This window comes from Myodes glareolus, chromosome X (genome assembly GCF_982192425.1).
Source record: "Myodes glareolus chromosome X, mMyoGla1.1, whole genome shotgun sequence".
In the NCBI taxonomy this organism is placed as follows: Eukaryota; Metazoa; Chordata; class Mammalia; order Rodentia; family Cricetidae; genus Myodes; species Myodes glareolus.
In genome coordinates, this window is record NC_142053.1 from 52,398,960 (window position 1) to 52,471,048 (window position 72,089).

At 40.9% G+C, this 72,089-nt stretch overlaps 2 protein-coding genes across 4 annotated transcripts; both read left to right on the plus strand.

The window, feature by feature from the left end:
- The first annotated feature begins 39,211 nt into the window (after positions 1 to 39,211).
- Nxf3 (nuclear RNA export factor 3) lies at positions 39,212 to 51,066 on the plus strand. Of its 3 annotated transcripts, none has more exons than XM_048428187.3 (21): positions 39,212 to 39,534; positions 42,027 to 42,168; positions 42,415 to 42,589; positions 42,777 to 42,915; positions 44,488 to 44,571; positions 44,655 to 44,759; positions 44,873 to 44,950; positions 45,068 to 45,152; positions 45,310 to 45,398; positions 45,519 to 45,626; positions 45,794 to 45,903; positions 47,382 to 47,418; positions 47,733 to 47,926; positions 48,071 to 48,178; positions 48,306 to 48,364; positions 48,602 to 48,720; positions 48,821 to 48,863; positions 49,460 to 49,532; positions 50,020 to 50,211; positions 50,583 to 50,643; positions 50,752 to 51,066. In XM_048428187.3, exons 3-21 carry the CDS (start codon positions 42,450 to 42,452, stop codon positions 50,803 to 50,805), a joined length of 1,878 nt encoding a protein of 625 aa, XP_048284144.1. In that variant the 5' UTR covers positions 39,212 to 39,534; positions 42,027 to 42,168; positions 42,415 to 42,449; the 3' UTR covers positions 50,806 to 51,066. The 3 variants fall into 3 exon arrangements, with proteins under 3 accessions (XP_048284144.1, XP_085540685.1, XP_085540684.1); XM_085684559.2 differs by lacking the exon at positions 42,027 to 42,168 and having other exon boundaries at positions 47,733 to 47,801; positions 47,871 to 47,926; XM_085684558.2 differs by lacking the exon at positions 42,027 to 42,168.
- Positions 51,067 to 57,158: 6,092 nt separating this feature from the next.
- Positions 57,159 to 58,759, plus strand: LOC148117315 (protein BEX2-like). The gene is made up of 3 exons (XM_087902828.1): positions 57,159 to 57,307; positions 57,626 to 57,709; positions 58,125 to 58,759. The coding sequence occupies exon 3, from the start codon at positions 58,130 to 58,132 to the stop codon at positions 58,514 to 58,516; it is 387 nt and encodes a 128-aa protein (XP_087758954.1). The 5' UTR covers positions 57,159 to 57,307; positions 57,626 to 57,709; positions 58,125 to 58,129; the 3' UTR covers positions 58,517 to 58,759.
- The last annotated feature ends 13,330 nt before the right edge of the window (positions 58,760 to 72,089 follow it).

The window sequence follows — 72,089 nt, forward strand, 5'->3', positions numbered from 1 at the left end:
CTTTTTCCTTTTAAGGTGAGAATTACATATGGCTGTGTACATATGGAATGTGAACTCGTCTTAAATTTCTTAGGAGATTTTCCATATATAAGTCAAATACACATTACAGATAATATGTGTTATTCCTGATGAGGCTTAGATGAAGGTTCGTTGAGGTCACTCTGACTTGCACCATGGTTAAGGAGCAGGACAGAGGGCCATAGTCATAATCCTCCAGGAAGGAAAGAAGGCAGACCCCTTTTGGGGCATATTGGTTAAGAGGATCCCAGCTCCAGGTTCTTCAGCGTCTGCATTTGATCATTTTTTTTCTTTTTCTTTTTTAAATGTTTTTTCGAGACAGGGTTTCTCTGTAGCTTTGGAGCCTATCCTGGCACTAGCTCTTGTAGACCAGGCTGGCCTTGAACTCACAGAGATCCGCCTGCCTCTGCTTCCCGAGTGCTGGGATTAAAGGTGTGCGCCACCACCGCCTGGCCGTCTGCATTTGATCTTATCACAACCCAAAAAATGAGGTACTGATTATTGTTCTTTAAAAAGATAATAGTTTGGGATGCCCCGAGCGGCCTGTGAGGCAGGCAGAGGCTGCCGCCAGAGCAGTGCAGGTTCCCCGGACAAGTGGCAGAGTCAGGTGGCTGGATGTGGTGGACGGCAAAATAAATGAACATAAGGCTATACATAAAGCTAAACATTTATTACTTAGAGAAGAGGAAAACAGAGAGACATGGAGAAAAACATAGAGAGAGACAAAGACACGTGTGCACACACCAAGAGACGGGGATAGAAGAGAGGGAGTTAAGATGGCAACCAGAAGGTCAGAAGTGACTGGAAGTGGGCGTGGTTAGTCCTTAAAGGGACTGCAAAGGAATAACATTCCCGGATTCTTTTTATAATAAAAAGTAGAAGGTTAGACATTACAGTTTAAAGGAATTGGGGTGGCGAATTCTCAAGACTGCTTCCAGCTGATTTGTGGGCGTCATCTTTGGGGGGTGGGATCCGAGAGAAGGCTGGGTGGTATAGTTGGTCTCTGCTCCTGACAGGTGTCTGTGGCATGGAAATGTCTGGTGTCCCTTGTACCTGGTTATGGTGTTGGCAGATCAGAGGACAAAGTTAAATTAAGAAAAAAAATTTTAGGACCAGGGAATTGTGGGGTTATGCATCTGACCTGTTTACGGTGGGTTCTTTAATTCAGCTCCCTGGAACTCATAAGAACTCCTTGGGTTTGTAAAAACAGAATTTTTAGACGTATAATGAAAAGTATTTTTTTATTTGGTGAAGCAACCTGGCAAAACCTCTTAGCTATCAAACTGTCAGAGATCTTTGAGAAGGATAAGATTTTATTTGAGTTACTGATTAAAAAATGACAGAGAACTTACTTGGTTGGCACCCAGAGCTACTCTTTTGGGTCCTCCACGGCTGCTGAAGGTTGCATTTGACCTTTGTTGTTTAGCGCAGAGCCTGTCAGGCTTCAGAAGACCCTGTAGACTAAGAAATCTGTAGGAAGACAGGCCTACCTTGACCTGGGCAGCTAGGCTGTCGATTCCAGTGATTCTGTCCACATTTGGAGGTCTCCAGTTTAGGTGAAAGGCAGTTTTTGCCCAATGGTCAGCGCTTGGCAGTTGAAGCGAACTGCAGATGGACGCTGGTCTGTGACTGTTTGTCTTCTGTCTTCTTGGAGGAAACAGAGTGCTTGCTAGGAGCCAACCTGTCTCTTTTTGTTATGAAAAGTTTTTTAAATAATTAAACATTTAAATATCGCATTTCCCAGATCTCTGAGCAGTTGAGGGCTGATTATAAGGTATAGCTGCAGTATAGAATCTGACTGGAAGGTTGGGTCTGAGTTTGACTGTACTGACTCTTAATAGGTAAGATTCACATTTGTAAAAAGACAGAAAGAAAGAAAAAAAAACTGTAACATTAAGATTAGTGGCAGAATTGACAATGGTAGAGAATAGCTTAATATTAAATATAAGAGAGGTAAAAGTACATACCAGTTTAAAATATGAGACTTATGATTTTGTAGTCTGAAATGAGATGAAATGAACAATCATTATACATAGAAAGATTGAACAGGAATTAGGCAAAGTGCATGCTTCTGATGGGCCCTATCAAAAAGCATGTCACTATGCAAAACACCTGTAATCAGAGTTAACAAGAGGGTTTCAGTGAACACCAAGGAGGGGGAGAGAGAGGAAAGGCAGGACATACATAAGAATGGGAGAGTTTGGTTATGTGACCTGGCTCTCAGTTGATCTAGCGATAAAGTCACCTGACCCCAATGAACATGGCAGCGACCACGTGTTGCGGGGGAAAAGTTACAATTTTTGAGCTGTAAGGATTTTAAGCTTAATAAAGAGTGACCTAAAGGCGTGATCTGCCCTGTTGCTGAGCCACCATGCTGAACCATAAGCCGCAGAGGGGAGCAAAAGGTTGGAACCGAAAAAACTGCACCATGTTATGGCCGGCAGGAATTTTAAAAGCCAGGGGCCGCCTGCCATGAGAGGTTGTTATTTAGAATGTAAATCATGAAAACCCACGCAAACAGACAATTTAAAGACGGATAGGTGTGGAGGATTTTAAGTAAGGCATATTTAGGCTGGTACGACTTGCTTTTCCAGGTCAAGACCGTGAAAAACCCGCAAAAACTGTGGCATCTCGAGCCTACGGGGAACGGCTTCCCATTTAGGTGAGATGTAAGTGAACATCCGAAACATGTGCCCAGGTGTCCAAGGTGCCCATGTGGGATGCTATTGGCTGAACCGGATCAGCCCTTCCATCCGTGAGAAAGATAGGAAGGAAGAAAAGAATGAAATAAGAGAGGAAGAAGACTGGAGGCCCCGGGCCCCTAGGTGTGGGAGTGCTGGGAGCTGGTCAGGCCAGCTGTCCCAGGCACGGGCTTAATAGGATGCAAACCGTAATGAACGCCAGCAAAGGGGCGAAGAAGTACCCCCCCCCCCAGCCTAGAATTACCAGGAGGACCGGTCAATCCCGGGTTAAAAAGGCTCAGTTAAGCTTGCTGGAGTGGGGAAACTCACAATTAGAAGCTGGTGTTGTTTGTAGGAATGAGTCCAGGCAGTTGGAACACGTAGGTCAGTGTTGAGGAAGGCCCTCGGTCCTGATTCTGCCCTGGAAGTTGGTGCTCAGAGTCCCGGACAAAAGGTGAAGCTGGAACCCTGGCCCTTGGCGGGTGAATCTCTCGAGTCCACGGCACCAATATTGTTCTTTAAAAAGATAATAGTTTGGGATGCCCCGAGCGGCCTGCGAGCCAGGCAGAGGCTGCCACCAGAGCAGTGCAAGTTCCCCGGACAAGCGGCAGAGTCAGGTGGCTGGATGCGGTGGACGGCAAAATAAATGAACATAAGGCTATACATAAAGCTAAACATTTATTACTTAAAGAAGAAGAAAACAGAGAGACATAGAGAAAAACATAGAGAGAGACAAAGACACGTGTGCACACGCCAAGAGACGGACAGAAGAGAGGGAGTTAAGATGGCAACCAGGAGGTCAGAGGTGGCTGGGAGTAGGCGTGGTTAGTCCTTAAAGGGACTGCAAAGGAATAACACTGATCTCCCCTCATCATAGATGTGTATGACTGCAAAGAACCTACCTTCTCTTAGGCATAGATCTGGGTGGCGAATAAGATGCTTACTAGGCTCCTGTCAGAGATTTCCTGAGAGTTTGGGTACCTGGAATGGCTCGTGGGAGGGTTATATAGCAAATGTGAACAGACACACCCTGCTGTCAGGGTTGGTCTCTGCTCTCCTTATGTTTATCTCAAGTTTTTAGGAGCCAGGCTTGGGGCCACTTTCCCTTGTACTAGAGGAGGTTTATATTAGGTCTGGAGGTAGAAACTCTCAGGAGTCAGTGTTTCTTCTATACTTTATGAACATTTGAATTTGTAGAAGATGTTAGGCTGTGTGTGCTTAGCAAATAGAGCTTGCCTCTGAGGACAGAGAAGGGAAATATCTAGACAGAAATGCGGGAAAAAGATGTTTACATGTGCCTCTAGGAATAGAGACCTGAGCAGTGCTCCATTTCAGTGCCAGCAGAGGCTCCTCCATGTCAACTAAGCCTGGGTGCCTAACGGCCAGGCAGACTCTCTGAGGGAAAAGATGAATGAAGCTGGGTCCAGAGTCTTGAAGGCCCAGGGTCTGCTCTGGCCAGTGCCAACCCAACCTTAAGCAGTTAAGATATAATGACTGATGAATAAAGGGGATATAGCATAAATTCCTACAGGAGAATCATTGGCAAAGAGTACTTTTGAACATTTGTAACACTTCCTATCCAGTTATCATCTTTTTAGTAGTATTTATCCCTGTCAACTATAAGATGAGGGCACCTGTTTCTTCAGATGTGTGCAATGATGTGTTTTCTTAATGCTATCAAATAACAGCGAAGGACAGACTTCTGTCGATAAGTTTTGTAACAATTTCTTTTCTTTCCAACGTGAATAAAATCAGATATTTCATACAGAAAATGTAAAAACATAAATGAACGATTTTCAATGTTATGCTAACCTAAAATATTGTATTATTCCAGTGATTTAGAGAATTAATAAAGAAATGCAAATATATAAATAGAATTTTACATAAACTACTCCTTGTTATGTAAACTATGGTCAGGGAATTAAATGTTCACCAATGCAGTGCTATTCATACAGTGACACGCCTAGACTACACAAAAATGAAGATTTGGTATAAATTGTGTGTATTTGTTACATATAAATCAGACCACAAAGGTGAAGGTTCTATATTTGCTAATGTAAGTCTATTTATTCAGAAATCTAAAAATACTTTTTAAAATGTTGAAATGATTGTTCTCACATAAACATTTTCAAGCATAGAAACAGGCTGACAACTATGTAATAATACCCAGTGCACTCTGATGCCCTCTTATGCCCTCTGTTTTCTAGAAAGTTCTTTAAGGTGGAATTTAACCACACCTCCTACCTCTTTATGAACTGCTGTGTTCAAGCTGCAGTTCAGAATTCTGCCACGAGGCGGCGCCAACGCATCTCAATCACAAACTCCATAACCAAGCTACAAGGTCTATAAGGAGAAAAACAGACAAATCAATAGTGTCTTAAAACAAACAAACAACAACAAAAAAGGACATCTAAAAAAGATGACTGTAAAATAATATTCCATGGTAGCAGTGCAGGGCAGTAGGGGATTTCTGAGGACGGGAACTGTGGAGCAGAACATCCCCAAACCGAAACAAACTAAGGCTTGTGCAGCATCTACAGACTGGAACTAACACAAGGAAAGACAAAAAGGGACATAGTTTCTCAGCATCATAGCGCACAATGATTGTCGATCGTCTTCTAAAGCATATGGTTGAGCACACGGCTTGCTTCACTTAATAACAAGTGATAATTTATTGACATTCTCCCAAGCTCTGCTTCACACTAATCCTCAGGGTCCCATTCCCAAAATCTGAAAAACTCAATTTGGCCCACAGGTATTCATCTACAACATGGGGACTAACAGCAGGCTCTCCCTTACGATGGTTTGTGTGTAGACATCAAACAATGAGTTGAAAAATAACGTGATATGTAAGGAATTGTGGCCAGCTTTTGAGTTATGCATGCAGATTGGCTTATGCTTGGAGTTCCAGCAGCTAAGGAGGAGAAATCGGGAGTATTGTATCTTTGAGGCCAGCCTGGGGCCACAGGCGAAACCCCTGACTCAGATAAATTTTAAAGGAACCGGGGTGTGTTAGCTCATGTTTGCAATCCCAGCATGCAGGAGGCTGGAACTTGATGGTTGCTGTGAATTTCAATGCAGCCTCGGTTACAGAGTGAATTAAAGTCTGACCCTAGAATATGGTATAAGACCTCTTGTTGATGACCCAAGGGTTGGGGATATAGATCCGTGGTACAGTAACTCCATAGCCTGACCTAGATTTCAACGCTAGCCTGCAAAGATAAGTCTGGGGGTGTAGTTCAACTGGAGAGAGAAAAAAAGAGGAATTAAGACTTTGGGAGGAGTAGAGGAGGGGAGGAGAAGGAAGAAAGAAGAAGAAAGAGGAGGAGGAAGAGGAGGAGAGGAAAAGGAAGAGGAAGAGAAAGAAGAAGAAAAGAAAGAGAAACAGAGAGGGGAGCTCAAATATAAGCAGTGCACATTTGAAAGTAATCTAATTTAAGGTATATTTAGTAACTATTAATTTTATGCATATTTCCTTTTCATTTGCTGTGAAACTATTCTGGTTTGGGTAATGAAAAGGGTAGGAAAACATAGCAAAACCTCATTACCATTTCCACTGGAAAATGGCTCAGTGACAGAAGGGAGAGTACCTTGAAAGCAATGGAACTTGCTAAAAAGATGGGGTGGCTCTGAAGCTGCTTCCTAATGCATGCACAGGCCAAGCCTGGATGGCTTAGGGAAATCAGTTACCTAGCAGAAGGGCAGCCGCATCTCTAGAGTGGACCATGCATTTAGCAATCAGAGCATGTCTCCACTTTCTGGAGTTCAGTAAAGGCCACAGCTGAAAGGAATTTCCTGGCATGCTTCTCCCTGCACTCCTAAATAAAGTCTCCTCAATGCACAGCAGGCTTCTCTGTTTACTCACATAGTTAACCCAGCAATGAATTCACGAAAAAATGAGTAGGGGGTGTGTAGAAGGACCCGTGTCCCGCTCTATAGCTTCCAGATGGGAGAGACGCTTTTATAGCAGGATTCATGGTAAAAAGGAAAAAGAAAACTGAGTCAAGGTCTCATTCAGAACAGCATTTTAAGATCCATCAGCACATAGGAATCAAAACACCTCTGCAGGACTTTCCTTGTGCTTCTAAAATTAACAGAGAAAGGAAAATGTACACATGCCAATTCTGTACTGCAAAAGCAGGCCACATTCTAAACAAGCTTTATCTCTTAAATAAGCAAGAGGCTTGGAGAGCAGTCGGGACACAGTGGACAAGTAACTTCTGTCAACTACATTTTTTTTTTTTTAACCAGATCGGTCAAGCTTCTAGATGCACAGAGCAGGCTAAGATGAGTATAATGAAAATGAAGCACAGACCAGGACCTGGAGAACTGGGAAGTGTTTCATGTTCAATACACTAAGACATTGTTTAAGGCTATCTGAATTTGAATTCACCAGTGGTGTACATGCAAGGTTGTATATAGCAAGGATACACGTAATTTATGGATTAAATAAAAAAAATAAAATTTCAAGTGAGTGATCAACGGTTTAGAAAGTAGATTCTATAGACTCTGCTAGTGGTCCAAACAATGGGAAACTCTGGAAGATATAAAAAGATAGGCGAGAAAGTGCATGGATAGAACAAATTGTGATATTGCCGTGTCCTGGGATACTGTGCTGCAATAAAAAGAGCGATCTGGGTGGCAGGTACAGGGTAGCGACACAGCATGTGCCTAAAAAGATGCAAATCAAATCAAATCAATAATAAAATCATATCATTGTTATAAGCAATAGATAGATAAATATAAAAATACTGTAAATACCATAAAAGAATTTCCATGAAATGGCTCAAATAAATGCCTAGTATGTGAATGTTATATAGCAGCAGAAGTGCCGTGCTTATGTAGGTAGAGATTATCAGGAAGGTCAGGGAGGCTCGAAACTACAGAACAGGGACCCTTACGCACTGGGAGCTAATGATAATAGTGTGGAGGTCTATCTAGCTATTTTAGAGGACATAGTTGGCTAATACTATAACTGACCAATATGTATGGTTTTACTATTTTTGAAACTGCTTCATTTTGTTATCTGACATTTTGGCAACTTTAGCTAATACTTGATAAATCCCATAGCTTCACGGTAATCATTACAAAATATTTTTTTTTTAAATGGGAGGCTGGTGAGGTGACTCATTCAGCAAAGGCCCTTGCTGTCAAGCCTGACTAGTAAGGTCAATCCCAGGTACCTGCTTCACACACAAATAAATGTATTAAAAATATTTTTAAAAGATGGTATCATGAAATAACACACATTACCATCTCAAATATACAAGCAATGCCATAGATCAATAGCCATCTGGGACACACAAGAGAATCATTGACTGCTGTTCAAGTAGGGGTTGTGACTAATGGTCCTGTAGGTGTCCTGCATCCGGTGAGTAAGTATCCTGATACCCAGTTGGAGATGCTGGGCTGCGAACGGAACTATTTCCTTTCTCGTCTTCCTGTGTACCACCCACCTGGAAATGGAAAATGGGCCCAGGACAACGTGGAGTATGACAGTCAATTATCTGGGGACCCAGGAGGACCCCACTTCTCTCAAAACTAAGTCCCAGAGTGGAAAATGGTTGACTTGGTTTTGAAGTCCTGGAGCCTCAGGATTGAGTCCTCTTCAGGGAGGTTTGGCCACCACCATGGGGCACCCACATCTTTAGCTGGGCCCAAACATCTGCTTTTCTCACCACATTACATAGGTCTCAATCAAAATATCGTGTTGATGGCTATAATGACGTCAGGTTTCCATGACAACTGTGATTCACAGGATGTTCTAGAAACTGTAAATGTCTCTTTGTAGCCCCCCCCCCCTCTGTGGCCCTGTATTTTTCAAAACAAAACAAAACAAAATGAAAACCACTGTTTCCATTCAGCCCACCTGAAAAAGCACATTTATTAGAGATGTTGGGACGGGAAGCAGATAATCAGCTGAAGAAGTCTGCCCAGTTGACAACAAAGTATGTTCCCGTAAGCAGGACCCTGCTCTTCTGGTCAAATCACCTTGGGATCCATTAAATGTTCTGGTTGTCATGGTTTCCTTGCTTTGGCCGTTACTATGGTAACCGATGCACAGTATTCTCACACAGTTCTCCCCTTGTCCCTTTCACGACCCCTGCCTCCCTTTTTGAAAGCAGAATCTCTTTGCTCTGCTGACAACTGTGTGAGAGTCATAATCGGAACGTCTAGGGGAAGCAGGCAACTGACAGAATGCCCCTTTTATGAGGAATTCCGCTTGCAATAAAAGTGACCTTAACAGGTCCTATCAGAAACATTCCCTTGGACTTTTGGAGATGAGATAGCCCTTTGGGGGAGTGCAAATAAGACATACAGTCTAAACTATGTAGTTTGATATGTGTGGCTGAACACTGAGACTGGTTTCAATCATTAGACGATATGAACCAGAAATATTTTTTAAATGTCAGACTTATTTCAAACAGGGTTGGGACAATATATTTAATTCATATGAAGAAATTTGATTAGTCAAGTGAATCATATTGGATTATCCTGGGTGATTTCTCTGTTCCCCTTATCTTCCCTTTAGCAATACACACACTCTTGAATTGCCAACCAAAGAGTCTATTATAGGCATTTTCAAACACTTCACATAATCTGGAATTGTAAAAACCAAATGATACATCCATAGCAAGGAACTATGGGAACAGTGAATACAATCATAAGCGATCAGAATGGCAATTGTTCACATTAATTCTTTTTTAAAATTAATTCTTTTTTTATTTTTTTCTCATCCAGACTGTAGTCTCCTCTCCTACTCTCCTCTTGCTTCTTCCCGCCACATCTCCTCTGTTCCCCATCCACTCTTCTGCTGTTTCTGTTCAGAAGAAAGGGTCAGGCCTCCCATGGGTGTCAACAAAGCATGGCATATCAAGTTGAGATAGGACTAAGCTCCTCCCTTTGTATTAAGGCTGGGCAAGCAATCCAGTATGGGGAATAGATTCCCAAAAGCCAACTCAAGCCTTAGGGACAGGCCCTAATCCCACTACCAGGAGTCAAAACACAAATAGGCCAAGTTACACAACTGTCACCCATATGTAGAGGGCCTAGGTCGGTCTCATGTCAGCTCCCTAGCCGTTGGTTCAGAGTCTGTGAGGCCTATGAGTCCTGGTTAGCTGTTTCTGTGGATTCTCTTGTGATGACCTTGGGCCTCCTGGCTTGTACAATCCTCCCCTCTCCTCGGCTGGACTCCTGGAGCTCAGCCCAGTGCCTGACTATGGATCTCTGAATTTGTTTCCATCAGTAACTGGATGAAAGTTCTCTGGTGACAATTAGGGTAGTGACCGTTCTGATTACAGTAGATGGCCATTTCAGGCACCCTACCCACTATTGCTAGGAGTCTTCGCTAGGGCTGTCTTTGTGGATTCCTGGGAGTTTCCCTGGCACCAGGTTTCTCTCCAACCCTGAAGTGACCCCCACATCAAGACATCTCTTTTATTACTTTCTCCTTACATCCTGCCCCCAACCCACCCTACCTGATCTGTCCTGTTCCCACCTCACCCCCTAGTTTACTCAGGAGATGTCTTCTATTTTTCCTTCCCAGCAGAGTCCATGTGTCCCTCTTTAGACACTTTTTGTTTCGTAGCTTCTTTGGGGCTGTAGACTGTAGCATGATTATCCTTTATTTTACAGCTAATATTCCTTTATGAGAGAGTACATACCGTGTTTGTCTTTCTGTGTCTGGGTTACCTCACTCAGGATGATTTTTTCCTAGTCCCATCCATTTGCCTGCAAATTTCATGAAGTCATTTTTTTTTAACCACTGAATACTCCATTGTGCAAATGTACCACATTTTTTTCTCTGTTCTTCAGCTGAGGGGTGTCTAGGTTGTTTCCATGTTCTGGTTACTGTGAATAACGCTGCTTTGAGCAGAGTTGAGCAAATGTCCTTGTGGTATGAGTGTGCATCTTTTGCATATATGCCCAAGAGTGGTATAGCTGTGTCTTGAGGTATATTAATTCCCAGTTTTCCGAGAAACCACCATACTGATTTCCAAAGTGGCCGTACAAGTTTGTACTCCCCCCAGCAATGGAGGAGTGTTCCTCTTCCTCTGCATCCTCTCCAACATAATCTGTCACTGGTGTTTTTCATCTTAGCCATTCTGACAGTTTTAAGATGGTATCTCAGAGGCATTTTGATTTTTCTTTCCCTGATGGTTAAGGATGTTGAACAATTCTTTAAGTGTATCTTGGCCATTTGAGATTCTTCTGTTGAGAATTCTGTTTAAATTAGTACCCCATCATTTATGTGGATTATTTGACACTTGCATGTGTAGTTTCTTAAGTTCTTTTTATAATTTGGAGATCAGCCCTCAGTTCACATTATTTCTAATGCATAGAGAAGCAGACACTTTCAAATAACATTGTTAGCAGCACACAGTACTGTTAGTAATCTGGATGTATTATACCAATGTATAATAGTATATTTTATGGTTTGAAAGAATGTTTCTGAAAAAGTATTGTAAGGCAATTATATTTGTACATATATGGGAAATTGGGCTAAACTTCAGTTCATAATCTAAGCATGGACAATATTTTTAAGTTTATTTTAGAATGTCATTTATCTAGGTGCTTTTTGCTTGCACTATGTATGTGCTTGCATATAAATTTTGCTTGCATGTATGAATGTGCAGCACATGTGTACCTGGTATCCTCGGAGGTTCAAAGAGTATGTTGCATCCCTTGGAACTAGAGTAATGGACAGTTGTGGATGGCTATGTGGGTGCTAAGAACCAATCCTGGGTGCTCTTCAATAGAAATAAGTACTTTGAATCACTGAGTGATCGTTTCAGCCCTAGGAACTAAAAACTTATTACAATGCATTATTAAAAAAGGATGAAGAGGAGAAGGAAGAAGAGAAGGAGGAGAAGGAGGAGAAAGAGGAAGGGAACTGGGACGCTAACTCATCAATAAAGTGCTTGTAGGGCAAGCATAAGGACCTGAATTCAAATCTATAAAATTGAAAACCTGGGCGTGTCAGCAGTGTGTGCCTATAATCCTGGAGCTGGTGAGAAGACAGGTGAATCTCTGATGATCCATGGCAGACTGGTCTCGCCAAATTAGCGAGCTCCAGGTTCAGGGAGAGAATTCCTCCCAAAATACATGATGGAGAGTAACAGAAGGATAAAATCAACATCAGTCTTTGATGTTCACACACCTACACACGTAGCATAACATACATGAATACGTACACACACATACCACATACACAAGCAGAGACTGATACAGAAAGACATGCGAAATCAAGTTCTGGTGTCCTCATGCCCCTGCACATCCGTTATTTATACACATACACAGTCTGATAGTCACACAAAAACAAAAGAGAAAAAGAATCTAGGAATGCTAGTAGCTGCTGCAATTTTAGCCATTTGGATGTGGAGGCAGGAGAATATCAACATCAAAGTTAACTCAGGATATACAGAGTGAGACCTTGTTCCAAACCCTAAACAAAACAGAGTGAAAATGAACTATAAAGAACAATCGAAGGCCAGAGAGTGGTGACACATGCTTTTAATGCCAGCACTTGGGATGCAGAGGCAGGAGGATCTCTGTGAGTGAGAGGCCAGCCTGATTCACAGAGTCAGTTCCAGGACAGTCGGAGCTACACAAATAAACTCTGATGCATAAAAACCAACAACAACAGCAAAACAAACAAACAAGGCGATGATGCACATCACTTGGGGGTCTGGAGGAAGGTTTGCAACTCGGAGTGTCTCCTACCAGGACACAGAGAAGAAGCAAGGCATAAGCTTAGAGTTTTCTGGAATTGCTGAACTAATGGGAGGAATCCTACTGAAACTATCACAGGAACATCTGAAACAGAGCCTGCCTCCTCCCTCCCACACCTACTGAGATAAGAGCGCACCTGCATGTGCTCAGGGTCCCCCGGGGGTTAAGATGGACTCCATCCAACCCTGCCGGACATCTGGAGATGAGCCTGAGCTTGTTCACCTGTGAAAAAGGCCAGGCAGGCTTTTCTTACAGAGATGGCCCGAGGGTAACTGAGAAAATGTTCCCAGGGTGCGTGTCACAGAGTGGGACGTTGATGGCTTTTGACTATTGAGACACAGCAGCAGGATCCAGCTGAGCTTTAGATCTAAGGCAGGCACCGTAAAAAATCATTCCTCTGTTCCTTGCCGAACAAGAACGCAGGCATCCACAGTAATGAAGGAATAGCTCTCTGGCATCCTTTGTGTTCCCAGCTTTAGAGTCGGGAAGTACTTTCTCTTCTTGGGTCGTCATAATTTGACGAGAGATGTTTCACTCAAGCAAACCCAACTCAGGCCCGGACCTGGGAAGACAGGGCTCATCTGTGCCTCCATCTGAGGCGCTCACTGGTGCTGGGTGGGCCTAGTGGCTGCCCCGGGATTGTAGGGCCTGTTAGTCACTAGCTTTGTAGGAAATGCTGGACCTGTCTCACTATCACCGATCTTTGGATCGATCCAGACACTCATGCCACTCGAGAATTTCACCCAAGTCCTGACTGTTCTGGGACAAAAATCCAAGACTAGCAGGCATTTATTTGACACACAAGAGTCTGTTTTTGTCATTTCCCAGCAACTAAGTATTTCTTGAGCACAAGACCTACACTGTTCTATTAGAGGTGCTCCATTAATTCTCTGGTGAATACAAGACAAGAGGGGTGAGTGAATGTGTGGGCCTTCAGTCTGAGAAGAGCTCTCTCTCTCTCTCTCTCTCTCTCTCTCTCTCTCTCTCTCTCTCTCTCTCTCCCCCTCTCTCTCCTACAGTACACATTCTCTCTCCAAGGTCAGAAAATTTCTTTTTAACACTAGGTACTGTCAATTGTTTATATAAATATGTGAATATAATAAAAACTATTTTAGTGGCATTCTGATATATGCTCAATTGTACAGACCATTTCTCTACCTTAATTGTCTTTGACAGTTCTGCAGGCGCTGGGGCACGATGTTCTGGCTGTAAATGCAAACTGTCCTGCTCTGTGACTCTGCAGCCTTGAGCACCGTCCTTATCCTCACTGCCCCTTGGCGTTTCGTCAATGCTGAACAATGAAGATCAGCAACGCTGTCCATCTTGGAAGTGTGCTCTGAGCCCTATATAATCTAATGCTTTAAAAGGATGCGGATTTGCAGTGGAGTTAAAATGGAAATGTACTTAGTGTCTGCAAAGCCCGGAGTTCAATCTCCATTGCTAATTAACAATAAATGATATGGTGGATAAGAATTTTTCCAAGTTTTATTTTTCACACATATTTATTTGTGTGTGTGTGTGTGTGTGCGTGTGCATGTGCACGTGTGTGTGTGTGTGTGTGTGTGTGTACGTGCAGGGTGTACATGTGGAGATCAAAGGCCAGCTTTCTGGAGGTCTGTTCTCTCTTTCCAATGTGGGTCCCCAGAGCTGAAAGTAGATTTTAGGTGTTCTCATCCACAGACCCATCTCACTAGCCCTTTGCTAGTTTTGAGTTTGTTTTTACTGTGGTGGGTGTTACTCTCCTTTGTGTAACAATAAAAGTGGCTACAGGCTGATATGTGTTCACAGTCAATGTCATCTGAGATGTGTTGTTAGCAGGCCCATTCGTTACCTTTTCTTTCCTAGCTTTTGGGCTTTGTGGCACCATCATCCCAATCTGCCTCTTTTGCATGACCTCCTTCTGTGCAGTTTGTTACAAGAATGACAACTATTGATTTTTTAAAAGATTTTATTTTCATTATGTATATAGTGTTCTGTCTGCATGTATGTCTGTAGGGCAGAAGGAGGCACTAGACTTCATTACAGATGGTTGTGAGTCATCATGTGGTTGCTGGGAATTGAACTCAGGACCTCTGGAAGAGCAGTCAGTGCTCTTAACCACTGAGCCACCTCTCCAGCCCGAGAACTATTGATTTAAAGTTAACCCTAAATCCACCTTCTCATGTCAAGACCTTAAATCACTCCCAGACTCTATTTTCAGAGAGTTTACATTCACAGATACTGGAGATCCAATGCAAGGCCTTCTGCATGCTCAGCGAGTATTCTGCCATTGAAGGGTCCTCTCAGTCCAAGCTTTAACATTTTTGTCTTTATTACCATGTGTTACTTGGCCCTTACCATTTTTGTTACAATTTTATTATTATGTGGACTTTATGGTTGGCATGGATAAACATTAAAGATGTGGTTATTGTCATAAAAAGAAGTTTGTATGGCTGGGAGTGGAGCATTAGCTCAGTTGTACTCCTTTGGTTGAGCTTTCATTTTTCAGACAGGATCTCATGTAGCACATGCTGCCCTCAAACTCACTATATAGTCAGTAATTGCCTTGAAGTCCTGGTCTTCCTGCATTCTGGAATTATAAGAGCAAACCTTCACACCTGACTAATTTCTACTCTTTTATAACTATGTTTACAAAGTAAAACATTCAGTCCAAATACCTGCAGGAAGAACCCTGCTCTACTCACCTGGCCATGGAAGTTGCCATTTAAAAAGTCATTAAAGTCACCACAATAACATCCCGTTTCTATGGGAACTGTGATGTCCAGGAAGCCCTACAGACTGAAAATGTCTCTGTAGACTTCTCCTTTCTGTGCCTTTACTGGTCCCCGAAAGAACACTTCACCATCCAGGTAACTTTGGAGAAGTTGTGTAGAGAAGCAGATGGTTGGCAGCACTCTGCCCCCTCCCCCCATATCACAGTAAGCTCTCCACACAAATGTAACATGAAAAGGCCGGGCCTGCTTGTTTGTCTTTCTGTCCTGCTTGGTTTCCCCCAGCCGGCAGGCCCCAGAGAAAATCAACCACACAGAGATCTCTGTAAGTTATGAAGCTGATTGGCCCATTAGGTCAGGCTTCTTACTGACTAACTCTCACATCAAGATTAACCCATTATCCTGATCTATGTTAGCCATGTGGCTCAGTACCTTTTTCAGTGAGGCAGATCACATCCTGCCGCTTTGGTGATCTGGGCAGGAGTGGGAGGAATCAACTTCCTCCTCCCCAGAATTCTCTTGCTCTCCTTGCATCATTTCCACTTCCTATCTGGTTTCCCCACCTACACCTCCTGCCTGGCCAATCAGCGTTTATTTAAAACATGATTGACAGAACACAGACAATTCTCCTGCACCACACAAAGAATTGTGCTGGATTTTACAGTGAAGGAGAATGAGTATCATTAATATTCAGAAACACAGGGAACTATCCTGGGGCTCTTGAACAGCTGCTAGCTTACTGACACTTAGCTTGTGCTACTAGTGGTTCCCCCAGGCGTCCACTGTGCTTAGTTAGTTCTTTTCCTGTGTCTTTAAGACACATGACTGATTGTGCTGTTGTCTGAAAGCTTGTTCACCCATTATAAAATTTCCCATGGGCATTTTTTCTCATGATTTCTGTACTCTCTGATGATTCCTAGAACTCATTTTGCGGCCAAGTGGCACACCTTTAATCCCAGCACTCGGGAGGCAGAGGCAGGCGAATCTCTATGAGTTTGAGGCCAGCCTGGTCTACAGAGCTAGTTCCAGGACAGACTTCAAAGCTACAGAGAAACCCTGTCTCGAACCCGCCCCCCTGCAAAAAAAATTGCATTTTGCTAAGATCCACAAGATCCAACAATTTTGTCTTTGTTCATTAGGTGGAATTTTATGTAAAAGAAACATTGCTCATTATTAGATTACATTGACAATGATTTGGACAGAGGAGTGCATGGAATGATTAGCCATTTTTCAGTATTGCCACTTTTCAGAATATAGAGTTCTCTCACTGAAAGAATTGAGCTCCAGAAATTGCACGATGACTTTCCTTTGGATTTTCTTGGAATTTCTTTAAGTGCTCACAGGTATTTATACAGATCATATGTCTTAGTTAAACACAATCATTATATTAGTTGGTGCTCACATTGTTTTGTTTGGCCACTGGGAGTTGCTTATGCGTTGTACATGATTTTGAAGACTTTATTACTTTTCTTTGAAAAATTTGTTTGATGTTGATACATAAACAAATGGTACATACTAATGGGGCTTCATCATTCTTCATGTTTCCTGCTGTGACAGTTTAGCCTTGACATGTCCCTAACAACTAACTAACCATTTGCCATCTTTTGTCTAAGGAAGTTTTTTTAAAAAAAAATGGGAAAGGATTTTAAAGGAGTAATTCTGTGTATTAGGGTTTAGCATTGCTGTTGGTTTGACAATTGTTTCTTGCCATTAGAATGTACAGAATAGTTACTGACAAACAAGTATCCTATTTTTAATGTAATCTTTTATTAATTCTTCGAGAATTTCATACAACATACTTGGATCAAATTGACTTCCAGTCCTCCCCCAACTCCTCCCAGATCACCTTGAACACCCCATCCCTCAACTTTATATCCTCTGTTTTTAGAAATCAGAGAGTTCAATTTTTGTTGTCCATTTACTTCTGGGTGAGGGACCATCCATTGGAGGATGTTCAAGAAACTAGTGGCCTCATCTTCAAAGAAAACTGACCCTCCCTGCCCCAGACACCTCTCTGTTTTTTCTCAGTCAGGACTGGAAGATTTTGGTTCCCTACCTTCCCTATGCTGGACTGACTTGCTCGTTTGCAGGTCTTGCTCAGGCAACCCTAGCAGTGGCAAGTTCACGAGTACAGCAGTTCTTCCATGCCCAGAACAACTATCTCTGCTTCTTTGAAAACTTTCAGCCCCATCTTTCATGATTTATTCTGAGCCTTGGTGGGGAGCAGGGATCTGGAGACTCCTGTACTCCAGACATGGATGGGCCTAGAAGGTATGTACTAGCATACTTAGTAGTCCAGGTATATTTATAGGAAACTTCTTGACCTGAGTTTAATTTTACAGATGGCCATGCCCTGGTTCAGAAGAACCTAAATTATCCATCAAGATAAGTGGCAGGATTGGAACAAGCTTTGGTACCTCATTATCACTAGGGAAAAACAGTCTCCATGTTAGCAAATGGGCTTCCAGACCCAAGGCACAGTCAGAAGGTACTAACCCTACTAATGTGGCTGCAGAAGTCCTCATGTTCAAACCATTTTGGTGACAAGCACGGTACAGGAGAGGAAATCCACCTTTTGTATCAGAAGGCTTGAATATGGGACCCCAGGAGGTGGCTGATGCTTGGGACAAGTGAGAGGAATGTAAATACTTGAACCACTTTGGGTCAATGTACTTTATGTCACCTGCTTTATTCTTAACATCCATTCAGGTTATGGATTGTGATGAAAATGGTTCATATCCTAGTACTAACTTTAGGTGAGTTTATTTAAGTCAGGTGAAAACTTTGGTGTCTCCTGATCAACAAATAACCTTAGAATTATTTAAAAAGTCTTTCAACTTTGTCTGTTTTTATACTGTTTATCATTGTCGTTATTTGTTGTTTTAGTTTTTGAGACAGGGTTTCTCTGTAGTATTTGAAGCCTGTCCTGGAACTCACTTGGTGTACCAGGCTGGCCTTGAACTCACAGAAATCCACCTGTCTCTGCCTCCCGAGTGCTGGGACTAAAGGCGTACACCACTACCACCTAGATATCATTATTATTTTATATGATGGCATGCACAGTTTAGGAGCCACAATATTAATAAATATATTGGAATTGAAAGCAAAAGTAATAGGGGGTACAGATGTTGATCAGTGGTTAAGAGCATACCGGCTGCTTTTACAGCGGACCTGGGTTCAGCTCACAACACCCCCACTGTTGTAAGGAGGCCTCTTGTTCCTTTCCTGGCCACCCAGACTCCAGAAATAATCACACACAAACCACATTATCTTAATCACTGCTTGGCCCATTAGCTCTGGCTTCTTATTTGCTAACACTTACATCTTAATTTAACCCATCTCCATTAATCTGTGCATCACCACAAGGTTGTGGCCTACCAGCAAACTTCTGGTGGCAGCTCTGTGGCTTCTCCTCGACTCTGCCCTCTTTCTCCCAGCATTCAGGTTAGCTTTCCCTGCCTACACCTCTTCTGCTCTGTGCAGGTCCAAGACAGTTTCTTTTTTTAAAAAATTGATTTTTATTTAGCTCTACATTTTTCTCTGCTCCCCTCCCTGCCTCTCCCCACCCACTTCAACCCTCCCCCAAGGTCCCCATGCTCCTAATTTACTCAGGAGATCTTGTCTTTTTCTACTACCCATGTAGATTAGATCTACGTAAGTCTCTCTTAGTGTCCTCATTGTTGTCTAAATTCTTTGGGGTTGTGATTTATGGACTGGTTTTGTTTGCTTTACGTTTAAAAACCACTGATGAGTGAGTACATGTGATAATTGTCTTTCTGGGTCTGGGTTACCTCACTCAAAATAATGTTTTCTAGCTCCATCCATTTTCCTGCAAAATTCAAGATGTCGGTTTTTTTTCTGCTGTGTAATACTCCATTGTATAAATGTACCACATTTTCCTTTTTTATCCATTCTTCAACCAAGGGGCATTTTGGTTGTTTTCAGGTTCTGGCTATGACAAACAATGCTGCTATGAACATAGTTGAGCACACGAATCTCACTCATGAACATTGATGGAAAAATACTAAATAAAATACTGGCAAATCAAATCCAAGGCAGTTTATTTATTAGTCAATGATATTCACAGCGTACAAAGGGGAATCCCACATCACTACACAGTGCCTCACAGCTGCCTGCAACTCCTGTTCCAGAGGATCTAATTCCTGCTTCTGACCTCCATGGAGATCAGACACACATGTGGCAAGCAGACATATATGAAGGCAAAACATTCATACAATAAAAAAATATAAAATTAGAAAAGAAAGCAAGAGTACTGACATTGAGAATTGTGTAACAACCAGAGGAAACTATTTTATTTTACTTTTTTAAAAGATTTATTTATTATTATAAACACAGTGTTCTGCTTGCATGTACACCTGCATGCCAGAAGAGGCCACTAGATCTTATTACAGACAGTTGTGAGTCACCTGTGGTTGCTGGGAATTGAATTCAGGACCTCTAGAAGAACAGCAATGCTGAACGACTGAGCCATCTCTCCAGCCTGGGGGAAAGCATTTTAAAACTGTACCTTATGTATTGAATTATTTTTGATTGTTTGTTAACAACAAGCAAATTTTTCAGAGAATTAAAATAAAAATATATTTTTTAAATTATGAAATTATAATAATTTATGTTAACACATCCAAAGTATTATGCACACATTTCTTCACATATCTGTAATAGTGTATGCAGTTGCTAATATGATAAACAATACTGTACAAGTGTTATTATTAATTTTTTTTCTGGACTAAGTGTGCTAACAAAACTAAAGAACTGTAAGTCCCATGCCTATCTTTACAATACAGTGAACTGCAGGTCAACACAGTTACACAGAAAGACCCTATTTCAAACACAAACAACAGAAAACTCCAAATAAAACAAGACAAAATCCAAAACTCAAATAAATATTCTTCTGTTGTCTTCTAGAATTCACCCTGTGGCTACGAGAAATCAATTTCACAAGCCCTTGTTTTTACTTAGTGTTCTCATGTCGCTATTGCCTATACTGTGTGTTCTGATGTCGCTATTGCCTGTACTGTATGTTCTGATGTCGCTATTGTCTGTACTGTATATTCTGATGTCGCTATTGCCTGTACTGTGTGTTCTGATGTCGCTATTGCCTGTACTGTATGTTCTGATGTCGCTATTGTCTGTACTGTGTGTTCTGATGTCGCTATTGTCCGTACTGTATGTATAGAGCCTTTTCCAATTCTGTATAGAGTTATAAGGTGTAGATCATGATTAGAGCTAATGTGATTATACGAGGAGCTGAGCACATACTCACTGAGAACACTAAAACTGGGAAAGTTCTAGTATAATGTCAGCAAAACATGCCTTGTATAGATAGGTGCATGCGTGTAGGTACCTTTCTTGACTTTATTGTTTTGTTTCCCATTTGGTCTCCTTCCTAAAGTCAAATCATTAAAGGAAAGGAAGGAATTCTGAAAATGGAAATCTTTATAATCAGAGCCATATACACATCATTCAGTATATCCTGAAGATAACTTTGTTGTAGGAAAGTTGTTGGTATGAAGTACTGCCATAATGATATCCACAAGCTTTAGATCCCCAAGTGGAGTCTGATGAGAAGGTCTGGAGAGTCATGAAGACAGTAATGATCTTGAAATCATATTACACAAGAAAGGCTCTGTACCCTCTTGTGGATTCATGCTTGGACCACTGCCACAGTCTCAAAGTATGGATATTAACAGAAACAAATACAAGTTTGCACATGAGTGAGATATGAGGTTACATGTGAGATGTGGAAGGAAGCCAGTAGCTTAGAGGAGCACAGACTATATAGAGGAGCCTGGCTATTGCTATCTTTTTTTTTTTTTTCAGAGACAGGATTTCAGCCCTGGCTGCCGTGAAATTCATTCTGTAGACCAGGTTGGCCTCAAAGTCACAGAGATCCGCCTGTCTCTGCCTCCCAAATGCTGGAAATAAAGTCTTGTGCCACCACTGCCTGGCTCTGTTTCTCTTTGAGACTGAATCAATCTAGTGTAGCCCACAGGGAGGCCTTAAACTCACAGAGATCTGCCTAACTCTGTCTCCCGAGTGCTGGGCTTAAAGGCATCTGCCAGCACCGCCTCGCTATAGCTACCATTTTATACACATTCATACTTATTTAAGACATGCACAACAAGACCTCTTTTTAAATAAACATTTCTGGTATAACAAGAAAAAGAGAACAGTATCCTATTCCTAACAAGTTCACTGGAGAATATTTTATAAACAATAAAATTCACACTTATAAAAAGCACATTTGATGATTTTTAATAACTAGGTAGATTTATACAACCATATTTTAATTAAGTTTTAGACATTTTCACCATTATCCAGTTTCTACAGTTCTTGAAAATAGTTAATCTTGCGTTCATACCTGGCTTTGAACAGCTACTAATTTACTTTTGATCTCTATGACTTGCTTGGTCTCAGCATTTCATATAAATGGGAGATTGAGCTGTTTCTGTCTTGTGACAACTATAAATAATACTTCTACAAACTTTTTATGTACTTTTTTTTAAAGTTCTAGGGCCTCAACTTAGGTCCTCATTTGTGCTGTCCAAGTGATCTTTTGCATGACACTCTAGCCTTTATGTGCAAGATTTTAAATGAACAAATATTTTTGTTTCTTTAGAGTGTAAAACTAGGAATGGGAATACTGAGTCATGTGATAATTCAAAGTTCGGAATGTCATAATTTGAGATAGTCATCTATATTCTGTACCTAGAAATCACTTGAGGAAAAGAAGCAGAATAAACATAGATTAGGGATTAGAGAGGTTAGTGAATTGTCGCTAATTTTTTCTGTCGCAATGCTGGAAACTTACTTTCAAACTTATCATCAGTGAAGTCAAAGTGTGACAAATACATATGGGAAAATTTTTATTTATTGGAAAGTACAGTGTTTATAGAAGTCCTCATGAATCCCCAAGATCATACTGAGTTCAGGATCCTGCTGCCTCAGGCTCCTGAGTACTAGGATTACAGGCATGTACCATCACAATATGAGATCATCAGTTGGAAGTGGAAACCCCAATGTGGGGTCTTGGACACGCCTCTGATTTACTTGCACATGGTTCTCTATACTAAAGAACTAAGGTGATCCACCTGTGTTTTGGGGAGTGTGCACTTTCTGGGACTTACTTAGCTATGGGGAGGCATGCTAGCAGACTCTTCTAGGCATCCTAGCAGATACTTATAGGAAAGTCCTGGTAAGAGGTGGCTTTGATATAAGAGATAAAAGAAAAATGTGGTCTTTAATCCGATAAGTCAGTTATGACCTATGATAACCGGTAATGAATATGGTAATCTCACCTCCTTAGAACCATCTGAAATTCCAATCAGAGGATGAAACAGCCATGTCTGTGTGCCTTGGTGTAGCATGAGGGGGTCGGCTTGTTGGGGTTTCTGTCCCGCCCAGTACCCCAACAAGCCAGCAAGTCCCAAGGAAAATCACACACAAGACTCCATAAGGTTATAAACTGATTGGCTCATTAGGTCAGGCTTCTTGTTAACTCTTATAACTTATATTAACCCATTATTCTCATCTGTGTTAGCCATAATGGCTCCGTACCTTTCTCTGCTGGGCAAGTTACATGCTGCCTCTTCGGTGGTCTGCGCAGGAGTCAAGGAATGGCTTCCTGCTTTCCAGGATACTCTTGTTTTCATTGCTCCACCCCTACTTCCTGTCTGGCTTTCCCGCCTATACTGCCTGCCTGGCCAATCAGCATTTTATTAAAATATGATTGACAGAATACAGACAATTCTCCCGCACCATTTCCCTCTTTTTTTTTAAACAAAGAAAAATACCCATAGTCCATTTGTTGGGAATATGGGCGTAGTATTTCAGGCTACTTCCTGCTGGTTGAGGACGCTGATGATCTTATGGGGACCTAAAGAAAATTTAGAGTTATAATCAAGTCCTGACTGGAGTATCCTGTGAGTCTTGATCATCTCAGGCAGTAGTCTTGAATTTGTTCTGGATGTAAAACAGACATCTGGGCCATCTATTCCTGTCGGAGATTTTTCAGGTGGCCTCCCTTGGTCAAAGGTGATTTTTCTTAACTCTGAATAAATCCAAAGCCTCTCGTTTTCTGTGGAAACAAAAGCAAAATCTCTTCTCCAAATTAACATACCTTTTGACTTCAATTTTGAAGCCAAGGTATTTTCAAAATACCTATCTTGGGTTAGTTCAGCAGCATTTATAAACAAAAGTCTTTCAGCAGCTGTTGCTCCTTCCTCAGCATTCAAACAATTCAAAGAGAGCATAATAACATACAGTATCAAGATTCTCTGTGTATTCTCCATCTTTATTTTAAACTCTATTTCTTTTATTTTTACTTTTACTTTTTGAGACAGGTTCTCTGTATATCTTTGTCCTGGAATAACACTGTAGACCAGGCTGTCCTTGAACTCACAGAGATCCTTCTGTCTCTGCCTCCCCAGTACTGGGCTCAAAGGTGTTTGCTACCACACCTTGAACTCACAGAGATCCACGTGTCTCTGCCTCCCAGGCTTTGGGATTAAAGGTGTGTGCTACCACACCTTGAAGTCACAGAGGTCAACTACCTCTGTCCCTTAAAGTCTCAGAGGTCAATATGCCTCTGCCTCCCAGGCATTGGGATTAAAGGTGTGTACCATCACACCCAACTACTCTCTTTCTTTCCTTTTAACTTTAAGAACTTTAACTTTAAACCTGCATATATTTTTAACACACTGTAAACCATTTAGAGGTTTTCTTCAACTTTGAATCTTTCTTTTACTATATATCTCTCTTTTTCTGACCATATGAGCCTAAAACCGTGGCTTTGACGGCTGGATCTAGGCCATTTCTTAGCTTTCCAGCCTCATGGCAGAGGTACTGCTGAAGCCATTTTTATTGCCATAACTCTGTGGCATTTCAAGGTCCCTGCTAGCAAGCAAGCTGCAGCATTCTGCTCACAGACCACACTCAATCGGACTGCCTGCCTGAAACAGTCAGAGATTGCCCTGGCAGGGCAGCCCAGAAAGACAGCATTTTAAAACAGCGCAGCTTTTCTCCTGCTACGGCTGAAAACCAAAAAAGCATGCATTCAGCTTTTCATCAACACCGTTTAAGTATTTCGTGGCAGGACCTCAAAGAGCTGCAGAGTTTTGCAGCTAAAGCTGAGTCAGGAAGCCTCCCTTAGATGAGAGCATTTGCTTGCCTCTAGCAAGCACAGCAGACCTAAGATATTGCTGCTACCAAGAAAGCATGATTTACTCTATTCTTTCCCAAGCTTTCTCAAGCTTTCTGTGGATTCAGTTATCCACGTCTGGGCGCCATATGTAGTATGAGGGCTGGCTTGTTGGGGTTTCTGTCCCTCCCAGTACCCCAACAGCCGGCAAGCAACAAAGAAAATCACACACAAGACTCCATAAGGTTATAAACTGATTGGCTCATTAGGTCAGGCTTCTTGTTAACTCTTATAACTTATATTAACCCATTATTCTCATCTGTGTTAGCCATAATGGCTCCGTACCTTTCTCTGCTGGGCAAGTTACATGCTGCCTCTTCGGTGGTCTGCGCAGGAGTCAAGGAATGGCTTCCTGCTTTCCAGGATACTCCTGTTTTCATTGCTCCACCCCTACTTCCTGTCTGGCTTTCCCGCCTATACTGCCTGCCTGGCCAATCAGCATTTTATTAAAATATGATTGACAGAATACAGACAATTCTCCCGCACCACCTTGGAAACTGATTCTTGACATTGTGCGAAGGGACAGCATTGTTGTTGTCTTCATATGGAAACATTGAAGGTGGTCATGTGAGGGTTGACCCTTAAAGGGCACAGGAAGGCAGGGCTACTTTCAAGACTCCATTGAGTCAGGAAAGAACCTCTTGTTCCAACTTGGTGGACAACAGGTGGCTCTTAAACCAAGATCTCTTAATTTTAAATAAGAACCTGGACCATCAATCATCTAATTGAGAGACTGGCCTAGGAGCCATGCTTCCACAAGCTTCTACAAAGTAGAAGCAGAAGACAGATCTTCAGAATCACAGCCTGTGCTAACTTCATTAATTATTCTTGAGGAAAGGCAAACCTGGTTCTCGCCATTGTAGAGACACAGTTCTATGATCCATAAAAAAAAATAGGATTAAGACCACTCCTTTACAGAGTGGCACCGAAGGCGGAATACCACTATGCTCATACTGAATACAAATTCTATTCAAATGTAACCCTTTCTGTGAGTGGCATTCTGAGGTTTTTGCAAAGTGGAGGGCTCAAAAAAAAAATGGTACACGTCACCAAGAACAGAAATTGTTAGTCATACTGCATTAGGAACATGGAATGAGGGGCTTTGGTAGAAAGAGGATGTGGGCTGCTTTTGAGGCTTTGGAGGTATGCTTTGTACATTTTGCTAATTGCACTGACATTACCTGGGGCCACTTTTCCTTCTAGGGTCTATATTTGACTCTGAGCCTCTGTTGCTATGCAACAGTCTGCCTCTGAGCTCAGAGAATGATGCAGGGAAACTGGTCTGGGCAGCTTTGTCTAGAATGTCCTGGAGACCGGATATCAAGAGGGGGAGGGGAGAATGAGTGGGTAACATTGACAAGGATGTAATTTTGTGTGTTAATAAAATTCTTTCTAGAAGGGACCAACTCTGCAATGTGGCCATATTAGCTAACATTATGAGGAACAGAGCAAGAAATCAGATGGGCAGTGAATAAAATATATGATGCTAATAGCAATAGGAGCTATGTTCGTGCTTTTAATACACATGGGAACTTTTGAAGCAGAACTGGCTGTATATACTCCTCTAAGTATTTTGTGAGTCAGTTTAAGGATTATTTTGAATGCTAATTTCAAAAACCAGGAGTTTTAATTTTTAATAAAGAAAACCAAATGTATTATATACACACACATATGTGTATATAATATGTATATGACCTTTTGTTGGTCACATCCAGAGTGTCTCATTTGGACACTATGTAGGAGTGACAGGGAAGAAATAAGGACTCTGGTGTGGTTCTATGGAACTTTCCACCCAGGAGAAGCAATCCTATTCCCATCATATTTTTATGTTTCTAACCTCCAAGCCTGAGTTCTGACTAAGAGACAGAAAACCACACCCATGAATGTGTGTCTAGGGAGATAGAGTTGAGATCCAAGAACGCATGGATCTATATATATTTTGCTATAAATATTTCAGCCATAGAAGCACTCATATATGTACACACAAGTACCATATCAAAGACAATTGTTTTAACCTTCCTTACTCAAACTCTGTACTTTCTTATCTATTTAAAATTCAGCAGGTATATATTTGTGGCAAAAATTATCTCCCTAACCAAATTTTCACAAGTTCTTCTGAACCTTCTTTTCTTTTACTATATATTATCTTTGTGTCCTATCTTTGGCCTTCCAGAGTAAGTTTCAGCACAGAACTGTGGGGGCTGTGAATCCCCAGACCCTGAATTTCCGGTAAACAACTTGTTTTCCAATGCTTGCCACCGCTCTGAGCAAAACAATTTGTTTTCCTGTGTTTGCAGCTGCTCTGAGCATGAGACCCTCAGGAGTTCCTAATGGCCTGGGAGTGGTTTCTGGTGGGTTTGGCTGAGGCATGGCTATCAGTTAAGGATCCTTATATAAGCTGCCCTGGAGCACAATAAAGGGGGCATTCTTGAAGAATTCAAGGATGACCTGTGTCCCCATGTCTCTGTCTCTCTCTGTCTCTGTCTCTCTCTCTGTCTCTCTCTCTCTCTCTCTCTCTCTCTCTGTCTCTGTGTGTGTGTGTGTGTGTGTGTGTGTGTGTCTGTGTGCTTCAATCTCCAGCCCCTTGCCCAAGACTCGTGAACTGTTACATAGTACAGGTACACACCATACTATAGCCATAGTGAATAGTGCGAAGAGCAGACATAGAACTTTGCTCATTCCAACTCCCCACAATCTGGTCGTTTTAATGTATGATTCATTTCCTCTATCCTCCCCCTTATTTCTTGATCATATTGTCTTAATTTTATCAGGAACCCCGTTAAATCAGTTTAACAAGAATCCCTCTACCCTCCAACTCTACTCTTTGTCAAAAATCCATACTTATTCTCACATTTAAGATTTGAGCTTGGTTATGTATTAGTGTCTTCTATTAAAAGACTAGCAAATAAAATGTCCTAACTGCTTTAAACTAGTTTACTTGTGTCAATCCATAGTAAGTTTGTTCTCTCCAAATTATCTCGATAGTTTCCCAAATACAGTACATTGTAAAGAGTAAGAGGATACTGCAAGAAGCAAACAGCTGTTGGTCACTTAAGATACAGAGCTAACAATAGGCCAGAGTAATGACCCACCCATCTTGGAAAGTTAATGTGTTTTTGGACGTCTCTATAGAGCAGGGATAAAAATTACTTTAAGGCATATGGGTGACCCCAGAACAAATTGCATGACCATAAAGCCCTATCGAAATGCAGGTGACAACCTCAGGGAAGCTGCTTCATGGCATCTGTCCTTTGGTTAAACTTTTGCACCCTATATACTCTAGCAGATCTTCAGATCTCTTGCAGCAGGGGGATGGTAGAAGTCAGTAATAGCTGGAATTCCAGGTGAGAGTCCCATGACCCTCCCCTCCTCCCCTCCCCCTCCTAGTGTCAATCACCATTGCCACATGGCAACTTCAAGATGATGATGGGGTGACTATAATATACACAGGGGAAAAAGGTCATGCTATAACAAATGACAGGGACACAATGATGAGGACACTGTGAATTCTATATTGTAAAAACACATTTATATTTGTTCTATAGAAAGGGATCCACATGCACACTGAAAATAGTTGGTTTACTCTGAGTTAATCTTCAACCTGAATATCACCCAAACAGCTGGCTCAGGAGGAATGCTCAGTGACTTTGGTATTTTTGAAACCCCCATTCCCTACCTCCCTCACTTCTACCCCCATCACAGAGAACAGAGGAGGAGGAGAAAAACACCAGCACCATATCATATTACATCAGAGATCAGACTGCCCTTCTGAACAGAGTGGCAAGTCTGAGCTTTGGAATTATTGACTGTCTCTTCTCCTTTCTGTATAGTCTGCTGGCTGAAGATAAGATGGTGGGCAGATCTTTAGGTGGCTTCTCAGATTGCTGACTCTCTGAACCAATCCCAAATTAAGGACTTCATTCCTGGATTTTGCCCATGTCAAGAGCAGTAGGGACTCTTATATAAATACATATCTATAAAGTGAAATTATTTTGTATCACCTCCCCTGCTGATGTTCATCTGAAATGAGGCCTCTGAGTAGATTGGTACATAGTACTCAAATCGATTAATCCTTGGGTGGAAATTTAATTTGTATCTGTATGTTTACATATTTATATCCACATACACACATATTCAAATCTATAGATACATTATGCATACTTATATTTGTATTGCCTTATTGTTTAATATGATTTATCTCAATTATCATTTATACTTCACTACTTCTTGTGCACTTAATATCGTTAAGATTTCTTTTTGGTTTGTGCATAACTTTAAGTGAATTCTCTTTTGTCCATCTTTTTGTTAATAAATGTATTTTTCATTTGAAATACATCATCTTACTATTTTAACTGTAGTTCCCAAACAACATAGGCAGACTTTTCACACTACTATTGACCTTGCATTTGTTATGAATTGGAGCTATCATTCTTGTGTCTTTTTGTAAACAGAGTCTCATCACATACGCCATGCTGAACTAGAATTTGCCGTCTTCTTCCCTTAGCCTCTTGTGCGTGGGAATTTCAGAAAATGACACCACACAAAGTTGAGAATGTGTTTTAAAGTGCTGTAATTGTTTTATTTAAATATATGGTTCATCATAATGGGAATTGAGCAGTACTCCAGGGAAATGCCTGGAGACCAGAGCAATGTGAATTGCAGAGCCCTCAGGGCACTGTGGGACAAGCTTTAGAATAATTCCCGATTTAATTACTTGGAAAGCAATTTCAAAGCTGTTATTTTGAGAGCATTTACTTGTAAGGTACAGCTACTGGGTTGAAGATATAAATACAGCCTAGATTTTATTTATAGTAACTCTAATATTATTTGTGAATTTACGTTTAAGAAAGCAATAACCGCACTCTCTGGGTCCTGCTCAGTGCCTCAGAAATCAGTTATGCATGTAGTATGAATGTGATGGCTTTTCTTCCCCAAAGGTGGGGTTTTGTCTTGGTACCTGGTGAAATTCCAAATATGTTTTTGTATATCTCTTCTTTTTATTGTTTCTAAAATTCATAGATTACTTTAAAGTCATAAAGATCATGTCAGTATTGCTTGTTAAGTCTGAAATGTTACAAAAAAAATCAAAGCTATAGCAAATACTGCAGTAAGTATGAGCATGGATTATGACAAATTATTTCAACCACCACAGAATCCTTAAGTCTACCCTCTTTTCATTGCCCTTTCCCTTCTTCCAGAGGTAAAAATTCTACTGGAATTCTTAGTTTTGACTTATACTTCATGTGTATGTGTGTATATGTTTGCATACTTGGGCGATGCATATATTTGTGGGTGGATATGTGCACGCATGGGTGTGTGTAGGTGTGCAGACAAAAGGTGAACCTCAAATCCCCAGCCGTTGTGTAATTGAAGAACTACTCCATTCATTGAGTGGTTGGAGATCTACTCCATTCTCCACGATTGTATGTGATATTCTTGAGTGAATGTATTCTAATAGCTTTTTAAAAGTAATTTACCAGCAATCATCTTCCTGCATATTTAATAAAACAAATAGTGCAGTAGTGAATGTTATTTCTGTTTTCTAGACTGAGTACCAATAGTGTAATTGTAGGACCATTGTATAGGATTACTCTTAGCTTCTTTGCCAGATGTTTTCTAGGTGTTGTTACATTGATCTCCAGAGCAGTTGTACACTCACCAGTGTTACATGTCATTTTTCCTTGCTCCAGTCAGGTTTCTGAAAGGGGAATGTTTTTTCTTGTATCCAAGTCTAGGCCATAGAGTCAAAGAAACAAATATCTGATAATGTTAGTCTCTTTTTACTCCTTTGATGTGGTAAAATGTAATCCCAGTTCTACTTCAGAGAAGATTTTTAAGAGTTTATAGGGAGATATTCATAGACACAAACACAATATTCAGTCCATCATCAAAAATCTGACTTCCTTTTTTTCTCAGCTCTACTATTTGACATTTGATAAGGATGCTACTTATTTTATTTGTTTATTTGTTTGTTTATTTATTTTGGTTTTTTTTTGAGACAGGGTTTCTCTGGCTGTCCTGAAACTCACCCTGTAGGTCAGACTGTCCTCGAGCCCACAGAGATCCACCTGCCTCTGCCTCCCAAGTTCTGGGATTAAAGGTGTGTGCCATTCCCACCCAGTGGGATATTGCTTCTAAACTTCAATAGCACCACTGTACTTTGGGTGAGTATTTGGAAATGTAAGGATTAACTGACAAACACACCAATCTCTATAAATGGAATTATGTTATCTCTGTGATGTACAGTATAATCGTTTGGACTGTGGAGAAATTATCACCACTTCCGCTTTTTCATTCCTGTGCTTTGTTGGAGCCTTTTGTGATCACATCAGGGGCTTATATGATCTGGGTCTTATTGGAACTCTACAGAAAGAGATAGTTGAACTATAAGAAGGAGATTTCCCTGAACCCCAGAGTCTGCACTCCGTCAGGATGAGCTTCTTTTCTGTCTTAAATTGGCTGGTCACATAGGTGTTCACTGAGCATCTTTCCCACTTTGCACCTCCAGCAGTCAATGGGGTGAAAAAGTGACCAGAGATATCTTGCTTGGTCCTTGAGGAAGTTGTAATAATCTTTGCAAGTCACTTTAATACATAAAAGAAGGTAGGGGATATTGAAATCATCAGGGCTTCTTAAAAGAGGAGCTGGGCTCAGAACTGATGGGCGTGGCTAGGAAGTGGGGATGGGAACAGGCGGTTCAACCTGACTAGAGTGAAGAGTTGGGGCCTTGCAAGGGAGTAGTCCTGAGATAAACAAATGATTTTCCTTAATTTAGGCCAAAAGTGCAAATAAATTCATTTTATATGTTAATATCTTTTGTTATTTTCGCTTAGGTAGGTGACTTTGGATTCATGATCAAGCTTTATATCGCAGAGGCTGTGGTGTTAGAGAGATGGATCCTTTCACCATGGCAACTATTTGCTGGCTTTTCCTAATCATTCCTTTTACTTCACACTCGAAACTATATCATAGATAATCTACCTAAAATTTCATGCAACTTTCTTTTTTTAGTTTTATTATTATTATTATTAAAAATTTTCCCCTCCTCCCCTCCTCCCATTTCCCTCCCCCTTCCTCCATCCCCCCTCCTCCTCCCTCTCCAGTCCAAAGATCAATTGCCACTTATGAATTTTTGATAAGAATGGGGTCCAGGTCTTGTGGAAACACAGAAAAAAAGGACTTAGAAAAGCCTGTGTGGCCGCCTGAGGGTGGCCAACCAATTCAGAACAAAGTCTCTAGTCACATAATCATCAAGAACACACCTGCCTGCAGTCAAGAAAGTTGAGACCTTACTCACTGGAAGAGGAAAAATGCACACCATAAAGAATAACAGAATGTCTCAGTAGGATGGTATTGGGGTATCTCAGAGGACATGGATTTGTGTCAGGTGGTTTTGGGGTGAGTTTGAAAAAGATAGAAAGACTGCATCTGACAGAAACTGTCAGTAAGTATCGTTCATCCTCTGATTTGCTCTCTTGTTAAATTTTGAGAGATGATTGCAGCAAGTCCAAAGCTGTCATTAATAAATAGTAAGTTACTTTGAATCTTTAGAGTGTGCAACCTAAAGTAACCATAGAAACCTGAAAAGTACAACAAAATCATGGGGAGGGAGGAGAAGGAGCCCCAGAAAGGGGCTCAGGCACAAACACTATGCAGGGATAAATAGGAAAATGGGAGAAAATCATATAAGAAATTACTTCATTCTGCCTAAGATGAGATGCTGTTTTCTCATATCTAATGAAATATTATATGCAAATTATGGGGCTGTAGAGATTATTCAGCAGTTAGGAATGCATGCTGTTCTTGCAGAGAACCTGAGTTCAGTTCCCAGTGTTCAGTTTACAACCATCTGTTAATCCTTCTCCAGGCTGATCTAGTACCTCTGGCTTCCACAGATCCTCTGCACACATGCATGCACACAGATATGCACAATTAAAATAAAATAAAGGAAAAATTTAAATATATGTTATAATGTAGACTATAAAATAAACTATTGTGATATTGCAAATAAAGTCAGTGATAATTTAAAGAATAGTAATTCCGTGGCTAAGATAAAAACCACTGATGATAGCTTATTCTGGTGAGGATGTGGAGTAAGGGGAATACTCCTCCATTGTTGGTGGGAATGCAAACTTGTACAGCCACTTTGGAAATAAGTATGGCGGTATCTCAGAAAATTGAGAATCAATGTACCTCAGAACCCAGCAATACCACTCTTGGACATATACCCAAAGAATGTTCAATCATGCCTCAAGGAAACTGTTCAACTATATTCATAGCAGCATTATTCATAATAGCCAGAACCTGAAAACAACCTAGATGCCCCTCACCCAAAGAAGGGATAAAGAAAAGGTGGTACATTTACACAATGGAGTATTACTCAGTGGCAAAAAGAAAAATGACATCTTGAAATTTGCATGCAAATGGATGGAACGAGAAGAAACATCCTGAGTGAGGTAACCCAGACTCAGAAAAAATATAATATATACTTACTTATAAGCAGATATTAGATGTAAAACAAAGGATAACAAGACTATCGTCTAGGACACCAGAGATGCTAGGTAACAAGGAGAACCCTAAGCCAGGCATACATGGATCCCCTTGGGAAGGGGAAACAGACAAGATCTCCTGAAAAAATTGGGACTGTGTGGTGGGAGGAGAAGGGAGAGCAGAGGGGAGGAGAAGGAGAGAGAAGGGGACAAGGAAACTGGGGAGGACAACTTAAGGGAACAGGATGGTAGAGATGGGAGTAGGAGAGAGAGGGAGAGAAAGGAAAGAGATGTCTTGATTGAGGGAGCCATTACAGGGCTAGTGAGAAAACTGGTACTAGGGAATTCCCAGGACTCCACAAGGATGACTCCAGCCAAGTCCCTAAGCTATAGTGCAAAGGATATCTGAACTGCCCTTCCCTGTAATCAGATTGCTGATTACTTTAACTATCACCATAGGAATTTCATTCAGCAACTGATGGAAGCAGATGTAGAGATCCACACCTAGCACTGGACTGAGCTCCCAGAGTCCAGTCAAAGAGAGGGAGGAGTGATAATATGAGCAAAATGGTCAAGATCATGGTGGGGACACCCCCAGAAACAGCTGATCTGAGCTCGTGGGAGCTCATTGACTCTGGACTGACAGCAGAGAACCTGCATAGGACAAAACTAGGTCCTCTGAATGTGGGTGACAGTTGTGTGGCTGGGGCAGTCTGTTGAGCCACTATCACTAGGACCAAGCTTTATCCTTAGTGCTTGAACTAGCTTTTTGGAGCCCATTTTCTTTGGAGGGATACCTTGCTCAGCCTAGATATAGGGGAGAGGGCCTTGGTCTTGGCTCAAAGTGATGTTCCAGACTTTATTGACTCCGCATGGGAAGCCTTACCATCTCTGAGGAGTGGGTGGGGGGTGGGTTAGGTAGAAGGCAGGGAGTGGGAGAAGGAGAGGGAGAGGAAACTGTGATTGGTAAGTAAATGAGAAAAGATTGTCTTAAAAATAAATAAAAAAGAAAAATGATTCCTAATCAAGGTTCATTTTTGAATGCTTCTTTAATTTGTTCTCTTTTTCAAAAATAAAATTGAGACTTCACAGAGATGACTCAGTGGTAATGACTATATGCTGCTCTTCCAGAAGACCTGAGTTTAGTTTGCTAACCTATGTGAGTTGTCTTATAACCACCTATAAATACAGCTCCAGCTCCGGGGAATTCAATATCCTCAACTGATCTCTGAGGGTACCTATACACACACACACACAACACACACACACACACACACACACACATACACACACACACACACGCAAATGAATAAAATAAATCTTTAGAAAATCTAAATATTTTGGAAATGTATTTTAGAAGTTATTCCATAAACTAAGCTGTTTGAAACTTTCGAGCTTGCATTCTACCTGTAGAGACTTTGTAATATCAAACTGTGTCCACTGTGAAGAAGAAAGTTTTCATTTCAATCTCCAAGAATCATTTATAGCAGAAAGCACCAAAGTATTGTGTTACCATATTGAAATATCTGCACAACAGACATAAAGAGTAAAGGGTTATTTTGGCTCAGAAGTTTGAAGGTGAGCTCCACGATGGAGAAGATTCATTGCTTTGGGCCTTTGGTGTAAGTGCTGGATGGCAATGGCAGGAAGTGTAGATGGAAGTTTCTGTCCTGTCTGGTCCTGCAGCTGTTCAGTCCCAAAGGAACACACAAAGGCTTATATTAATTATAAACTGTTTGGTCTATTAGCTCAAGCTTATATTAACTAGTTCTTACAATTTAAATTAACCCATAATTCTTATCTATGCTTAGCCACATGGCTTGGTACCTTTTCTCAGTAAGGCATTCTCTTCTTGCTTTCTCTATGTCTAGCTGGTGACTGACTCTCTACCTTTCCTCTTCCCAGAATTCTCCTAGTCTGGTCACCCTGCCTATACTTCCTGCCTGGCTACTGGCCAATCAGTGTTTTATTAAACCAATACAAGTGACAAATCTTTACAGGGTACAAGAGCATTGTCCCCAGCAAGGAAGCCCATGTTGAATCAATGTGTTCATCTCATCAGTCAGGAAACAAATCGAGAGAAGATCCTAGTATCCTAAAACCCCTTGGAGGGTTTATTCCCAAGTGTGCAAGAACCACCCACGAAGTTCCATTTCCTAAAGGTTGTACCACATACCAATTGTATTTTCCTGTATCAAGGAAAACAATAAGGCTTTACCACATGAACCTTTGGGGTTCATTTAGTCTTACCTCATTTAGACTATACATTGTAGCATACTATAGTAGACTATACATAGCAATTTGCACCCATTTAGAATACTACAGTAAGTAAACAACTGGGAAATGTTATTTACACTATTTTATAGGTTGTGCAGATTTTGTATATTAAAGGTGTTGAATAATTTCACTCTTTCTCTTATTTTTTCTTTTGAAGGAAATACTTGAATATAACAAATTGACAAAAAACTTTATACATTTGATGTAAATAGAGTGTTTTGATGGGGGATGATAGCTCCACTTATCTGTGGGTCTAAGGATAAGATTTAGAATGTAGTTAAGAATTATGCTAGTCTAGCAAAATGGTGGTAATAGAGTCTCTTCTGAGACATATGATCTGGCTAGCTGTTGAAGTTGACTAGGTGTGTAGTACCAGGCATGATTTTCCTCCTCTTGAGTTGGTCTTAAGTTTAATTAGACACCTGTTGGCTACCACCAAGTATGAATGCCACTTATTGGACCTTTATGGGTATCCTATCATTCTGGTCATTGTTATGGGTTATAGATTCCATGCCTGATAAGTCTATTAACTGATTTTCTCCCTTGGCAGCTTGCATAGCATTTTCTGATACCATTGAAGCTGGATCACAGGAAGGAGGCTCTCAGGTTAGATTCAGTTCAAATAATCTGAGTCCTGTTTCATAAATGTATGGTACGTTCAGCAATTGGGACCCACCCTCAACCTCTGAGACGCAGATGAGGGCAGTTGACATAGTCTGTATTGTTTTGGGATTCATCATCTCTGATGAATGATTTGAAAGGAGATTTCTTATATCTGGTACTGGAGTTTTTGTTAGTCTATAGTTATTGTGGGGATACTTGTCAGCCTTGTGGCTTAACTTCCTTTAGTGTGTGTGTGTGTGTGTGTGTGTGTGTGTGTGTGTGTGTGTGTGTGTAAATATGCACTTATATGTATTGTGTATGATTTAGGGGAACATAAAATAATGTTTCCTTGAGGTTTTATCAAACAATCTTGGTGTTATTTGCCCCTCCTCCCTCCTTCTCCTGTACTGGCCTCCCACTCACACCTAAGTTGGAGAGCCCTTTCTATTTTTCTATTTCCTGTTTCATATAATCTGTATCCTGATATTTCCCTATCGTGGTCTCTAATGGACCCTTTATGCTTCTTTATTTCTGGGGTTATTCCATGCTATATACTCACATCTGAAGATAGAGAGCTAGGAGCCATAGATGAGAAGGGATATGAGGCGCTTGTTTTCTGGGCCACTTCACTCAGTATAATCTTTCCTAGGTCAATCTTTTTACCTGCAAGTTTTGTGAGTTCACTTTTCTTTATAGCTGAACAGTATTCCTTGTGTATATGTAGTGTGTGTGTGTGTGTGTGTGTGTGTGTGTGTGTGTGCGCGCCAAGCATGAGTCCTTTATTTAAGCCAGTGACTGACAGCAGGCTCCTGTCACAAATAACTCCCTGCTCAAAGAAAGGTAGAGTAAGTTTTTTTAAAATTATCCATTCATCTGCTGAAGTACTTTTAGGTTTTCTTAACTCTTGTGAAGAAATGAATTTGGGTGTTGCTCATACTGGATTCTAGAGTGGCTGCACAAATTTGCATTCCCACCAACAGTGAATGAAGATTGCCCTTTCCCCACAACCTCAATTTTTCTGTCAATTGATTTGTTGCTCTTAGCCATTCTGGCTAGGTTAAAATGAAATCTCAACTTTTTTTTTTTAAAAAAAATCCATTTCCCCAAATGCTAAGAATGGTGAACATATTTGAGATATTGATTAGCCATGTTTTTATATTTTCGCTAGTGAACCCTTTGTTTAAATCCCTAGTCTGTTTTTCAATTGGGTCTTTTGTTTTCTTGACTCTTTGAGTTCTGTACATATTTTGAATATTAATCCTCTGAAAGATGCAGAGCTGGCAAAGATTCTTTTCCAGTCTATGGGTTTTTTCTTCACTTAATTGATTGTTTCCATAGATGTTCAGAAGCTTTTTAGTTTTATGAAGTCCCACTTGTCAACTGTTTCTCTAATTCTGTGACTAATGGAGTACCATTCAGAAAGTCCTTTTCTACACCTATACCTTGTAGGCACTGCCTATGCTTTTTTTTTTCTAGCAGCATTATGTATGCATTTCAGTGTTTCACATTTCAAGATAAGTTCTTTGGTCCACTTATATCTACCTTTTGTACAAGGTGATCGACGTAAGTCTAATTTCATTCTTTTGTATGTGGACAACCTGCATTTTCAGCACCATTTGTTGAAGATGCTGTCTTTTCTCCAAGTGTACGTTTTATTGCCTCTGCCAAACATCAGATGACTGTAATTATGAGCTTGGGTCTTCTAATTTGTTCCATTGCTCTACATGTCTGTTTTTGTGCCAGGACCATATTAATTTTGTCACTATGATTCTGTACCATCTCTTGAAGTCTGGAATGGTAACCCCACCAATATAATTTTTGCTGAGGATTGCTTTGGCAATCCAGTTTTTTTCTGGTTCCATATAAATTTTAGAATGAGACCATGACAGAATATTACAACTGAACACAATGTTGCTGAAATGAGCATATCATGGTGAGCCCAGCCCCAGTGGATACATGTACATTACAGCTTCTGTACTTATGACCAAGGAAACACTGATGAAGAGAGGGCTGAAAGTCTGTTACAGGTCATGAAAGAAAGCTACAAACCTCTATTGATATAAGACCATGAGTTCTTTATTTAGGCCAGTGACCAAGAGCAGACTCATGCTACAAAGAAGTCTCTGCCCAAAGAAAGACAGGGTAGAGTTTTTAAAACCTCAAGCCACAATTGTATCATACTAGAGGCAATTGGGGGGTTCAAAAGCTTTAAAAGTTTCTACTAAGCTGATTAAAACAATTTCTTTTATGCTGCACAACAGCGGACCTCAGAAAGTTGTAGGTGCTCAGTGGATGTGCTCAACAGGGGACTAGGAAAAATTGGGTGAAGTTAGCCAAATCTAGGGCAAAATGGAGTTACTTTGGGCAGTTTAATTGTAAGAGCCTGGGTAGAAGGAAGTCTGCTATGAGACTGGCACTCTTAGAAATGGCTGTGTAAGTAAGATCTGAAGAATGACATTCTCAATAAGCATGCTATTGCAGAAGCGGGCACATCTCATGGACGCACACCCTGGACAGGAAACTGTAGGTGACTGATGGCTGTTAAGAGAAGAGTCATCCTCTCCATGGAGGAGCCCACTAATTGCTTGTCATGCACCAAGTGATCAGTCCTGAAACCATGAATACAGCAGCAGCAGCCTCAGAAGGTTCTATTTATATATTTGTAAGCACACACATACACACACACACACACACACACACAGACAGAGAGACAAAGGCGGGGTATTTGTTCAGTGGCTGGACTTCATTTCTCAGAGCATACAGACCTGGGATGGGCTGTCAAAAAGTTTGAGGCGAAGAGTTTCAAGAAAGTTCTGTGGATGCACTTGAATCTGGATCCCCTTTCCTTTTCCCTTCTTGCACAGAGGCTTGACATGCTTGGAACCACATTTCTGTGTCTAATCGGTGAGACACTTATCCCCCATTGACGACTGTCACTCCAGTCTTGTCGAGATAGTGCATCACAATGATCCAATAAACTTCGCTTGTTCCTTTATCTCCCTCCCCTCTCTCCTCTCTTTGTGCTTCTCTCTTCCTCCCCTTTTCCCTTGCCCCTCTCTCTGAGTGTGTGTGTTCTACCTCTGGAGTGAGCTGAAGGTAAATTCCAACTACATGATGGTTTTCAGAGCATTTTGTTACTTTGTTCTAACTTAAACAAAAGGTGTCTCATGGAAAGCTCACCCTATGCAGTAGACCTTAGTTCTACTCTGTTTCCCAAGGTAAGAGTTGAATGTCTCCAGACAAAACTTGTACCCCATTAAGCCTCCACAACTTCAGAGGCTGGTGATTCTGAGATCAGATAATTTCTTGAGGAGTGGGGGAGGGGAGAGCATATCAACATATCTGATGTTACAAGTACAGAAGTACAGTGTCTGGTTCACAGGGGGCACTCGGAGCTCTCAAAAACTAAAGAACACAGTACAATGTAACCAGTACAGAGCTGGGTATGCCAAGTTCTCTGCATTTGTGGCAACAAGTACCAGAGGCCCAAGCCGTCACAGGCTAGTTGGCCTCTGGAGTAGCGGTGGCTCAAGTTGAAGCACTCTCAGAGGGTTTGATTGGTCAAACCTTTAGGGGGCAGTCAGAACAGGAAGTTGGTCTACTCTGCCCAACCCCAGGGACCTCCTCTCTATGCCCTACTGAATGAAACTTCCTATAAGGACTTCCATCTTGTAGCTGACGTTTGGAGCCTGCTTTTCTCTCTCAGCAGCTTTCCTCAGTTTTTCAGCTCTAGACCACAAAGAGTCTACTCAGAAGAACACAGTAAGGACATTTGTGACAAGGTACTTCAGGACCTACCATGGGTGAGTTGAACAGCATGGGGTGTTTGCCCAGGTTTTCTTAGGGCAGGGGTGATACTGCACTTTCTTCTTTCCTTATGGCCCTTAGGTGACCTCTTTAGGAACAGAGTGGGGGTGGGGTGGCAGGGATCCACAAGTTGTTTAGCTTCCACTCTCCAAAAGACAAGGATCAAATGAGTACCGGGGTGATTGTCATGTTTCTTCGTAAAAAGCCTTCCTTCCTGTGGAGGTGAAGTGCAGCCCCCTGCTTACCACTCCCTCACCCCCAAACTCATTGAGAAGAAAGATCTGAGCTTTAGGTCATCTCCAGTCTAGAATTTGAGAAATAGAAAATATGACTTAGAGAAGGGTTTGGTGGAAATTAATATTCTTCGTATTCATGCTAGTGTTAAAAAAGGAACAAAGAAGCAACCGTGGATTGAATCTACTTCAGTCATTCTGAACATTGCATTATCCTTATAGAAGTTTCTAGATACTTGCTTTATGTTGTGTGAACAGTTCTGAAATGTCTTACATGTGTGTAGGGTTCCATGTCAATTAAGTACATTTGTTATTTATGTATATATAACATATAAAATCGTATTTTTTAACCTATGTACATAAATAACATATCAGGTTGTCCTGATATCATATCAGGGTCTCATTATGTAGGTAAGTACATTTGTTATTTATGTATATATAACATATAAAATCGTATTTTTTAACCTATGTACATAAATAACATATCAGGTTGTCCTTGAACTCTTGGGCTAAAGTGATCTTTTTGCTTTTGATTTTTGCCTACTTTGTCTCTGAAATTGTTTAAATCTTCCTTATGCACATGAACTATTGTCTGATAGATTTATCTGTTATTTAATTTTTTCATTTCCCCAAATTTTGTATTTGTCAGTTTTGTGTAGACTCCATGATTGTCAGTTCAGTCTCTGTGAGCCCCTAGGAGCCCAGGTTAGTTGATTCTGCACATACACAAATCTTAAGAAAAGAATATCAGGACTTATTCCTCCCACTGTAATGGGTATCCCACCTTGTACACATGAACTATTCTTTAGTCACCTCTCCTTCCACAGTTTCTAACCTCTGCTTCTAGGAGTTCCACCTTTTAAGCTTCTACATATAAGTGAGAATGTTTTGCCTTTTTTATTTAAAACTTTTATATATAATTAAACTTTATGTGTTTGAAAGTACGTTTGGCAGAATCCTTCCTTTTATTTGTTCTCAGTCAGGGTCTCATTATGTAGGTAAGTCTGGCCTTGAACTCCCTAAGTAGCTAAAGCTGGGCTTGCATTCCTGATTCTCCTGTCTCTACCTTTCAAGTGGTGACTTTCAGACATGTTCCACCATACCTGGCTGATGGAATTTTTTTTTACATACTCAGACTCTGTCTGCCCTTCAATTTGGAATATTTTACTTACTTTTAATAAAATACTAGGTTTAATTTGGTACAGATATGCTATTTGTTATACATTTATCTTTATTTACTTTTATTCTTTTATCTTTTATTATTATATGTTGGGTTACCACCACTAGCCGGCATACCCTTATTTTTACCTGTCCTCAGACAATACATGATCCTTGCACCATTATGACTTTATTTACCCTCACCCGATTTGTCATGTGCTTTCACTATATGTGAGGTAGGAATACCACATCTTCTTTATTATTTTCCCTTTTCTTTTTCTAGCCTTTATTCATAGTAGTTATCTGAGATATACATATGCATCCCAGAAGAAGTATTGTATTATATACTAAATACTCAGATCTGCCTACAAATTTCTCAGTGTCACTGACTTTTCTTTACTGCATAGAAGACTGTTTGAAGACCAGCTTGGCCTTGAACTTATGGCAGTCTTCTTTTCTCTGCCTTCTAGGGGCTGGTATTATAAGTGTGTGCATCCAGACCCCAAAGGGCTATTTCTGATTTTTAAAACATTCATTCATTCATTCATTCATTCATGCTTTCAGTGTATTGCATGGGTACATGTTTGGAGGCCTCAGAACAACAGGAAACTTGAGGAAAATAGTGCTCTTCATGCACAATGTGGGTCTAGGGAACTGAACTCCAGTCCTCAGGTTTCTTTACTTAATGTAAGAGTGTTTTGTTTGCATTTATGTCTGTGCACTGTATATGTGCCTGGTACTTGAGGAGGTCAGGGGAACACATCAGATTCTCTGGCACTGGAGTTACAGATGGCTGTGAGCCACCATGTGGGTGTTGGAAACTGAACTCCCATTCACCACAAGAACAGCAAGTTCTCGAAATTGATGAGATATCTTTATTTCTCAGTGTACACAGTCCTTCTATTCTATTGCTGTTTTTATTTGAACTTGAAGTCTCTTTTAGTTGAAACTTCTCAACTAATGTGTTAGCTATGCTTGCCATATATTCTTTAATGTCTTCCCTTCTCTTTTCCTCGTCTTCATGATAATATTTGAGCAAGACACAACCTGAATATTTTGTTCTGCTTTATGTATCATTTGTGTTGCTCTTCTTTCAGGCAGGGAGTTTGCCTGTGATCCTTGAACCATAAAAAAATCTTCCAAGATAATTTTTATTATTCTTCAAACAGAAGAGAGAGTCAAGATTGAGGAATGAAACATAATTTGTCTCAGATCACTCTGCCCGAGAAGGGCAGGACGGTTAGTAACAGCACAGACCAATTGTTGAACCCAGACCTTGACCGCTGTGTTTGTTTTCTTCTTAGCTCCCTGCCTCTCATCTCCCAGGAGGTGGAAGCACAGTGAAGGCTTTCAGTATTTTTCACACTGATTACAGATATCTGGGGGTGGGATATTATAACAGCTAACAACCTTCGTTTGACATTATATTTCCCCAGTACCTTTTTTGGGGGGTATTATACATTAATGTCTTTATTTTAATTTAAGGACACAGTTCCGAAACCAACCCTTATCAAAGAAGAATGAGATGTCGGGGAATTTTCCGAAGGACATTTCTCAACTGTACTGAACACATCAGTGCTACAATGCGCACTTCATTCTCTCAGCAGCAAGGTGGAGAGCCAGCAATGAGTGAGCCTCCCATATATACTAGAAGAAGATAGTAAGTAACCAGTCACTATGGTTGGAATATACCAGGGTAGTGAAATGTATAACACTGTAGTTAAATATGTCATTTATATCTCCAAGTGGTTGAGCAATCTTTCTGTAGCCTTTGTACAAGTGGGGCAAATGGTCTATTGGAGAATTTCTAAGTATATGTGGACTACTTTTACTTCGTTTTCCGACAGCACTCCATATGGTATTCCACCCCATCATCAGACAATCAACTTGCATAAACGAAACCAAATGGAATGGCCAATACCTCCAGAGGGAAAAATGGAGAGGGACAAGCAAGATGACACCTCAAAGAACTGGTTCAAGGTCATAGTAAGTACCCCAGAAAATGGATCTAATACTCAAAAGAAGGCAATCAAGAGGAGTTGTGTTGGAATTGAGTAGAGTTATTGGGTGCTTTTTTGGATACAGTTGGAGTTGACACAGGAGTCTACATGCTGAATAAATTAAGGGACAAATCAGACAGGCAATGAACACAGACCAGGGTGACTGTAGGGAGAAGTCAGGGAGTTGTGTATAAGCAAATGAAGAAACCCATGTGAGAAGGTATAATAGTTCTACACTAGATGCCCCAGTTTTGCTAAAATTGTATGTGTGTATTGAAGAGGTAGTTGTCAAAGTGTCTTTGGGGTCCTTATTAAAGAAGAAAGCTTGTTCTGCCATAGGTAAGATCTCTTATTATGGGTTTATAAATGAAATCATATTATAATCTCAAAAAAATCAGAGAAACAACAAAAAGTAAATTAGCTATTGAAATTTAAAAAGTTTATTTACGTATCTGGAGTTTATTATTGAAGGAAACCACCTGAATGAAAGGAAAGTAAATTCAGAAAATCCACAGGTGATATAAAGAAAATAATAAAATTTGTACCATCTTTAGAAATTGCCTTAAAGTCTTTCCATTTTACAGCTTTCTTTAAGTAAAATTAACAAATAATAAATCACATGCATTTAAAGTATATAGCTTAACACTACTTGGCTGCACATTTGTGAAACCATTTTCCCAGTCAACATGCCCATCAAACACATCAAGCATCCTTGCTTTCCTTTATAATTGTCCTCTTCCATTATTTCCCCTTAGTTTTCTACCACAATAGATTTGTCCGTATTTTCTAGATTTTTATGTAAACAAGCTCATGTAGTATGTTATGGGCTGAACACCTTTGTCTGATTAACTCTGACTTTAAATTCCAATGTGCCACATACATGTAATCCCAGCTGCTCAGGAGACTAAGGCCAGAGGATTGCTCGTTTGAGACCAGCTTGAGCAATGCCACAAGACCCTGTATTAATGTAAAATAAGGAACAATAAAACAAAAAATATAGAAGTTTAGAGCAAAAACCGAATACTTGATGCAAACAAGAGGTTTTATTTTCTTTCTCTTTACAGACAGTTCTTTCCATAGGCCAGAGAATGTAGCAAGGTAGCAAGGATAAATATTTAAGTTTATAGAGGTTTATCATGAATTAGTTTGATAATTTATAATTTATATTCTGGTCAGTCTGTTTTCATCCTTTTTACACTATTTCCACTGTACATAATATATATAATGTATATATATATATATATGCCTGTATCATATTGGTGTCAATAATGTATATTTAGATGATATTTTGTTACAGCATCTTTATTATCTCAAAAGGGTTCTGAAAGTAAGTACTCGAAACATAGAGTTTTAAGACATTAATTATTTTATACTAAAACACCTGGTAGAAGCATTAGTGTTTAAATCTAGTTTATTTGTTTCAATAACTAAGTTTTGCCACATTAATATATTTGCTCATTAAAGAGTGTATTGTGTAATTACCTTTCATGCATGAAATAAATAAATAAATTCTAATGTGCCGATCTTTTTTCCTTTCCTTTTTTATGTTTGATTCTAGATTCCCTCTGGCATAAAATATGATAAGAATTGGCTGTTGAATTTGATTCAGAGCCAGTGCAGTATCCCTTTCACCCCAGTGGAGGTAAGAGGAATCAGGACAAATGACGGGCTCTATGAACCATGACATTTGCCCATATTCTATTTCTCTCACCCTTATCCATGCAGTTTCACTATGAGAAAATGCACGCCCAGTTTTTTGTTGATAATCCCGACATTGCCTTTGAACTAAAAAATATCAGTGACAAGATTTGGGATGAGTCTAATAATAAGGTATGTGTCAAGTGTGTGACTGTGACCAGTTGCAAGCCAGAGTCAATATCTTGTAAGATTCTGGGGCTTCTCAGTTCTCAGTGTCAGCACAGACTCTCATTTGTTCTTCGCAGATAACAATCTTCATCAGCCCCTGTGATGGATTCCACTTGGTGACAGAGCTGCAATCAGAGAAGATGGACCGAATGAAGGTAATGTAGGATTAAGACATTTTATATACCCACAGCGGGACCTGTGCCTCTCCCCCATCTGTTGTCCCTGTATCACTTCTGCCTCAGAGTCACGGAACTCCATCTGTGATTCTGCAGCTGGCTATGAACCAACAGGGTGCTACTTCTCAGCAATTTCTCAATATGCAGAGACTCCCATTTGTGCAAAGCAGGATTGACAGCAGTAAGTCTAGAGGAAATGAGGGAAGAAGGGACTGGCTGGTGTGGAAATTTAGAAATTGTGAATTAAGGAGAGGTTGGTGCTGGCAACCCCTCTGTATCAGCTTTGTGTCATCCGGCTCCCTCTTAGCCTTCTGATTCTCTATTCTTGATTCCTGAAGACTTGTTGACCCATCCTACTGACTTGTCACTGAATCTTAGAAGGTGCGTGGCTCCATCCCTGGATTTTTATGAAGAGGACATAACGCAGGTAAGACCTTACACTTGATGCTGTTTGGAGAGTAAGTTTGGTAGAGATTAGCTAGTACTTAGTTCGATCTCAAATATTCACTGTTGTTTCATTTCACTCTATTTTTTTCTATTACCTTAGATGATGCCCTTGAACCAGAGTTACAGTAAACCCTATCAGATGTTTGACTTCCTTGATACTAAGGCAGTGGCCCCTACTGTTGACAGCCTGAATGAATCTGGAAATGAGGTGAGACATAATACTGAGATATTATGAGAAAGGCGAAGTGGTCATTGGAGCGTTGACAAGAGGCAGGGAAGTGGATTTACTAGTAAGGGATCAAGGGAAAGAGCTGAGGGTTCAAGATTCCTTTGCTTCTCTTCTCTTGATCCATGTATTTATTCCCACAATTGCAGGTGAAGTCTGCAGGGATAGAAGTCAAGGGGCAAGACCTAGATCCAGAAGAGATACGTGCAGACCAAAGCTCTCTGAGTACTACCATCCCGGATAAGTCCAGTAACATCAAGTCAGTTGTATCTTTAAGAGGAGCATCTCTGATCCTTTGGGAGGACCACAGACCTCACCCTCCACTCTGTCTATATCCCCAGCTGTCCCCACACTACTCCTTTCCTACGGACCTTCTCCTACACTCACATAATCTGGGGTGTGATTCCTATGTCTGACCACTTAGTCTCCTCCAGCCTGCACTCCAGTGCTTTAGAAAGATGACACTGGACTCCTCCACTATCCTAACTGGAGCTCCCTTTTTCTTACTCTTATAAAGTCCCTTCATCTGTTCCAGGCTGCCCTGAAGGCTCTGTTATGGCAGGATGAAGTCAGGGGCTCTGAATGACTCATTGCCTACTTTGGGCCACTGTTGGGGTTGCTTAGTCCTCCTTGGAAAGAAACATGGGTTCCCTGAAATAAAGATCTGGAAGTGGGCTCCCTGGGGCAAGAGGAACGTGTGGAGAACCAAAGAGGCTTCCATCTCTTCTGTCTTCCTTATCTACCCACCTATCTACCTTGCTCATCATCCTACCTAATGTTAAAGAGGATCCCTGCATAGCCTGAGATAAGCAAGTTGATTCCTTGGAGTAGAACTATACTCAGACACACACAAGTAGAGAGGGACCTCCAGGAGAGAACATAGTGACTATAAGTGCCAGCTACTACTGGGGAATGTCCCCTTCCCTCAAAGAGGCTCATTGTTCCCAGAATGAGCCCTGCATAGGAAAAAAATATGAGCCTGCATTCAACAGTACCTAATACTGTGAAGTCTTCTCTTTCATTCTTGCTCTGGGTCCCGGGCACAGTCTGGAGAAGATAAGGTAAAGGACTTGTGCAGAGGAGCCCTTTTCTTCTCTATTACCAGCAATCCCTGACCTTTAGCATTCACCATTCCATTTGTGTGGCTTCCTTTTTCTCCGTTGCCTCCACTCTCTGTGTCTCCTTCACATCTACCTCATCCATTTTCACTCCCTTTCCGTTACCATCCCCATGCCTTCCTCTTACTGAGTCCTGAGCCATGCCTTTCTTACCTCCCTGCCCAAGAATCTCTAGAATGGTGGGCATGAACAAGATGACAGAGTCCTGGGATCCCATCCCATACCTCGATCCCTGCAGAGCTTTCCATGGAGACTGTGAGGAGGAGAAATGACTCCTTGGAGCTCTGCTTCTCCAACGTGGCTTCTTGTGAGCCTGAAGAAAGGGATTAGAGCAGTGAATGTAGGAGCTACCCAATAAGAAGAAGAGAGAGGAGAGTAGCAGGGAAAGACAATGCTCTTTCTTCTAGGTCATTGCCACAAGGACTGTCTCTTCACTTTCAATTATTTTTATAAGGTTATATCTGTGTTCCTATATTTATATGTCAGCAGATGGATGAATACATTATAAGTTAATGTATTAATCAGGCATGCTGGCTAATATATTAATGAGATGCCATGCAGTGATTGTATATACATATACACTACGTAGTTCTTAACCAGGTTGCATTTTTTTTGATAGTTCAATTCTGGAATTGTTCCCCAAGTTATTAAGCCTGGTAAGTGTATTCCTTGATTATCGATTTCTCTAACTGGGTCTGGCAGTACATCCAAATGCTATGAAAGCTAATAGGTCTTGCTTAAGTTAAACTTTTTGAACATGTACGTTCAAAGAAATATGGAGAAGTGATTCAGATTCACAGGAGAACTTGCCAGTGTCAAGCCATGATCCCAACTGGATGTCTATCCGTGACATTTCCAGGGTCCTTTTCACACCTGATTTCTGATCTCCCCCACTCTGTAAACCCATCCCTTTCCCTCATCATCCAGCATCATCTGCCAGCTCTGCATTGATTTTTCTTGCCTCTCACAGGAAGGACAGGAATCACCTAAACCAACTCTCTGTGGCCTCGAAGACCACAAGAGTTTACCAATTTGCAAGGTGAGGAGAGAGGTTTTAATTTGTGTACAAAATGGGTCAGAACCTACATCCTGTTTGCTTTTATTTCAGGGGAGTTCCTTTGGGTCTGAGGCTGTAAAGACTCTGGTCCTACAGTTCCTGCAGCAGTAAGTACCTTTGGGAACCTGACAAAAGGGAGCCATGTGGGAGGAGAGGCTACAAGATTATAGCTCTACTTGATGAAACTTTGAACTCTCATTTGAGGCCCAAACCGACGTGATTAGCCTATCCTATGGCCCCGCCCCCAACAGGTATTACTTCATCTATGACAATGGAGATCGGCAGGGACTCCTTAATGCCTACCATGCTGAGGCTTGCTTCTCTTTGGCCGTCCTCTTCAGTTTCATGGACTCATCCTCGTAAGTAGCACAATCAGCTCAAGCTATGACCTAGAGCACTGCACCCCACCCTCCAGCAGATACAGGCAGTCCCTTGGAACCCTTATACTCGCTGGACCACCAGCTCTGTTTCCTCCTTTTCTCCTAGGAGCAGCTTGTGTGGGTACTTCAAGTACAGCAGAAATATGAAGGTTCTCAAAGATTCTTGTAAGTGTGCGGCGGGGTAAGACTGGACAGCGTAAAGGGGATAGAGCGCACAATCACAGATGCCAGAGGCTAAGGTTCCTGTTGTTGCCCTCCTCATTTCTGACACTCTCTCTTGATTCCAAACCAACAGTGGCTTGTTCCTAGACCTCTTAGCCCGTGACTCTGACTGGGAAACGGTGTGCGAGTGTCCAGAAAGCATGTGCGACTCCAAGGACATTTTTTCTCTTCTTTTCACAGATATGCAGCAGTGGCAGCTGCTGAAGCATAAAAAATGTGATATTATTTGTTTTCTTCGTACATTGCCCAAAACTCAGCATGACCTCACCTCCTTTGTGGTGGACATATGTTTCCAGACAGTAAGCACCCGCTCCTTCTGTGGGCCACAGCACATACTCAGAAAGCTGAGGTTGGGTAGAAAGTTATGCAGGACGCTGAGCTCATGCATTTCCCTTCCAGGAGACAATGCTCTGCTTCTCTGTTAGTGGATTTTTCAAGGAAGGTGAGTGTTTGCAAAATCCCCTCTCCAGACCCTATCCCACTCCCTGCCCTGGATGTGGACCCCTGAGAACTCCCCCAGGTCCCCTCATTGTGTGCCTTTCCTCCCTTGTGCTCTCCTGCTCACAGCATCCTGCCCACAGACCATCCTGGTCTGACCCTGACCGAGGGCTGTGCCTGTCTACCCCACAGCTCCTGAGTGAGAGAGGGCACGGGAGCTGTGGGATTGGTGACTCTCATTCCAGATCCTTACTCTGACTTTGGGCCAGTTGCTTAACCTCTGCATTTCCACATTTGCAAATGGCGCTTATTAAACTGTCCCCATCCCCCACCCCTATAAGGGAGAAGTGAAGCAGAGATCAAGTGAACATCGAAAGTGATGTTCACAGGGTCCAGCATGGGGTAGGGGTCCCATCAACGGGAGTGGATCATTTCCATTGCTGCCAGCCCTCTCCATTCTTGCAAGTCATTCCTGACTCCAAGTCAAATATTGAGTGGTTCTTGGCTCCTTTTTGTATAAGACCCTGACTGGGGAATGCCCTGTGAGGGTACAAAGCACTGACAACTCTAAAGGCGCATTATTCTTTCTTGTCCTTGAAGCGGAGGGAAGCTCTCAAGGTTGTGTTCATGCCTTCACTAGGACCTTCATTACTACCTACGGCAACAGTTCTGAGTAAGTGCTGTGTTGTGGATGGGCAGTCTCACCCGAGCCTTGGGCTGTGCAACAATGTGGTGATGGAGTTCTCGGGGTATGACCAATATGTGGAAGAGCAATGGGGAGATTCAAGGAGTAGTCTAGTGTGGTGGCTGGAAGTGTAGACTTTGAGGTCAGACTACCAGGCTCATTCTTGCTCTACCACTCGCTTATTCTGTGAATTTGGTCAGGTCACATTTCCTATTTGTAACTCTATCTTCTAGAAATGTTGATTATACTGCCCACTCTTTTTCTCTGATAAAACCATTGTGGAATGAAAGTGGAATTTGCCATTCTGTTGATATAGACAGTCTGCAACAGTGTGCTCCCTCTCTGGGAGTATTGTAGATAACCAGGGAACAAAAGCCAGGCAAAGAAGGAATATGGGAACGACCCGATTGCGGCTCAGTGAGAACACGGCAATTGTTGAGAAGCTTACTTTGGTCTGTTTTCCCATCCATCTCAGGGATTTTTTTTCCTCCGGCCTTTGTATCATCAATGACAAGCTGTTTGTGAGGGATGTCCAAGGGCTTCCCAGTTCCTCCATTCCTGTGGCCACATCTTCTTCCAGCTATTTGCCCGCCCTCTTTCAGGATCAACAGAAGATGGTGCAGACATTCTCTAGACAGGCTGGGATGAATGCTGAGTGGTCTCAGACGTGAGTGTTGGTGTATACAATGTGGTAGTGTGAGGTAGGGGTCGGATAATGAGTTATGGAAACATACAGGCTTCGCTTTATTTCATTCACTATCTTACAGATCAGTTTCTTCTCTGTTAAACAGTAGGCTAACTAGCCATTTTAAATAGCCATTTGATAATTCCCTGAAACCCATGGACCCCATTCATGAATGAGACACATTTGGATTTTCGGGGATTTGCTTATATTATGGCACAAGTGTCATCTTGCTGAATATCTTGAAATATATCCAGAAGCATGTTTCCATCACATAGATCAGGAAATGCCTATGTGTTGTCAGTGTATCTATTTTTGTGTCTTGATGCATACTGTCTGGTCATACTCTATCACAGGGGCCTTGATGACGAGCAGTGGAATCACAGCAAAGCTAGTCAAAGCCCTGCTTTGCTCCAGGTGAGGTTTGAGAATTCAGGCCAAGTGAGAAAAGGCCGGGTGGCCTGGAAATGATGCTGGTATTCTTGTGTCTGCTGGTCCCCCAATCGCACACTTTGTTTTCTACAGGTAAAGGACATGAACCCCGAGCATACCTTCATGCAGACAGGTCCAGGATTCTAAGAGCAACACACCAAGAAGAAGTTCCTGGGTGTCACTATCTTCTCTCTTCAAATCTCTGTTGTGATTTTGTTCTAGCATGGTAATTTCCATGTAAATGAATTGGGACATCTGGTGACACCTGGGAGCTAAGGCAGAGCTTGTAAAGCTAACTCTCATGTATCTAAATGGCCTGTTGTTTGTGTATTTGCCATGTATTTCAGGATCCTTGCTTTTCATTTTTTTCTTTCATTATAAATGTTATTAAATTTGTTGAGCATTTCATGTTTCTGTAATATAGTCTCTTTTACTCTCACCTGCATACTGTCCTTTCTCCTTCTTACCCCTCCATCTTTCCTGTAAGTCCTGGTCTCACACTCATGGTTTTTGTTTGGCACAGGGCCCCTCTGAGTATAAACAGGGCCATTTGAGCATATGTTTGGAACCATTCACTGGGCTCACCTGTGGGTACATAGCTAAAGACAATGATTACTTTTCCTCTAGAATCTGTCAGTAGCCGATAGTTTAGCAGAGAGGGACAGGCCCCGATTCTGTGACTGACCAATGAGAGGTCTGGTCTTGTGTAGGCGCGGTGGAGGCAATCCTAGATGCTAAAAGATTGTGATAATTGTGCCATGTTCAGAAGATACTATTGATGTGTCTAGTTATGTTAAATCCCTTTAAAGTTCACTGGAGGCAGACCAGATTACAAGAATGAGGACCTCCAAGGAAGAACTGTTGTAGAGACTGAAGTCCTAGTCTCAATCTTAGGCTGTACAGTTCTGCTTCTGTAGACGATAGAGCTTCCTCTGTTGAACATACTCTCTAACCCTGTTAAAACTGAGTACTGATGTTCTACGTGCCTAAAGTACTAATCAAGTAGTTCATGCAGATAACAATATTCTTTTATTAGTGATACAAATTTATTCAAAATTAAAGACAACATAATTGGTAGGATATAATATTAAAGGACACATAAAAGCCTGTGAAGAAAAATGATTCCCATTTATGTAACTGCCATACTTCAAAAATCCTTGGTATAAAAAGAGGTAAGAGTAAGGAAATAATTAGCTTTGTATTTTTATTAAAAGCAGTCATATCCAGAAAACCTATAAAAACATATTCAACCACCTAAAGTACAAAAGTAGCCACAAACGCTGAGATAATTTAGAAAAGGAAAATAAAGATTAATATTTTAAGAAAAAATAATGTCCTTTGTCTGCCTGGTCCTAATAGAACCGAGCAGGCCCTTGGTTTCTCTTTCCCTTACAGGACAGGTGGCCCTAGGTGGCATGTAGGAAGAAAAACTTCAGGCCTGCTCAGCTCCATGAGTACCAGGCAGGTGAAGGACACCTACATGCCTGCCTGGGGCTGCCTGCCCTGGGCCAGGAAGAGAAACTGCAGTTGAACATAAATATATGGTGGAGTATGGGAGAGAGAGAGAGAGACAGAATGGTTCATGAACTGTAGAGAGAGGCAGATCTGAAGAGAGAAAGATGGTGAGGAATGGGCTGATGTGGGAAGCTTGCTTGTCACTTGTGGTCACAGTGACATCCGGACTTGGGCTGCTGCCAAGGGCCATGTCTGGGTCTGTGGCCCTGTAGCAGCTGAGATTTGTATTGATGTCTGTGGCACCTGTTGCCCCAAAGGTCATGCATGAGGATGCTCAGGATCTGGGCTGACATCTGAGGTCATGCTGGTATCTGAGTGTCATGCTGCTACGAGGCCATTCTGATCTAGGTGACTTGCACTGCCTCCCAGGACCATAGAGACATTCAGTAAGGGCCATGCTGAGTCCATGGCTACACCACAGCAAGGGTGTGTGTTGATGCCTGTGGCTCCTGCTACCACCAATGGCCATGCGAATGCCTAAAGTCTGTTGGTATCAAAGCATCATGTTGTCACCCAAGGCCATGGTGATGTCAGCACCCAGGCTGCTGCCGAGAACCATGTCTGGGTCCGTGGTGGGGTTTGTGTTGATGTTCATGGCCCATGTTGCTCCCGTGTTGCTACCAAAGGCCACATGGATGCCTGGGTTCTAGGTCATGTTGGAGTCTGAGGGACATGCCACTGCCAGGATCATGCCTGATCAGGGTCTTGGTGTCATCTGGGCCCTCGTTGTGGCTCAGGGGCCATGTCTGGGTCTGAGGTCCCATAGTCTGTGTTAATGTTCATGGCTCCTGTTACCACTGAAGATCATGCCCCTATCTGGGGTCTGGCCACCTAGGGCTATATTGAAGTCTGGTGATCATGCTACTGCTGGGCTCATGCCAATCTGAGAGGCCTGTGCTGCCACCCAGGGTCCATGGTGACATCTGGGCCCAAGTTGCTGCTGATAGCCTTGTCGAGGTCCTTGGTCTTACGATAGCTGGGGTCTGCATTGATGTCCATTTCCCATGTTAAGACAGGGACACATACGAACCTTGTGTTGAACCATGTGTTGAAGTACAAGGACCATGAGGAGTTGGCTCTACCCTCACTGACCCAGTGAGAGCCAGGCCCCATTACCCAAGAGCTGTCCCTACCCCTCACCACAGGCATGGGAGAGCTTGCTCTGCTACCACCCAGGCCCACCTCCAGGGCTTTGAATGGACATTCCTGAACGTATACCCCATATATGACCTGCTGGTATACACGAAAGGACTGGTCCCACGAAACCACATCTGCAGGATCTCCATGATGTGAGGTAACAGCAGACTATCTGGGAGGAATTTTGGTGAGGGTCCAGTATTGATGGTGTACCAGAGGCCAGAGATCTTGAACCAGACCAACAACACATTACGTAATGAAAAATTGCAAGTAAAGCTGTTTGGACAAAAGGGAATACTGCATGAGACACAGCTCTCAATGGCACTGAGACAAATGAAGAGGCGATGGAGAGGCGGGAAAGATAAAAGAGCAAAGTGAGTTTTGTTGCTAGCTTTTCTGTTTGTTTATATTTGTTTGTTTTTAATTAATATTCTTATTTGGATTATTTATTATTTATTTTTAATTTTCCCTTTGCGGAGGAATTCTACAAGGGTGAAAAACAGATATGGAGGAACTGGGAAATGAATGAAAATGAGGTACATGATGTGAAAGCCCCAAAGGAGCAATAAAAAACTATACTAAAAAAAAGAAAAGGGCCATTTGTGTATGTGTGTAGGTGTACACACATGTGCATCTATTTGGGTGCCTTTAGTTGTCTAAAGCTTTAAAAATATATACTGCACACTGGGTAGTTTAAATCTATGAAAATTCATTTTCTCATAATCTGAAGGACATAAATCCCAAACCAAAGTGTTAAAAAGACCTTGTAAGACTTTCTTTTTAAATGTTTTAATTACCATAAAGCTATACAGTCTCCTTACAGCAATTTCAAACATGGGGTTTTAATAGACACTCCTCTCCCTCCTTCTCACTCCCCCTCCATCTTGGACCTTTCTACCCCTAGCAATCTCATATTTCTTTTCACGCCACAAGTGTTCTATCATGGCCCACCTCTTCCTTAATACCCTTTTCTCCTTTCTTGGCCCCATTTTCAGTTTCATGATACACACACATACACACACACACGAACATCAAAAGCGACAACCCACATATGAAAGAGAACCTATAGCATTAATCTCTTCGAGTGTGTCTTGTTTCACTTAACATATGATCTCCAGTTGCAATCATTTTAGTATAAATCTGAGACTCTTAACTATACGATTATGTTGTCTGTGGCTTGGGATAATCTGACTTTTTCCTTTCTTTTTTAACCCCTTTATATCTTTCTCTTGCCTTATTACTCTAGGTAAGACGTCAAGAAATATATTGAACTAAGAGTGGAGAGAATAGGCAACCTGTATTCTCCCAAATTTTAGAGGAAATGCTCTCTCTTTGCCCCATTTAATATAATGTTGGCTAAAGGTTTGCCATAAGTAACTTTTATTGTTTTGATTTATGTTTTGCCTATTCCAACTTATTTCAGGACATCTTTGTAACTTTAAGCCATTCAGTGTACAGTATTTTACTAGAACAGTTTTAGTAGACTAATACATTACTATAGAGATATAAGCCTACACATACACATGTGAAATTATCTTTTTTCTGAAAATAGCACTCTTTACTTTTCATTTCTAAATTAATATTTTAATATAATCCATCTTTGCGTCCCCTTTTAAAAATTTAGTAGCTCACTAACTCTAATCTGTCTTGGACATATACTCTCATTGTGGAGGCATTCATCAGAGTGTGGTTGTCCTACCAGAAATCACACTGTTAAAAAACTCATCACCTCTCCCCCAGAAGCCATCAACTGTCCACAGTTCCTTAGTTAAGGTTGGGAGCTCATGAACCCTTCAATCCCATTGGTTGAGAAAATTTGCTTCTATGCTCATCTGGGACATTGGCTTGTAGCTTTCTTTTCTGCTATGTCTTTATCCAGATTTGATGTCAGTATAATAACTGGCTTCACAGAGTTAGTTTTGCTGTGTTCCTTCCATTTCTATTTTGTAGAATAGCTTAAGGAGTGTTGGTAGTAGACCTTCCTTTAATGTTTGATAGAATTCAACAGTCAGTCTTTCAAGTTCTGGGATTTGCTTTGTGGATGGACTTTTAATTACTGTGTCAATTTTGTTGCTTTTTGTGTGTCTTTTTAATTTGGTTATATCACCTGGTTTTAATTTCAACAGGACGTAGGAGTTTAAAAATTTATTTACTGTTTTGAGGTTTTTCAACTTTTTGGGATAAAACTCTTCAAAGTTTCCCATAATCTGGACTTCATTGAATTCTATTTTAACAATTCCCCTCTCATCTCTGATTTTATTTACTTGAGTTTTCCCTCTCTTTTATTAGTTTGTCTAAGATGTTGTGAGTATTGTTAATCTTGAAGAACCAACTCTTCGGCTGTATGTGTTGTTATTTTAGTTTCTATTTAATTAATTTTTGCCTTAATCTTATTATTTTTAACCATTTCAAGATTTTTTTCGACAGTATCCCACTGTGTAGCCCCAGCTGGCCTGGAACTTGCTGTGTTTACCAGTCTGGCCTCAGACTCACAGAGATCTTCCTGCTCAGTGGTCTGGAAGTGAAGCTGTTATAATAAGGATCCCAGGAGTCCGCACGGCCAATGCCCCAGAAAAGTTGGCAACCAGAGCACAGAGTGGATTCTACCCCAGCTGGGTGCAAACAAAAGCAGGTAGTCTTGGGATCCCCCTTTCCCCTCATTCAACAGACACTCATGTACTTTCGATGAAATCTACAAAAGAGTAGGGTAGCTTTGTGGTTTCCAGTGTGGGCACAGACCTCTAATCTATGCTAGAAGATAATTCATTAGGGATGGACTTGTGGAAGAGTTGGAGACAAGAATTCAAAGGGGAATTCTCCATGTGGCTTGGAAATATACAGCAAGAACCTGAACATAGGAAGTTGGGGGCTCTGGAACTTGCTGGTAGAGAAACCAACATCCTCCTAGCCCCTTTGCAGAGCAGAGATGATCTACCTTCTATTCCACAACCTGCCTTGCTACTCTCACAGTTTGTCCCCTTCCATTAGGTCCCTAAAACTATCCATAGTAATAGTCATTAATTTTCAGTTGCTAGCAAAAGTCTTTCTACAGTTAAAAATGATGGTAATTGTAGGATAGAATAGAATAGAACTAGTTTCAGAAGGGAAAAAGATTGCTGATATAAAATTGTTATGCTCTAACAACTGGACTTGTTTCTTAAGATTCACTTAACTGATTCTAGAAACACAGATTGTGTACAGGGAGATTCTTTATTTTTAATTTTTTTTCCACAGAAAAATTCAAGCAAACTAGTATGTTCTAAAACTAGTTCGTGTCAATCAGAATAAATGTATTTCATCCAGCACAGGTGGACATAATGGTTTTGTTTGTTTTTGTTTGTTTGTTACTGTGTCAGTTTCAAACATTTAGTTCAAAAATAAAGTTTCTTGCTTTTCAAAATTGAGGTATAAACATGTGTTGTTTTGAGAAAGGGTCTCATTCTGTGGCCCAGACTGACTTGAAATCTACTATGTAGCCTACAGTGATCCCAACACTGGTCCCAATTCATGTTGAATCTCCTAGTTCAGTGTCCCTAGAGCCAGGATTTCAAGAGTGAGGCACCAGTTGTGGCTGATACTCATTAATATTTAAAAAAAATAAAGAACAATTAGCAGAAAGGATCTATACAGATGTAAAGAAAGCAGAATGCCAGATTGTGGGTGTGGTGGAAGGTGCAGACTCTCCCTGGAAACAGGGAAGGGAGAAGTCCAACCTCCAGACGGTGATGCCACTTGTGGGTCCTCAGATTGGCGAGGACCTGAATGAGTGACGGCTGAGGCGTGACTTGCATGCTCACAGAGGGGAGCTGGGCGGAGCCTCCTATCGCACTGGCCACCAGGACTGGGGAGCGAGCTTGGCAGTGACGCGGGGCCCTCACGTGACCCGGGGCTGCAGAAAGACGCAGCCTTGGGTGCAGTCGTCACTCCCGTCTGGCCACCAGCTCCGTGCTTCCCTACGCACGGCGGGCTGGCATCCGGCCCTGGGCGAGCGGAGCAGGTAAGGGGCCTCATGCAGCGGCCCTGAGAGCTACAGCCTCCGGATGCAACGGAGCGCACCGGAGAATCGTGCAGCAACACCGCGGCTTTCTGCACCGCAAAGAGAACCGTGGCTGAGCCGGGGAAGGGGCGCCCCTGGGCGGTCGGGAGGGCCTGTGGAGGAGGGCGCTGAACCTAGCCCTAGAGAGTGGAGGAGACTGGCTGCTGGTGGCTGAGGGAGGCGGGGTAAAGGGGATGGGCAGTGAGGATGCTGGCGGAGGGGTGCAGAGTGCGGAACTGAGCTCCACGCTGAGTCGCTCCCATCCCACCCCGTCTGCAGGTCTGCTAGCCGAGAGTCGCAGCGGCGCGGCGAGTCCGGCAGCGACAATTGAGAGGAGGTCTACGCGGCAAGGGATAGGCCCAGGTCGGTTCAGGGGCTGTGTGTGTGTGTGTGTGTCTGTGGGTGGGGGGGGGGGGGCGGCTGGAGGAGCATGTGGGAAGCCCTGTCTGAAATGTCAGCTACCCCATCTATTCCTTCCCACCTTCCATCCCATCTCCCACATTATACGTCCCATCTTCCCCACCATCCACATCCACTAACTTCATCCTCCATTTTGATGCCTGCAAAAACCTTGGAGATAGATCTACAGGGAAAATGGTGGGTTGTGGAGAGGGAGGGGATGGGACTGGGGGCCCCCTAGAGGGCGTGTTGGGCCTTTCAGGTAGGAAAATAAAATTTGAAAAACAAGGTAAACATAAGGACATTCAAGATAGTGAATGTTGGAAAATGGGCCTCTGTCCTCGGTGCTGAACCTTTGAACAATTCCCTTGTCTTCCAGGAGAAATGGAATCCAAAGAGGAACAAGGAGGAAAAAATCTCAACATGGAAAATGACCATCAGGGAAAGGAGGAAAAGGAAGAAAAGCCGCAGGGTGCAAGGAAAAGGGAGCAGCCTGTGGTCCTGCCTCTTGAAGCCGAATACTCTGCGCCTCGAGGAAGTCGCAGGCGCTTCCGCGTTAGGCAGCCCATCGTGCACTATAGATGGGACCTGATGCATAGGGTTGGAGAGCCCCAGGCAAGGATGAGAGATGAGAACAGGGAACGGTTTGGGGAGGATGTGAGACAGCTCATGGAGAAGTTGAGGGAAAGGCAGATGAGCCATACTCTGCGGGCTGTTAGCACTGACCCCCCGCACCATGACCATCATGATGAGTTTTGCCTTATGCCCTGAATCCTGATTTTCTCTGAAGATAGTACGGGGACCCCTGCTTCCAAAACTTAATGTTTGTGATGTACGGTTGTAAAAGTTTTGATGTTACTTGTTCCTTATGGGTCTCCACTTACTGCCAGCTTCTAATTGAAACTTGTGTTTTTGATTCAGTCTTAATTTTTTTGTTGTTAGCAGAATTTATCTAATGCATGGAAAGAATCTCATTATATATTGTGGAGTTAATAAAGCAGATTTAAAAAGCAATCTTAGTATTTATTATTTAAAGGCTACTTATATATGCCACACTCAAAGGGGAAGTGGTGGAATTAAATTGTAAAAGGTTTAATAATGGGACTCATTTCTGTGAAAGTAAGGCAGACAAACAGGAGACATTTTAGCACCCTGGGGCCCCCATTTGTTTTTGGTTATGCCCAGCTTTCCATGGTCTAATAATACACTTTGCAACCTATTCCTTTCACCTCTCCACACAATGCAGCCAACAATGGCAGAACCCCTTCAGCCCCTCACCTGCGGTGTGCTACACACACTCTCATCTCTCAACAAATAATAGTGTGTTACACCCAGGTAACAATCACACTTAGATTGTTTCCATTCAAGTGAATTCTCAAGGTATCTGGCTGTGGAGAACAGAAGGGCTGATCCTTCTGGCTTAGACTGGTTTGGGATATATGCACTTTAAGGCAAAAGTATATCCTGCAGTAACTTTTTAAGGATAATCCTTTATTTAGCATTGTATGCCTATGAATAATTGGGTATGCATATTAAAATCGAATGCACTGTGAGAAGGGACATATGTATTAGGGAAAATGAATGTATGACTTGATCTGTCAATCAAAGTAAGAGAATCACCTAAACTATGTCTCATAGTAACCTTCTCTTAAATCCCAGAAAAGGAAGCCCTGAACTATAATGGGGACCTTGAGAGTTTTTACTCATGTGGCTTACTGTCAATATTGACAATGTATCCCTCTGTAACATACGCTATTGCTTTGCTTTGATCAAAATTCACCTTGCTTCTTTAGCAAATTTGGGAGTTCCCCCCCCAATTATTTGCTTAAGAGACCTGGGACCTGGAAACACTTTGCCCAGATCCTGACCAGTAACAAAAAAAGTTTGATCTTATACTTTTCACCCATGTTATTAAGTACCCGGTATGAACAACTCAAAGGGAGAAAGGATTTATTTTGGTTCCTGGTTGCAAATAGTTTCCCCTATCATTGTGGGGAGGATGTTGTTCAGCAGAGTTGCTCCCACCACTGTGGCCAGAGTGGGGGAAAGGGAGTGAGAGTGAACACCACTGTTTCTGCTTTTATTCCATCCCGGACCCCAGCTAATAGGATTGTGCTGCCCTCCTTGTGGGCAATCTTTCCTGTTGTTTTTGTCACCTTCATAGAAACAGATGTTTATCTTAGTAATTCTCTGGGCACTTCTCAATCCAATCAATTTGTTGTGAGAAATATAGGCTGATATAGCCTTGGTGGTTTATTTTTCTCTGTACTTGGGGGAAGAAATACAATACTTTAAATCACTTTATAAAAAAAAAAGCAAGGCCACTTAATATTCATTAGCAGAAACTAAGGCTTGTAACCACACAGATAAGCCAGAGAATACTTTTACAAATTGAGAATGACATTATTTTCACACAAATGAAGCAAGGTCACAAGGGTATGGTTTACCCAGTTTTCACCTGTCCTCACCTACTAGACAAGAGCCCTACCTGCAAATTCTTCCCTTTAGGTACTAAGCAGGGTCAAAGAGCAGGTGGCAATAGTCCTGCATATTTCCTATTTTCTGATCAAGGATGCAATATCTGCTGATCATGCTATGATTTCTGCCTGGCTAGGAGCAGGCATGTTCAAAAGGAGAAAAATAACGATTGAGTCTGGAGCTCTTTTTGGTCTGAGTACAGTTCCTAGCTACAGGAATAACTTTGATTGTATAACTTCCTTTACTAGAAGAGATTGTTTGCAATTTCTAAAAGGACACTGGACTTATTTATAAATGACTAAATGTTCCTGACAGTATGCTAATCTACTAGTGGTACAAAAATCACTTGGAGTATATTAAATTATGAGTTTATGCATGAATGTAAGGTCCCATCCTAGGTTCACTAAATAGGAGTCTAGAACTTTTATTTTTGACAAACATCTTTGGTGATTTTGCTGCTCATTAATGTCTAAAAAGTTACTGATATGTATATTATCATATACATATCTTATTATCCCCATTCTTAAAGGGGAACTATAGTTAACTTCAAGTGCTTTTCAGTGGATCATATAGTGATTAAAAATAATATTCTTATTACAAAACCCTTTGTTTTTTTCTACAAGCCTTCCCTTCTTAGTCATCATTGTTCCAGCAATATCTGAATAGATGTTGACACAATCTTTCCACTGTAAATCTGTATTTGTGAAAATACTGCATTAGTTAGGATTTCTACTGCTGTAATAGGACACCATGGCCAAACATTGCTTGGGGGTGACAGATTTTATTTCAGCTAATAATTTATAAGTCCATTCCTGAGGGAAGTCACAGCATGAACTCAGGGCAGTAACCTGGAGGCAGAAACTGATGCACAGGTTGTGGATGAGAGTTGCTCACCGGCGTTTTCTCTATGGTTTACTCATATGGCTCTCTTATATACCCCAGAACCACCTGATTGGAGGTCGAACTTCCCACAGTGGGCTGTAAAATGCTAGGCCTGGTCTACCTCTTGATTACAACTTTGTAAAAGACCTTGAGGCAGAAGACTCAGATGAATCACCCTGGACTCATGACTTCAGATCTTTGGGATCATTAAGTCAGATTGTTTTAGATGCTATGTTTGGAATTAATTAGATACAGAATAGGAAGTAAAACATTATGGTTTTCTTTTTATATATGTGTAAACGTGAGAGTTGTACATGTCTATGCCTATGTGCAGGTGTGTGAAGATGTATGTATGCATGCCTGTGGAAACCAGAGAACAATCTTAACTGTGGTTCTTCATATAATGTCCACTTTTTCATTTTTAATTTTACTAAATTATTTTATGTGTATGGGTGTTTTGTCTGCAGATATGTCTGTTCACTATGTCTGTGCCTGGTATCTGAGGAGGCCAGAAGAGAGCATTGGGTCCCCTGGAACTAGAATTATAGACAGTTGTGAGCTGCTTATGGGTGCTGGAAATTGAGCTCATGTCATCCAGAAGAACAGTCAGTATTCTTAACTTTTTTTTATTATTATTTTTAGGACAGTATCTCTCTGATGTGGGATATCCCTCTGTATGCTGTGAATATGTTTTATTACTATTGGTTAATAAAGAAGCTGCTTTGACCTATGGCAGGGCAGATTATAGCTAGGGAGAAAAAACCAAAATGAATACAGAGAGAAAGAAGGCAGAGTCAAGGGAGACGCCAGCAGTCTCCGGAGATTGACCCATCTCTACCTTCCCAGTGCTAGGTTCATAAGCACTTGACAGCATGTCAAACTGTCATATTTTATAAAACATTGGCTCTGAGGATAAAATGCAGGTCCCCATTACTGCAAGGCAATCTCTCCAGCCAAAAGAGAATGCTGTTTATTAAAATAAAATAAAACAACTAAAAATATTTCTGCATATTAAAATTAACAATGTACAATCTGTATTCAAATTCTCAATAGCCTCATAAAATTTAACCCTCAAACTATATAAATTGATATAAATTATGAGTCTAAGGAATATGTTTTTTCCTTATCAGGTTGTAAAATATCAGGAGCAACCAATGTAAATATTTCTACTAATTCATAACTTTTTCTAAAAAGTAACATATGTTTGAAAAAAAGCTGTTTCCAATTTAATATAAACCTGCAACTATAGACTCTGAAAGTCTAGCAAATGCTAGAAGAAAAGCCAATCTCTTATATGCAATGAAAAGTAATTATATACTGAGGGTCAGTGAGGGCTTTCACATAAATAACAGAATAATAAAAAAAACATTCTTTTGACCCAATAGTGGTGGCGTACCTTTAACCCAAGCACTAGGGAGGCAGAGGCAGATCTCTGAGTTTGAGGCCAGTCTGGCCTAGAGTGAATAACTGCCAGGACAGCTAGGGCTACACAAAGGAACCCTTTCTCTAAAAACCAAAAATCAAACCAAACAAACAAAAAATTCACTTATTTTATAATATCATCTTATCTTGTCAATGTTTGATAAAAGCTTACATTGAACAAGATTTCTTAAAATAATGTTTTTATCCCTAAAAGAAGAAAAGAATTGCTAGAAGACACATATGGCTGAAGTTAGAAATAAGCAGGAATCTATCATGAGGCTACCTGTCACAGTTATGGTAAACTTCTATAACGAAAAGTTATGTTTTGTTCTATGTTAGAGTGAAACCATAGGGTGAAAAAACGAAAGAGCAGGCATTTGAAGCCCTTTAATCATCTGATTTGATTGCATGAGCGATGGCATCTTAGCAAAAAGACCTTTGGAGTTTTTCTCAAGAAGCTCAGATTTTGAATATTTAAGTGAATAAACGGAGGCTATAATCTGTGGGTCTAGGGGAATCTCCGTTCTTAGAAATGGGAATGCCCTCTTAGGACTATAAATTGGTAAATCTGACAACATATATTATTTTCCATTTCTGCTGATAAATAAATTATCAGTAAACTCTCTGTTAGTGTGAATCTGAAAAATTTGGGAAAATTAAATATTTAATCAATGTCATCTCTATTGCCTTGTAGGCATGGTTATAGAAGAGTTTCAGAGAAATAATTGATGACGATGATGATGACAACAACAGCAGGCTCTTGTCGCTATTTTAAGTGGCTTGAGGTTGAAACAGGTAGAAGCTGAATGGCAAATGTTAGATGTTAGTGAGGAAATTGTAAAATGGATGTCAGAAATGTAGAGCAAGAGACAGCAAAGAGAAGATGGTGTGGGAGAATTGTCTGTATTCTGTCAATCATATTTTAATAAAACGCTGATTGGCCAGGCAGGCAGTATAGGCAGGAAAGCCAGACAGGAAGTAGGGGTGGAGCAAAGAGACTGGGAGTATTCTGGCAAGCAGGAAGCTCCCTCCGCAGTTCTGCCCAGACCACCAGAGAGGAAAGATGTAAGTTGCCCCCTGGAAAAGGTACTGAGCCATGTGGCTATCGTAGATAAGGATAATGGGGTAACATAAGTTATAAGACCTAATAAGAAGCCTGACCTAATGGGTCAATCAGCTTTATAATCTTATGGAGTCCTGTGTGTGATTTTCCTAGGGGTATGCCGCCTGTGGGGTACTGGGCGGGACAGAAACCCCAAGAAGCTGGCCCCTCATGCTACAAGAAGAGAAGATGAAAATGCAGGGCAGGAAAACAAAACAGTTCCTGGTTTTGGACCATACTTTCCAGCTGGCCTGAGAAGCAAAACACATTAAGAACAAGCATTAATTAGTGAATATTCAGAGTACTAAAGTACACATTTAAATAGAACTAAGAGTTACAGTCAGTGGGAAATTTATAGTAAGATGTTCCAATAGAACTGGAGAATAAAATTGACTTGAGTTTCAGAGGAATAAAATGTACCACACATACTCAGAAGCATTGTAATTAACTGAAGAAGTCTACGTAAAAGTGTTGGCTACAGTGTCAGTGGGAGGATTGCAGCCCTTGGGAGGCAGAGGCGGGAGGCGGGGGAAGTTTGTGAGTTCAAGGTCAGCCTGTTCTCTACAGAGTGAGTTTCAGGATAACCAGGAGTACATAGAGAAACTCTGTCTCAAAAAAAAGAAGGCTGAATAAAAATGTAATATTTATACCACCATAAGAATAAGTATATAAGTATATAGAAAGGTGTGTTTTAAAATATATTATACCCATCTTTAATAATGAAAAAAAATCAAGAGGTCCAAAAGCAGTAAATAATGATAAAAGTTTAAGGACGGAGCTTTGAGTAAACCATTTGTAGTGTTTTCCTATCTCCACTGTGTAAATACTGTGCCAGTTGACTTCATGTTAGCAATATGATGTCATTTAATGCAGAATTGAGAAGAAATGCACACAATTATCTAGCAGGAGTGCACCATCATTTTAGCAGCCTTCCACATAAAGGTGATGAAAACAGGCACAATGCCATGTTAGAAAAATGAAAGAAGATAAGAATCTGAAACATCATTTGTAAAGGAGATCTAGGATAGGCATAAAAGAGAATCGAAGGGGAAACTAGATTAAGGCAGGCTGGAGGACACCAGATGTATGCTGCAATCTTGGAGAAATGACCGCAGGAAACAGCACATGGACAAAGTGTGTGTATGGGGCGGGGCGGGGCTGGGGGGAGATTACACAGACAGAGCAATCCTTTGAAGAAATGTTTGAACAAGCGTAGACTTTGGAGTGAGGAGGCAAACTGTAGTTCAAATATTGAACAAAGTTGCATAACCCTCCTTTCGCTGCATTTACTTGGCTGAAAACCAGAGAATGTTCATTGCGATGCATAACATATACCAAGTTCTAGTAATTATTAGCTCACAGTGGTGTAAAACACACAAAATGAAAGCAAAAATATTTTATTCACTAAAATGAATGCTTAATGTTTGAACGTTAAGAAAGTTTATGGGATGTAAAATGTATTTATTGATCCCAGGTGTAATAATTTGTCTCACAGAGTGATGTACATTATTTGAATAATTAGTGAACTGCTTAGGAAAACTGAGACTTTTTAGGTCTAGGACATATCAACTATAATTCCAAAATAAGGTAACAAATGATTGAGACTGATTAGGGATTCAAGATATTTACCCTCCAAGTCTACAGTGACCATAAGCCATGTGTGACTCGTGAGAATTCAAACTGTGTGTAATGTGATTAGAGATGCGCCAAAAGTGTAAAATGCACACAAAACTTCAAAAGTCATTAATATCTTGTTGATTGCTTTTCATTAAATACTTGTTAAATATCATGCCAATTTGAAAATTTTGTCAGAATTTTTCTTTATTCTTCTCTCATATGTACATCACAACTGTAGCCTTGCCTCCCTCCCCTCCTCCCAGTCTCTTCCCCACCTCTACTCTTCCCCAGATTCCCTGCTCCTATGTTCTCCTTCAGAAAAGAGCAGGCCTCCCAGGAACACCAACCAAATATGGCATAGCAAGATGCAATAACATTAGGCACAAACCCTCATATCAAGGCTAGCCAAGGCAACCCAGTAGGGGAAGAAAGGGTCCCACAAGCAGACAACAGTCAGAGGCAGCCCCTTCTCCCACTGTTAGGAGTACCACATGAACATCCAGCTGCACAACCATAACATATGCAGAGTATCTAGCTCAGACCCATACAGGGTCAGTGATTGCTCCTTCAGTCTCTGAGAACCCCTATGGGTCTTGTTTAGTTGTTTCTGTAGGCTGAGCTCTTCTCTCTCCGGGTGTCCTTGACCCCTCTGTTTTCTACAATCCTACTTCTGCCTTTGGGTTCCCCTAGCTTTGCTTAGTGTTGGGCTGTGAGTATCTGCATCTGCTCCCATCAGTTGCTAGAGGAAGCCTCTCTGATGACGACTGGGCTAGGTACTGATCTATTAATATAGCAGAATATCATAGGAATCATTTCATTGACCTTTTATGTCAGCTATGTTTGGCTCCAACCTGGGTCTCTGAGCCACCCAACTTCTGGTTATTATTAAAATTAATTTCACTTGAATATTTATTCCTTTAAAATACTGTTTATACCACAAAACAAAAAATTGGACATGTGGCTCAAAATATATTTCTATTGAACAAACATCAGCCTCAATCATTTTAAAATATATTATACTTTAAGTTTAAATTATTTTTTTAATTTGTCACAATATGAATGATATATATTAATTTTAAAACATAAAATTACATTAAAAAGAAAATATTAAAATGTTAATAGTAAAATCCTAAATTTGCTAAATATACAAGTTTTTGTGGCAAATATAATTTTTATTGCTGAAAATCTGTTTTGTCTTTTTATTATGTATTTCTTTCTTGAGATTATCTTTACATTTTTCATTTAAATTATTTATTTTTCAGTATATCATATATGAGTAGTACTTTTCTGTCCTTCTTCATGTTAACCAACTCTTTTCATGTCCTCCAATTTCCTCATATAATTGACTGCTCTTTTTCAAATTATATACACACACACACACACACACACACACACACACAAAGTCAATTTAGTTTTACTCATATACATTTAAGTCTGACCATTTGGTATTATATAACTATTAGTACTCTCACCTCTAGGGAAAATAGAATTTCTTCGTCTCAGCAGCCATTAATTGCTTATAGCTCTTCATCTATGCATGGGGGCCTGTGGTATTTTCCCCATTTACAATGATGCAGTTAATATACATGCCTTATTTAGGTGAACATATTGTTGAGATTTCATGGGTCCAATTTCCCTGTCATATATAGAAGATACTCTCTAGCTGCAGAAACCTTAGTCCTCTGGTTCTTGAAATGTTTCCCCTCCCTCTTCTGTGATGCTTCCTTTACCTTAGGTATGGGGTTGTGTTATAGATGTATCAACAGGGGCTTGGCTCCCCACAGTCATTTATTTTCTGCATTTTTACCACTTATGGATCTCCATCTTCTGTAAAATGAAGATTCTTTGATAGGAGTGAAGCACATTTATTTGTGGGCAAAAAAAATAACATGTTTAGAACGCAGGTAAAACTTATATTGGTTTAGGAAACTGTCCATAGTAGAATATTTTCTAGGGTCCAAGATCTCACTTACCATCCACTGCCACATAATTGGCTAGGGTTATAATGCCAGAGAAGAGTTCCTTCCTGTTTTACAGGTCTAAAGTCAAATTAAACAGCTATTGATCACCACCAAGATCTAAGCGACACTATTACACCATTGGGGGAATCTTGCCATACAGTTCATTTTGTGGTTTATTGGCTTTACCCCTGGGTATGACCATTTATTGTTTTTCCCTTTGGCAGCTTGGATAGTACATTTAGATACTATGAAAGGCAGTCTTCTGGGAGGGGGATTATAGGTCAGTTTTAGTTAGACTTCTTCAAGTCCCGTGTCTGAAGTATGTGGTGCCTTCAGCAATAGATTTTACCTTCAAGCTTTGGGAACTTGACCAGAAAACAGCAATGGTAATAACTTATATTCTTATAGGAGTCTCTTGGACTCCCTGAGGCAACAACTAAAGGGAGGTTTCCCATGTTTGGCACAAGGTTTTTGTTAGATAGTCTATGGCTCTGAAAACCACATTTTTATATCTATCATCTATCTATGTATCTATCATGTATGTATGCATGTTTGTATGTATGTATGTGTGTATTCCTTTTATATCCTGACTATGGTTTCCCCTCCCTCCTTTCCTCCCAGTTCCTCCCCCAACCCCTATCCTTTTTACACCCCAAATCCACTCCTCTTTTCTGTCCAGGAAAGGGCAGGTCTCCCATGGATATCAACAAAACATGGCATTTCAAGTTGTAGTAAGACTAAACACTTCTCCTTGTATTAAGATTGGGCAAGATTACCCAGTATGAGGAGTAAGGTCCCAAAAGCCAGTAAAAGAGTAGGAGACAGCCCCTGTTCCCACTGTTGAAAATCCTACAAGAGGACCAAGCTACACAACTGTCCCATATATGCATAGTGACTAGGTCAGTCTCACGCAGGCTCCCCAATTTTGTGGATTTTCATGGGGTGTTCTTGACCCCTCTGGCTCTTATAATCCTTTCTCTCCAAGCCCCCTTCTTCAGGGTTTACCAAGGTCTACCTAATGCTTGGATGTGGGTCTGTATCTATTTTGATCAGTTGCTGGATGAAACCTCTCTGATTACAAATGGGCTAAGTACCAATCTAAGAATATAGCAGAATATCATTAGCAATCATTACATTGACATTATTTTTTTCATCCAGTCATGTTTGATTGGGTAAGTCAGCCTAATCCCAGTCTCTGTGCATCCCCTCCTGCCCTCAGGTACTACATTCAGTGTCATGGCCTACTTTGGCCACTGCTCCCTTCACCATCCCTAACTTCTAGGCTTCTGCTTGGACCCTCCCTGCCTGCCACCCATGCCCTTACCATGTCGCATCAAACCTCTCTGCCCAGACTGACCTTGCACAAAATTTAGCAGAGTATGGACAGGTGAATCAGTATGATTCTGCCTTTCACACACTTTCCCCGGCCCCCAAACTGCTCCTCCAGACTTAAACCAAGATGAACATCCTGCAAACCAGAGCAGCCTCCGGAGTCCACCTGACTTCATTCCAACTAAGCCACATCCATCCTGCAGACCTACCCAGGTCACATATTGGGTATTTTTCTCCAGTCTGCTCTATCAGTGTCAGACAAAGAACTAACAAAAGAAGTCTACATGCCCAAATCACATAGAAAAATGCAAACAATACAAAAATCAAGGCAGTATCTCCTGTCCTCAAACCATAAGTCATGTTTTTCAATGAGAATTTTCTTAATGATCTCTAGGACATAGAATTTAAAAGAATGATCATACATGTCCTAAAAGAATTCAAGGCATTTAAAGAAGACACAGCAATTAAATGAAATTAAGGAGAAAGAGTTTAAGGAGAATAAATACCTGATTCTGAAAATGACCCTGATCTGGATCCACTCCTGCTCTCATGGAGTTCACTGTCCGAGGTCTGTTCTGTCCCAGGTCACTGGCTCAGTTCTGCTCTTTTGGAAATCACTGTCTAAGACCCCAAGAATAAACACCTGAGTGATGCTCAAGAAAACACAAACATAAGGCTGGTGGAAATGGTGAAAAGAAATTAAAATTTGAAAATAGAACTCAATGCAGAAATAAGAACGCTGAAGATGACTCAAGCTGAAATGAGGATGCAATTGTAAAACTCAGTGAAACAATCAGAAAACTAAAGGTAAAGCCTTACAAGTACAATGGATCAACTAGAGAACAAAATAGACATCTAACCCCCCTAAAAGCAGGTGACAGTGGGAGGATTAGACAGTTTGTGGGACCACTGGCAATGGGACCAGCAACTATCCCTAATGAATGGTCTGGCTCTTTGAAGCCCAAAAAAGAGAAACGTTGCTCAGCATAGACACGAGGGGGAGGGCCCTGGTCTTGCCTCACCTTGGTGATATGACAGAATTCATGAACTCTACATGGGAGTAGATGGGGTTGGGGAAGAGGGAGGTGGAGGAGAGGTAGGGGAGGGAGGAGGAATGGGATTAGTATGTAAAAAATAATATAATATAAAATAAAAACATAAAGAAGATGAAATATTAGGACTGAAAGATAAACTAGAAGGTCTATACAAAATATGCAATAAATATTAACAATGTTTTTTAAAATACAGAAAAGGAGCAAACAATAAATGCGGGGCACAAGGAAAGGTACTAAACTTTCAGATTATGGGAATAAGTAAGGGAAAAGACTTTCAGGTTAACAGAATAGACCTATTTTTTTATTTTCTTTTTTTTTACATTACCTCCTCAACCTTAATTTCAACGAGATAAACAAGGAGAAGAAAATTTCCTCAAACCAAGGAAAGATGCACCCATGCAAATACAAGAGGATACAGAACAAAAAGTAGACAAAACTCAAATAGAAAATTCCCATTGTATGCATAACAAAGAAAATGCACTGAAAACCACAAGAAAAAAGCGCAGATCATACATAAAAAACTTATCATAATAGCAGCTGATTTCAGGAAATTTGAAAGCCAGAAGAGCCGGAAACAATCCAAGTCCTAAATGAACATGATGACCAACCTAGATTGATATTTCCAGGAAATCTATCTGTCAGAGCTTGAAGAGAAAGCAAATATGACCTTGACATAAAAGCCTAAAAATTATATCCAACAGATAACACTAAAGCAAATATGGGAAGCAATATTTCAGGTTAGAGAGAGAACAAACAAAGCCAAGAAAGAGACTGTAGAAATAAAATCAAAGCCATACTAACAGAAAATACCACTGAGAATACAAACACTACCAAATTTCAGGAACACAATGACTCTAATCAATATACACCTTTTAATATAACTTTAAATATCGAAGGCTTCGCTTCTCTAATGAAAAGAAACTGACTGAAAGGATAGAGAAACAAAATCTGCCTGTCTTCCACTTAAAAGAAATGCATCTTAGTTTTAAAGATAGGTACAACCTTAGAGTAAAAGTACTCCAATAAAACAGGACCAGAAAGCAATCAGGCATCGATATCCTAATATCTGATAAAAACAGACTTCATATTGAATCCAATCAGATGGGGTAAATGCAGATACTTTATTCTAATTTGAGGGAAATTAGTCAAGAAAACATTACTCTCCTAAACACACACACACACACACACACACACACGCGCGCGCACACACCAAATTCTGGTACACCCAATTTCATAAAAAAAAATGTAGCACTGGAGTTAAATACACAGATTAACACCAACCCATTAATAGTATGCCTTTCTTCAATAGACAGGTCATCTGGACAAAAAAGTAAACAGATAAACATCAGAATTCATTGATGTTATACATCATCTGAATTTAACAGATGTCTACAGAATGTTCCACCCAAACATTAAAGAAAATAGACAGTCTACTCAGAAGCCCACGAAAGGTTCTCTAAAATAGGTCAAATCTTGGGAGACTAAACAAATCCTAAGTTTAGAAAGATTAAAATAATTCTTTGCATATTATATGACCATAATGTAATAAAACAAAAGCAACAGCAAACAAATCTCTAGTATGTACACAAACTCGTGTAGATTAAACAACTCATCACTGAATTATGAATTGGTCCATAATAATCAAGAAAGAAGTCAAGAATTTCTGGAAACTAGATGAAAATGAAAACACAAGAATCCAAAGCCTCTGGGACACAGTAGAGTTGAAGTAGTAACTGAAGGAACAAAGCAAGAAGAGTAAATTAAAGTGATGCAGGTAGGGAGAGAGGAAATGAAGCTATCTCTACTTGCAGATGATATTATACTATATATTAGAAGTCACAAAAATTCTCTCAGAAAAATAACAACTACAAATTCAGCAATGCGGCAGGATACATTATCAACTTGCACTAATAACTAGTCTTTTTAATGTATTTTTTTTATTTTTCAAGACAAGGTTTCTCTGTCCTGGAACTAGCTCTTGTAGACCAGACTGGCCTCTAACTCAGAAATCCGCCTGCCTCTGCCTCCCAAGGGCTGGGATTAAAGGTATGTGCCACCACTGCCCAATAGAATTTTTTAATACACATCAAGAACAAACATACAAACTAAGAGATCATGGACACAATCTCATTTGCAATAGCCTCAAATAAAACAATATATCTATGAATAAACCTAACCAAGTTAGGGTTAATAATAAGTTTAAATTTCTGAAGAGATAAAGAAAGGCACTATATAAAGAAAGACATCGCATGCATATGGGTTGGTAGAAATAATATTGTAAAAATGACCACTCTGACAAAAGCCATATACATATTCAATGCAATCTCAATGAAAATTGCCATCTTAGTATCACATAGAAAAATATAAACTAAAATTTATATGAAACCACAAAGACCACAGTTAGCCAAAATAATACCAGGAAAAAAAAAACAATGCTGGAGCGATTGCCATTTCAGAATAAAGACATATTCTAGCACCACAGTAAGAAAAACCAT

Coding starts and splice junctions, on each gene's coding strand:
- Nxf3 (XM_085684558.2), top strand. Junction 42,916..44,487: donor AGAACTGGTTCAAGGTCATA/GTAAGTACCCCA, acceptor GTTTGATTCTAG/ATTCCCTCTGGCATAAAATA. Junction 44,760..44,872: donor GGGATGAGTCTAATAATAAG/GTATGTGTCAAG, acceptor TGTTCTTCGCAG/ATAACAATCTTCATCAGCCC.
- LOC148117315 (XM_087902828.1), top strand. CDS start 58,130: ATGGAATCCAAAGAGGAACAAGGAGGAAAAAATCTCAACATGGAAAAT.